The sequence below is a fragment of the Watersipora subatra genome, chromosome 7, assembly GCF_963576615.1.
Source record: "Watersipora subatra chromosome 7, tzWatSuba1.1, whole genome shotgun sequence".
In the NCBI taxonomy this organism is placed as follows: Eukaryota; Metazoa; Bryozoa; class Gymnolaemata; order Cheilostomatida; family Watersiporidae; genus Watersipora; species Watersipora subatra.
The window spans coordinates 15,336,575-15,408,663 of NC_088714.1; the positions used below are offsets into that span (position 1 = coordinate 15,336,575).

At 35.0% G+C, this 72,089-nt stretch overlaps 1 protein-coding gene across 1 annotated transcript; it reads left to right on the plus strand.

Annotated features, from left to right (window-relative positions):
• Positions 1–13,983: 13,983 nt before the first annotated feature.
• On the plus strand, positions 13,984–44,551 carry LOC137399953 (angiopoietin-related protein 6-like). Its single transcript, XM_068086225.1, has 6 exons — positions 13,984–14,069; positions 20,134–20,213; positions 35,731–35,896; positions 37,252–37,358; positions 40,691–40,799; positions 43,961–44,551. Exons 1-6 carry the CDS (start codon positions 14,000–14,002, stop codon positions 44,125–44,127), a joined length of 699 nt encoding a protein of 232 aa, XP_067942326.1. The 5' UTR covers positions 13,984–13,999; the 3' UTR covers positions 44,128–44,551.
• The last annotated feature ends 27,538 nt before the right edge of the window (positions 44,552–72,089 follow it).

The window sequence follows — 72,089 nt, forward strand, 5'->3', positions numbered from 1 at the left end:
TTAAGTCGTAATCTGATCACGTGACCCAATACTTTGCAAATAATTTTTGCAGCACTTTTTGATTATCACAGGTAACCAACAAGCTCGTCATGATTATCAGACAATGATGTGTACTCCTTCGAGCTAAGGTTAAAAAGTTTAACGATTTTTTTACTGTAAGTTATAAGATATCAGTGCTAAAAGTGACAGCATTACGATGACGATAAAACAGACATGTAAGAACAATAGACATAGTTTTATTGAATGCGTGAAGTATATTTGTAAAAATATTTCGACGAATAAGGTTGCAAGAAAGTGTAAACAGAAACCATCTCTCACAACTACGTCACATTTGAGCCGTTTTGGAAAGAGAATCCAAACTACGGCGGTCTCGTGTGACTGCGATTTTCTGTTTGTTTTTGAGCTTTTAAGAGCTTGTAATCACATTTCCACATATTTTGCTCCTGCAACACAACAGTGTAAGACATGGTGAATCTTTTCATATCGAATAACTGTAATGTGAATTTTGTTGCAAGTCAACCTTTAAGGTTAATTTTAAAAGAGTTGAGGGTCAGGGTTCGTAATTTTCTGGGAAGAGAGTTGAAGTTTCTCAAAATGTTTAGGTTCAATTGATTGTGATGTAAGGAGCTGGGAAGCTTATGCTGATTTCTGGTTGTATGTGGATTTATTAAGTGTTCAAAAGCACCAGAAAGGTAAGTTGGGCAAAGGTTATTCTTTATTACAAAACCAGAGAGGCAGGTAAAGTAGATTGAGAGGGCTGGCAGAGGAAGTATGGCTGTCTTGTTTATAATTTAATGTGTTGATAGAGTTTTAGATTTCACTTGCCGGTTGGGTTTCAGACAGATGAGTCGGAGAGCTCTCTTTTGGAGTAGATATAGTTGGTTAGTGTGGAGAGTTGGGCTTTGTAAGTAATATAGGTGGATTCTGTATATGAGGTAACGGTGGATGAAATTGGAGTAATACTGTTTTAAGGTGGTGAAGTCTAAGAGGTGCCTTAGATTATAAAACAATATAAGATTGGAAGAAACCTTGCTGGAGATGTGTGATATGTGGCTTTGCCACTTGAGAGAATCGTTGATTACGAAGCCTAACAACTTAGATTGGCTTTTTTTCTCCAAGAGATGGCCACCGATACTAATGTTGATAGGGTTGGTTTTGGGGGCATTGATAAGTAGGTAGTGAGACTTAGAGAAATTTAGTTCCATTTTGTTCATGACACACCATTGCTAAATGAGTAGCATGTCTTGGTTTAGTTGCTGCAGAAGAAGTTGCGAGTTGCGGGAAGAAATAAAGAAAGTGGTGTCATCTGCATAGGCGTGGACTTTGCAATAGTGGGGCAAGGATAATAAGTCATTGATGTATATATATGAAAGAGGGTAGGTGCTAAAGTTTATCCCTGAGGGACACCAGATGTGGTTGGCAGCATGTTTGATAGAACGTCTCTGATTTTCACGCATTGGCGACGATTAGATAAGAAAGATTGAAGGGTTTTCAGAAAGTTGCCAGCTATTCCTATGTGTTCCAGTTTGCTCAGTAATATCTGATGATTGACTACGTTAAAAGCTTTGCGGAAGTCTAGAAACAGAAGTAAGGGAAGTTTGTCACATTTGACCTCATCAAGCCAAGTGGAGTAGAGATGGTGCATAGCTGTGGTGCAGGAATGCATTCTTCTGAATCCTGATTGGGCTACGTTAATGATTTTGTTAGCACTCAGATAAGATTGAAGGGCAGATGAAATGTGCTTTTCATATATTTTAGAGAGGACGGGTAGTACCGAACTAGGTCGATAGTTTGACAATGCATTAGGATCTCCACCCTTGTGCAGTGGTGTTACAATAGCTACTTTCCATTGAGAAGGAAAGATGCCTTCTGTAATGCAATTATTGAGGATGTCGGTGATTAAGTGAGAAATGAAGGGAAATGCTAACTGGAGGATGCGAACTGACAACTTGTCAAAACTGGTGGCTTTTCTATGGCCAATTGCTTTGAAGAATAGGATTACTTCTGAAGCGTTGATGGTAGGTATTGTGTGTATTAGGGGGGTTGGTGGTACAACTGATGTCAATGGTGTTGTCACGTTGTTTGAGGAGTCAATTTTTGTTGATTGAGCTATATTAACAAAGTGATGATTAAGCGAGTTCGCTTCTTTTGTGAGTGACGAGGTGCAAGGATCCGTCGGAGGCTGTGGTATGTTCGGAATAGTTGAGGATAGCTGAATGTTGCGAAGTACATTCCATAGATGTTTAGTTTGTTTGGTGTCAGATTGAGATACAAGATTGGCAACATATTGTTTCTTCTTTTTCGGTATAAGGTTGGTGGTGAAATTTCTCTGATGTTTATATTCAGCCCAACGTTGAGTTTTTTTAGAAAGTCCCGATGTTGGATGCTTTGTTGGACTTCATGATCCAACCAAACTGGCAGTACTTTTGATTTAACGTATCTTGTCTTTAGTTTAAGATGACTATCAACTATTGACTGTAATTTCGTATTGAATTTATCTAGCATAAGCTCTGAAGAGTTGGCTTCATACACTTCCCTCCAGGAAGCAAAATTAATGTCTCTTTGGAATGATTGGGTCGAGGTCGTAAAGTTTTTCCAGTCATAGTATGTGATTTTGGTGCGGCGTTTTGGGGTTTGTGACGCGACCCCTAATTTGCGTTTTGCGTACACCATGTTATGATCACTTAACCAATATCAATGATACCGTGTTGGTGGATGTTACTTGGATTGGTCACATAAATTGTATGTCTGGCAGCAGAGCCACCGAATGATTCTAAGTTCCAGTTAGAAACAACCCTCTCTGCCTCTTCAGTGCTAGATAATTGTACCAAGTATCTGGGATTGTCGGATTTAAATTTGTAGTGAGAGATGTTGTCAATCATTATTGGCCATGATTTGCACTGAGAGTGTGCCTGATAGAATCATGGTTGAGGGATCTTATGTTTTCAGCAGACGTGCCACTAATCACTATGCATTTCTCAGGTTCGAATTTGATATGAGATTTAACAGCCTTGTTTACATTTGATGAGCTGTCTTGATTTTTCTTATCAGAATGGCGAGAATTGTGAGCTGTTGAGGGAGCTCTATTGGGTTGTGTTGTCAGTGGTGGAGATAATGTGGCATCTCTGTAGGACTGCTTCAAAGAGTGTTCAACCTTTAATATGCAGTTTGAGAAGGTAGACAAGCTCGCATCAAAAGAGCTAGTTTGGTTGTCCTTCTTGTTTATATTGTCAAGTTTGGACTCAAGTTTATCTATGCGTGATGTTAGTTCTTGAATAATCACTGATAGGCTTGTACAGTTATTACACTTGTTTGCACTAGAAGGTTGATTACAAGTTTTGATCGATGTCTTGTTAGCAGGGGTGGAGCAAATATTATTGGTGGTGGAATCTAGTCCTAGAAGGTCAGAATCATTCAACGAGGTGGAATTATTAGGAGAGCTTGATCTAGACTGGGATTCTTTATTAGGTTCTGTCACAATGAACTTTGGCTTAGTGATGCCGACAGATAGCATAAATTTCTCAGCTGCTCACTCACTGTTAAAGCCTTTGTATACGGCTCCACTGAATCCTACCACCTGCTGCTCAGCTAATGCCCAGTTGTCAAATATACCTATCCGTCTGCCCTTGTTGACTGCGTAAAGCTTGAAGCGGTCAGTGCCCGGAAGCATGACTCAAAATATAAAATCACAACACAAATATGTCAGAGTGGTTAATATAATAGCTAGTAAAAACACAAGATACACGTGTAATAACCAAAAACAATTAACAGGTAAATCACTAGTGTAAAAAAAATCCCGCCATTACCGGAACCGGATATCAGTTGATGTTGAAACCCAGAAAGAAAAACTCAACGGATGTATACAAAATAGTACAGGGACAAATAGTAAAAATAATTATGTAACTCATAGATTGCTGCTGGCAAATGTTCGATCAATAAGGGGTAAAATCATTGAGTTAAATGCAATGTCAGCTCAGAGTTATTTTTTGTGTGACTGAAACACATCTAGACGTCTCCGTAAAGGTGGAGAATTATTCGACTCTAGAGTTTTTGATATATATAGAAATGATAGAGACTTGCATGGAGGTGGTGTACTAATAGCGATCTCAAATCAATTTTTACATTCTGCATTCAGTTTTGAGAGATTGTCAAATTTTCCTTTGGAAGTTGTTGCTAATTTTATTCCCAAGCAGTTAAAAGGCTGGTTTGGTCACCGACGTAATAATGGGTTGTGTATATATTCCACCAAATGCATCTCATTTAGCTGTTGAGCCTTTGGGTGAGTTTTTATCACAGCTCACACAGAGATACCGAAATGCTGATATATGTTACCGGTGACTTTAGAGGTTGACTTGCAACAAAATTCACATTACAGTTATTTGGTATCAAAAAATTCACCATGTCATGCTCAGCTGTGTTGTAGGTGCAAAATATGTGGAAATGTGATTACAAGCTCTTAGAAACTCAAAAACGAACAGTTAATCGCCGCCATCACGAAACCGCTGTAGATTGAAATCAATTTATTTCTCTGACATAGTCCAATGATTTGGTTATTGTTTTGACACGTGATGTTCTCATGTGAATTGAAAGGCCAATAAAAGGCTCAATATAAAACGTCTCGTAGCACTAATTTATGACAAAAACTTTGGGTTTTACCGAAAATCCCGTATCAAATATAGATGCTTGCTACTTTACGGTTTTGTTTCGACTTGGTCTAATCATCTAGTAGTAATCTGATCATGTGACCCATACTTCTTGCCAAAAGGCGCGAACAGGTTCTGCAGCACTTCTCGACTATCGCAGGTGATCAACAGGCTCGTCATGTTTATCAGAGGATGATATGCACTCCTTCGAGATGAGGTTAAAAAATTAAGCGAAATTTTGTGGTAGGTTTTGAGATATCAGTGCTCAAAGTGACAGCATTACGATGATGATAAAATAGACACGTAAGGACAATAGACATGGATTTATTGAATGCTTGAAGTATATTTGTGAAAATATTTCGACGAATGAGGTTGCATGAAAGTGTAAACAGGAGCCATCTTGCTCATCTACGTCCCATTTGAGCCGTATTGGAAAGGGATTCTAATCTATGGCAGTTTCGTGATGGCGGCGATTAACTGTTCGTTTTTGAGCTTTTAAAAGCTTTTAATCAAATTTCCACATATTTGGCACCTACAACACAGCAGAGTAAGACATGGTGAATCTTTTGATACCAAATAACTGTAACGCGAATTTTGTTGCAACTCAACCTTTAACATGCTGGATATTAAGTGGACTCGGGTGGTTTGGTTAAAGTCTCTGACAAAAACAGACGTCTGCATCAAAACCTTTTGGATTGTTTTAATGAATTTGGATTTCATCAGTTGGTATCTCATCCAACTCACATTAAGGGTAATACACTAGAATTGATTTTGTAGATAATGAATTGTCTCCTGTGGTTATTAGTCCGGGTTTAACTGATCACTACACGATTGAGTTGGAACTTATATTTGATTATATAACTAACATCAAGCCTCCTCAACTTGTTAAGCTATGTAATCGGACTGAAAAAGAGGAAATAATGATCATGGAAAAAACAGAAAGTCAGATCAGGGACTTGATTGATGGTGGGGAGGACATTGATAGTGCTTGGAATGTTTTCTCACACAACATGGCGTTAGCTAATAAAAAGCATGTCCCAACCATGACAATTAAGCAGGGACCAAGTGGTGAGCCCTTCTGGTTTAATAAAATTGCAAGGCAACTTGTAAACAAGCAAAGAAAGTTGTATAACAAATACAGGTCTGGAAATGAGATCTCCACAAATACAAAGTGTTTAGAAAAAATGCCAAAAAAGAACTTAGGAAAATACATACTCACTACCTAACTAAATATATTTTTACTCCTATTTCTGAGGGAAACAGCAGATGTTTTTATCGATTTTTAAAGATCAAGACAGGCAAAAACAACAGCATTAAGTCGTTGACTAGTAGTCAACCTGACGGAAAAACTTAGGAGTCCGAGGACACGGCAAATGAGTTGAATAACTATTTTGGTAGCGTTTTTGGTCTGAGACAAGACTGTATTTCTTATCCCTTGTTTGATAAATCTACAATCAAAATAACCAGGGATGAAGTCGAGAATTTAATTACCAACTTGAAACCTGGGAAAGCACCTGGACCGGATGAGCTCTGAAAAAGAGATTTTTGTCTGGCTATTGATGAATTTCATCGATTTTAACACTAATGTTTTAGTATTCTATAGATATGGGTAGGCTTCCCTCTCAATGGAAACAAGCCAATGTAGTTCCTTAATTTAAATCTGGTAGTAAGCAAGCAGCCGGTAACTATCGCCCTGTGTCTTTTACTTGTATTTACTCAAAATTTCTTGAACACATCATTTTACTTCATATTAGTTCAAAGTTGAATGGCATACTCATACCTTAACAGCACGGTTTTAAATGGGGTCTGTTGTGCTCCAGTAACGTATTAACTACCACACAGTCTATTTTGAGGGAAGTTGACAAATGTGCATGCAGTGTGTGCTGGCAGTCGTTTTAGATTTTTCAAAAGCGTCCTATAAAGTGTCCCATGCACTTTTGATGGACAAAATTTTAGGTAATGGTTTTACGAATGGCATTCTTTCATTGGTTTTAGATTTTTTGACACATCGAACACAGAGGGTGCTTTTAAACAGTTCTTTTTCACAAATTAAGGCAGTACCCTTGGGCATTCCTCAAGGGTCGTTCCTTGGCACCACGCTTTTTATGGTGTATTTATGACAATAGTCATTCCCTAACTTCAACCATTCGCCTACATGCCGATGATGCATTGTTGCATCATCCAGTTACCAGTGCTGCTTCTGTTAAAGTCTTTCAGGAAGAATTAAATATCTTGCAGAAACGGACTGAAAAATATTAAACGTTTTCAATACATCTAAATGTTCTGTTAGAATTTTTGGAACATCAAAGATTTTTTCTTTTCGCAGTGTACAGTATAAACTAAACAATGTGGTTTTAAATCGTCTTAATAGTATCAAGTATTTAGGAGTTTTTATAACTAGTGATTTTAACTGGAGTGAGCACATCAATCGAAAGCACTCAGAAGTGATGCAGGTTATTGACAGGCTCAGACGTAATCTTTCGACATCACCACCTGAAATGGAAGCTGCTGGCATAAAAAACTCTTTGTCAGCCTAAAGTGGAATTTGCATCAGAGGTGTGGAACCCCAGCCTGAAATCTCTTATTCAATTACTTGAAATGATTCAAAACAAGGCTGCTCATTTTGTTAGTGATTTGAAGGTGAGGAAAGGTGTTACCCAAGAGAGAGAATTATTGGGACTTTATTCATTACAGAATCGTAGGAAAAATCAGAAGGTCAAGATCTTTTATAATATAATGCAGCCTGAAACCCCTCTTTCCAAGAACTAAATGGTTTTATTGAGCAGTGTTTTAATGATGAGCGTCCTGGCACTCGTGCAAAATGTCAGGGCCAGCCAAGAGCTATCTCATCTAACCGAAATGTGTATTTTAACAGTTTTATACTAAAAACAACCAGAGATATGTGAGTATTTTAGTTGACACTTGTGCAAGTCTGATGGTCTCCACTTCCACCTACGGGTGGTATAGAGACTCTATCCTAACTTGAACAAGGACCTGAATGTAGCTCATCAAACCATGATTGTTCCCGTAATCAAATCGAGCAATAAGACGATTGGTGCGGTTGGGGAAGTTTTTGTTAAGCGTGATACTCGAGTACAAGCGGCGTTTTTAGTCAATTACAAGTTTTATAAAGTACTATCAATAGATAAATAACTGCAAAAATGAAGTTGTTTTAGTTTTATAATTTTTTGTTCTTTTACTCAGTTATAATGGTTTTTCAAACATGTGCATAACAGTTATAATAGAATTTTCAAAGTGTAGCACAAAAAGGCGACTTTCACTTCTGCTCTCAGGACTTAACATTCTCGCTGTTCTCTCCTGAAGCTAACAGAGTACGTTAAACTCAAACACTTATTGGGATAAAGTTTGTGGGTTCAACAATAGGTCGCCAATACCAGTTTTTTTATAATCTGCTGAATCCAACACTTAGGCTACTATGATACAACTTGCATGGAAGGGGATATTGAAAGAAACTTTTACATCCTGTTGGAGCTAACCGAGTATGTTTTACTCAAAACCTTGTAATACAACCTGCTTGACCTAACAAGAAGTAGCTGAAACCAACAAAGTGCACTGAACTCAACACTTCTAGTAATGCAACTTGCTTGACCCAACAGGAAAAAACAAAAACCAATTCGCCATTTTCTGCTATAACTACATGCTGTAAAACTTTTATTTGAGTGCTACTCTAATAGAACATCGCTATAGAAAAAGGGTTGAAAAATACAGTGCTACCCTTTAATTAAACGCGACCTCTAACGGACTGCCACTGAAATTTATTAAGTTTGATATTCGTGAACCAGTAATAAAAAAGGAGCAATAAAAAATTCTCCACAAAATGGTATTAATAAAGACTAAATTATATCAATGAAAATTCATTTTTTGTTGTGGCTGTCATAGCTGCCATGGTTTTTAGTGACGCTGTGCGTGAAGAGGTTGAGCGTCAGTGTCATCATAATTATGCTCTGATTTGAAATCACCAAGGTCTAAATCTGACCCTTTCTCTTCAGATTCGTCCATAAGGTAGTTTACAGCATGACCTGAAGACTTTAAAATGTTTATATAAACAATGAAAATACTCTTCAGTAGCAGCCATAAGACGCAGTAGCAGACATTGTTACGGCGTATTGAAGTTCTTTTTCTAACCATTGTGATTTTAGTTTTTTTTTAAACCTGAACAAAACACCATTGAAATAAGTAATAATTACATTCCATATTAGTCTAATATGCTTAACTCAAATTATTTCTTTGTTTGACTTGGTCTGCCCCTTCGATGTATATAAAAAACGTTTAGTAAATTTGCTGACGCTGCTGGAAAGCTTGGCATTAATGTCACTCTGCCCAAGGTAGAGTGCAAAATATAGGTGACAATAACATTGTTCCACCCATAAAAGGGTTAAATTGTTCTTTCTGAAATTCTTACTAGCTAGTTCATAAATTCAGCGCCACATTCTATTTGAATGTCAAGTCTAATAAAATTCCAATACAGTGGAAGGGTTAAAGAATACAGCTCTATGGCGCCCAAATAAAAGGTTTTTCCAGTAAATCAGTTTTAACCCGCGCTTTTTGTGATACAAACGTGGGGTCCAACAAGAGCGAACTCAACTGGTCTAAAATGATGTCTCGATCTGAATGTGCTGGTTTTTTTGCAATAGTACACCAATGTAATGTAACTTCTTCAACAATGCTCAAGAGATAGGCAAGCTTCTTTTTTTCTGCGAATAACTTAACTATATAATCTTTCAAATCAAGTGTCTCAGGAATGAGCAAGACACAAACTGAAACTGCATAATATCAGCAGTATTTATGTTGCATAAGTGGGAGAGTTGATTTCATAGCTATTCAAAGTATTCAAGCACCCAGCTTCGCTAACCACAAACTCAAAGGTTAACTGACAGTGTTTTAAAATTACATCTATATGTAATATAATAAAGATGTTTAGTTTTTTGTATCAGCAATTTTGGTGTTAGAAGAACAAAAACTAGTTTTGCAGACACCAGAGCTCATGATACAGGCTCTAAGCTGTGACATAGGAGCTAATTTTTTTTGGAAAATCATAGAAATGATATATGAAGTTAATGCCACCGATTAGCCAATGCATGAAGGTGACTTAAAAGCAGTTCTGTTGACCTCCATTCTAAAACATTTTTCTTATCTAGTTGCCACGCTACATGTTTTGGTTATCTAACATGAGAAATAATCATAACGTGAGCTTAAAGGTTGACTTGCAACAAAATTCACATTACAGTTATGTGGTATCAAAAAGTTACCCATGTCTTAATCAGCTGTGTTGTAGGTGCAAAATACGTGGAAATGTGATTACAAGCTCTTGAAAACTGAAAAAAGAACAGTTTATCGCAGCCATCACGAAAACGATGTAGATTGAAATCCCTTTATTTTGATTTATTAACTATTTAACGATTATTAACAATTTAATAACTATAAGACGTAGTTATTATTTTGACACGTGATGTTATCACGTGAAATAAAAGGCTCAATATAAAACGTCTCATAGCACTAGTTTATGGCAAACACTTCGAGTTCTACCAGAAAGCCTTTATCAAATATAGATGCTCACTACTTTCCAGTTTCGTTTCAGCTTAGTCAAATCATCTAGTCGTAATCTGATCATGTGACCCATACTTCCTGCCAATTGGCGTGAACAATTTTTGCAGCATTTTTCGACTATCACAGGTGACCAACAAGCCCCTCATGTTTATCAGAAAATGATATGCACTCCTTTGAGCTAAGGTTAAAAAATCAAACTAATTTTTAGGCTAGGTTTTGAGATATCAGTGCTCAGTTACAGCATTACAATGTTGATGAAATAGATGCGTAAGGACAATAGACATGGTTTTATTGAATGTGTGAAGTATATTTGTAAAAATATTTCGATGAATGAGGTTGCATGAAAGTATAAACAGAAGCACATCGTGTTCAACTACATCCCATTTGAGCCCTTTTGGAGAAGGATTCTAACCTATGGCGTTTTCGTGATGGCTGCGGTTACCTGTTCGTTTTTAAGATTTTAAGAGCTTGTAATCACATGTTCACGTATTTTGAACCTAAAACGCAGCAGAGTAAGACATGGTGAACCTATTGATAGCAAATAACTGTAATGTAAATTTTGTTGCAAGGTCAACCTTTAAAGCAGATTCCGACAAATACCAAAAAGGTATGCAGTATTGAAACAATTTGCTTAAATTTTGGAAAGACTGCTATAGAATTACATGAAACGGATTTCGCCTTTCATCTTGTGAATTGCACTAGCAAGAAACTCTTCTTTCACAAAAATGAGGAAATTTGAAAAATTGTCTGTAAAATTTAGCTATTTTTTGAAGTCGTACGCTTAAAATCTGTTAATGCTTGCTCTACTTTTATGAATAAGAATTTTGAATGGACAATTTTTGGATAATCTAGTTCAAAAAGTCAGCAATTTTAGTATAACTATATGGTGTTGCAACTGTTTCCAGTTGGTATTTTGTAAAGACCACGAATCTTTTCATGACATGTTCTGCCACTTATTTGTCAGTGGAGCTGACATGAAGAAAAGAAGGCCCGAAAGTAGTGAATTTTGGAAGACTGGATTTAAGGCTGAAACTCACATATATGTAGGCCAAATTAAACTAGCTCCCTAGATCTCTATTACCATCTTTGCCTATGCACTCTCTGCCTCATGTATCACCAATGCTAGGCCTCAATTCACCTGAACTTTATGTAAAGGCAAACTCAACAAAAATTTCTCCATATTGATTGCTGATCTATAAATTTAGTTTAATACAATGGATTTCTGTTAAAGATATCTATAATCAGTTGAAGTATTCGTCATAATTTTTTTCTCTGGAATGAAATGAATCAAGTATATTATATTTTCATAAGAATATTTGCTCCCCGTATGACAGTTTCGACATGATGCTGCAAATATAACAAATTAACTTTGTATGTTGATATTTGGCTCTATTAAATTAGAGAAAAGTTCTAGTTCAAAAATTAAAGAATAAATTGCCAATTTTGTATTGAAGCATATTATTTATGAAGAGCCCTGTTATGGGATGTCAAGAATGACATTCGGTCTTAAATTGCACTTGTGGTAAGGGGACAATCAGACAGAAAAACCTTACGCAGACAATGAGAATCCACCTCAGCATCCTCCCAAGAGCATGCAATGTCTAATCCAAGCAATATGAAAGATCATGGCATGAGGGTGCCTGGCTATAGAAGAATACTCTTAACTAATATTGTTTATATTCGGGCATCTGTATATATAAATCTCTGTGATTGTATTTTGTTAAACCCTGTGTCCAGTTATAGCGATTAAACTCCTGCAATGAACAATCCACATAGCACTGGATTTGATCTCGGGACCTCCAGATTTTGAGGTGGCAAACTTAACCATAAAGCTACAGAAAACACTATGGGAATCATTGGGAAAATGGTCACTACATTGGTTAAAATACTCACTCTAAAAGAGTTTGCTTGAGATTAATAACTAGCACTGTTGACACGTAACGATTGTTAAGTTGACCCAAAACACGAGTAATGGTTTAGTAAAGATTTTAGTAAAGGTCTAGCTCTCCAGGTAAATTACTCAAATTCATTGGGTGATTATCCTATTACCCGTGCAACGTTGGGCATTGGGCTAGTAGATACATAAGTTTTACGGTGCTATGCTGCCTTATGGGATCAATTTTATCAAAATCTAAAGCAAGCATCAGACTTTACAAATGGAATTTCACGGTGTTTTACAGACTTTCTGGATATCGAGTTTGAGTTTAATGTGTTTTACTGCGCACAACTTGAAGGTGAATTGCTTTTTGGGCTTATTCTTTTATGGATTGTGTAAATGTAGCTTCCTATGCCTCTCTTTGGCTGACTGGATGACATGAAAATTTAAAAGGTTGATGGAACTGGGTATTGGATAAGCTGTGCCCTTTTCAGAGTTGACACATTGTCCTACTGCTGATTGATTTGTGTCCAGCTAACAACTGATTAATTATAGATAGCCATAGTTGGAACATATTATAGACAAGATGTTATATATCAAGATGTAGTAACTAATTGTATTACTACAATAGCGAGTCTTCTTTTATCAAGGCATTGGCATTAGAATTAGTTTGACCTATCCAGGAATTCTTTCAACAGGGAAGCTACGCTTCCACACAGCTCAACTAAGACTCCCTCACCGAAAACAACTTGGACCATCTTTTAAAACTGGCATCTGCAAGTACAACAAAAATCTTAAAAATACTGAGAACCATTTCCGCCACTAGCCTGCTATCAACTCGGAGATCCTAGGATGTCCATCTTTTGTAGTACATTATTGAGGAGTAGACATAGACCACTGAATTTCCTACCGTATTGTACCTGCTGGAGCAACATATTGATAAGCGTATTTGTCTCCGTAGTAATTTTTTTGTAGTATTTCCAAGCCAGTCTTCACAGGCAGGCAAACGAATCGGGGAATAATAATCCGTTCTCTATTGAGTTCTATGCTGCAGTGGATCTTATTCCTGTTTTGAAAGCGATTTTCTTTCATTTTATTCTCAAGTTGATTTATGTTTGTAAATTGCAGTAAATTTTCTTAACATAGAAAAATTAGACCATCGCATGTAGGAATCGCAGCATTACTTTAGAACTTTGCCTACAAAATATTTATAAGTGAAGTTCCAAATATGCCTAGGCTAACATATGCCAACAGGAAATAGGCTAACATATGCCTTTCCTTACAGCTAGGAAAGGCATATGTTAGCCTTTCCTAGCTGTCAGTCCAAGTGGTAACTTTAAAATTTATATTTTCACCATTTGTTTTTTTTCACCAAAGCTTAAATTATTTATACATAGACCCAATGCCTATGATTATTTCTGATAGTATTTCAATTGGTTGTTGGATTCAACATCATAAAAGTCTTTATCAATAAAATATTCAGAGTTGCTTGAAATCGATGTATGTTAAATACTGGAAGCATCCAATTTAATGCTGTAGTCTGGGATTTTGCGAGGAATAACCTTCTTATGTGAAGTCATTCAGCTTTATTGTTCATTCTTCTATTTCTTAAATATATTTATTGAGGTCTTCTATTTTCGCTATGGAACTGTTGAAAGAATCTAGTCTATAATTTCATTGTTGTCTTTATGATTTATATAAAGATTTTTGAGTTTTAGTGATACACTTTGAGAAATCGTTTTCAAGAGTATTGAATGGGTTCTCGTTAGAATCAGGTAAACTAAAGAGGTTTGTTTATTTTGGTAAAAATAATAGCTTCAGTATTGTATTTGTTTACCAAACTTTGCTTGTTTCAATCTGTTAAAATTTTTTTTCAACTTTGCAATATTCAATGTTAAATTGTAGCTACAGAATGGCTGCCCTCAAACTATTGGTGCTGTTTTTTATTGTCAAGATCATCCTTGCCAGGAAACATCCCAGAGGTAAGTATTACTCATGTTGTTAAGCATGTTGTTACCTCATGTTATTACGCTGTTGTTAAGCTGCGTTCACACAAGTCTGGCAAATGTCTAAAAGTTTGCTCACAGTAGCGCAAAAGCACCTAAAATTGTCGACGCGTTGTTTTTGAAGTAATGACTGTCACAAAACACTTATTGTAATGATGAAATTATTGACTTTTGTGGCATGAGAATTGTTATGGTGCTACTCATGCCATGAGAAAGAAACCAATCCAATTCAAAGCATCTAAATGTAATGCATTGGCCAAGTATAGCTTGCATTGGTTAATTACTCTTGGTTTCTCTAGACCACTTCAAACCCAGAGCTGCTTCAGATAACCTTGCTGTTTATTTAGCTTGCAAACTGTTATAGCTTATTATCAACACATTAATATAAGCTCACCGGTACTAAAGCTTTGCTTTTGATTTACCATTTAGTTACATTTTGATTTTATAAAATTACTAGCTGTACTACCCGGTGTTGCCTGTGTAAAAAAGTCTTTGGACAGAAAGTTTTTTTATTTAACTACCGTATACAACATTTACCATTCTAACCTTAAAACTTCATATTATGTGAAAATATTTTTAAGCAAGACCAATGAATTAAGAAGAAAAAGAAAACAACTGTAAAGGTTTTCAAGCTTTTTCAAACAACTACAACTCTTAAATTTCATATCATGAAATAAGTGTTTTGTTGAAATAAATTGAGAAGAAAAATTAAACTGCAAATGTGTTTAAATGTAAATGTAAAATCATTAGCACGTAATGGCTAAATATAATCTGTTTAGCTATGATTACAATGAAAAATTATTTGGTATACGATTATATGATTTTAGTTCATTTTCGTGTTGGCATCAAAAGGTGAAAATATCATATAGACGTATAGAGGGGTATGGAAACCCACAGTAATTATCTAATCATTTCTAATGCAAACACTCTCTGTTAAGAATCATCATCATTTAAAATAGTAACGAAACAATATGTTAACCTTAGCAACTATAGCGACATACAATAATTTTGGTGCATTTTGTGGGTATGATATGCAAAAATGAAACATTACGATATTCTATGTGCAGAGTTCTTACCTTCAAGACAGATGTGTAACATACACGCTGGATCTAACTTATATGAATTTAGCTTACTAAAAGCATACATGAAAGAAGTTTTCGCATGTATTTTAGTTAACTTTTAACTTAAGATTTTATCACTGTTTATCAACGGTTTGCGAATGGTTTTACAAAAACGGATGTCGCTGAACTGAGATATAATCGCCAAATTTTAATTTCGAGAAAAATTAATCTTGATATCGTTTTGCGGAAAACAAACTAGCTCTAGTACAGCGAAGACGGAAAAAGCATCATGTTTCATAGAGTTAATAGAATTCATAGAACTTCAATTAAAACGCCATTTAGCGTGGAAATAAATACAGGTCTATAAATTATTGTGCCGTTATCAGAATTAAGAAAACGTAGCGTGGCTGGGAAAAAGTCTTCAGAGCAGTGGAAATAAATTAGGAGGGCAAATAAATGTTGATTTGAAATAAATAGCGTGTCAACTACGAAACAGATGGTTTTTTAATTATACAATTGATACAAACTGAGAAAACCCAATAAAAATCGTTATTTCGTGGTAATCAGTACAACAATTGCTAAATTTTAATTTCGAGAGAACCTATTGTTGATATCGTTTTACCAAAAACAAATCAGCCCTAATACAGCAAGGACGCAAAAGCATCTCGTTTCATAGAGCTAAAAAAGTTCATAGAGTTTAAATTGATACGTCATTCTGGTGTGAAAATGGAAAAGGCTGTATACGTTAAGTAGTAAGAGCGAGCAATGGGAAGAGCTTCTGTGGTTTCGTAGTTAAAGCGAATATTTATTTTTAACGTGATGCGAATATTTACTATAAACTCTTACTCAGCATATTTATATTTTTATAACTACATATACATACATATTTAATTCGTTAGCAATGGATTCGGCGACCATTACAAACATTACAGGGAGAAGAAAGAAAAGGATTTTCATGGCAACGAAACTGGAGATAATAATCAAATACGAAGAAGGTGCCCGTATCGCTAGTATTGCTAAAGAGTATGGTCACAACCATTCAACGACTGCGACTATCATTAAAAACAAACAATCTATTAAAGCAAGCAAAGCTTCCAAAGGCATGACTATTCTTGCCAGTAATAGATGTTCAATCCACAACGAGATGGAGAGGCTCCTTCTATTATGGATTAGAGAAAAGGAAATATGTGGGGGTACTATCACGCAGTCAGCAATTTTGCACAAGTCGACAGCCATATTTGATTATCTCTTGGAAGCCCAAAGAGACGGTGGAGGTGAAGGAACGTCGCAGCAAACTTCTTCGGAGTTCAAGGCTTTTAATGGTTGGTTCGAACAGTTTAAGAAGAGAACTGAGATCTATTCAGTCATTAGGCATGGAGAGGCGGCCAGTTCGGATAAGAAAGAAGCCGACAACTTCTTGAAGATTTTTAATTGCGATGAAACTGGCCTTTTTTTAGAAGAAACTACCTCGTCGCACATACATCACAGCTGAAAAAAAAACTTTCCGGCCGTAAAACAATTAGGAACAAACTCACTCTTGCCCTTTGCGCAAATGCCAGTGGAGAATTGAAAATTAAGCCGCTCTTAGTCTGCCACTCAGAAAATCCTTGTGTGTTCAAGGCACACAAAATCACAAAGGATAGGCTTGCGACATTTTGGAAATCTAATAGCAAGGCCTGGGTTACAAGAGCCATATTTATTGAGTGGATAAATGTCTGCTTTGGTCCTGCTGTCAGGGAGTATTTAGACAATAACAATCTCCCTGTGAAATGTCTTGTAGTACTTGACAATGCCCCTGCTCACCCTCCTGGTCTCGAGGACAATTTACATTCAGACTTCTCTTTTATCCATGTTCTCTACCTGCCTCCAAACTCCACCTCACTCTTCCAGCCTATAGACCAGCAAGTAATAGCAAATTTCAAAAAGCTTTACACAAAATATCTGCTCAAAAGATGCTCTGAAATTACTGAAAGCATTCAACACACCCTGCGTGAGTTTTGGAAGGTTCATTTCGACATCGTTCAATGCCTGAAGATGATCGAAGAAGCTTGGAATGAGGTTTCGAAGCAAACCTTGAAATCCTCATGGAAGAGGCTGTGGCCGGGTGTAGAGGCAAATCAAGACGCCGAAGATTCTGAAAAATAGGTCATCATAGATCCTACTTTCGAGGGTGATGTTACAGAAATAATTTCACTCGGAATGTCTATGGGGCTTGTTGTTGATGAAGCTGACATTGATAACCTTATTGAGGAGCACAGGGAAGAGCTCACAACAGACGATTTAAAAGAGTTAAAGGCCATGCACAGCATCAGAGTTCAAGAGGAGCAACAATTCAGTGGTGACGAGGAATTGGAAGGGACTGAGAAAACCACATCGGCAGAAATAAAAGAAGCATTAAGTTGGTATGAGAACCTCACTAGATTTATTGCAAATAAACACCCCGAAAAAGTACTCACAGGCCGTGCATTGGACAATGTTAACGACACTTGTTTGAGCTATTTTAGAGACATTTTGAGGAATCGGTCAGAGACAAACTTGTTTGGATAAATTTTTCAAGAGAAAGTATCACAAGGCACAGATGATGACAGTGAATGTAACAAAAGAGCTAGAAATGAAAGTGCACTTGAAGAAGTGCTATCGGATTAATCATTTTAAAAATAATTTATAATTCTAAGTTTCAAGTTTACCTATCTGGGATGATATATGTAAACAATACTGTACAATGCAGGTTTAATGCAAATCATTATTTTTCATTCATCCATGCGTATCATGGTTTATTTATTTCGTTTTATGTTTTATTTTATATCATGTTTTATTTTATATCATGTTTTATTTATTTTATTTTCTTTGTGTTTTATTTTATGTTTAATCAAATTTTGTTTGCTTCATTTATGTTTTCTTTTATTTCACGTTCAAGCATGTTTTTTCAGGCAGGCGGGCCTGTTTTTTACTACGTAAATACAATTCATCGTATGCATGAATGTAACTTATATATAACTAGCTACTCAAGATAGTTGACGCATCCACAATTATCTTCTAGAACTGGCTTAAGCCATGCCCTCTATGCCTATGGTATATATATACGTACAAACTTTCGTATGTATGTTTACATCGATTCTTGTGCACATTTCATGCAAGACAAACTACATCGTTCTCTGGATCATTTTCTAAGTTTTGGCTAGCTAGCAATTGCCTACATTGCACCAGCATTTACAATGCACCAGAAAGGATCATCCTCAGTAAGTGATCACGTAGGCTGTCTTCTACATTGCACTATGTTAGCTTGTTTTCTTCAAGCACTCTCTGTACCAGCAGAAAAGCTGTGTCTTCCTGGCAGTTTTTGCTTTTCAAAACCCTAAAATAACAAACCTTTTGGTTGAAAACTAGTAAAAAGTTTGGAGTTGTGATCCCTTCGACAGGACTAGGCGACTTCATTTAGCCTGCTAAAAAATTTCATTACGTATTAAATTTTTTTATGTGTACAGTCACATAATTAGCGTTGATACGTTTTTGCTTTCTCTCTGCTCGTTAAATGTACCAGCTCAAGTCAAGTTACTCCAAAGGTAGGTACATACACTACATGTACTGTATAGTAAATAAAAATTTACTTTTTGATGGCCATTAAATGGTCAAGTGTATGAGAGGCCGCTTTCAAGAATTGCAATGCACAGCTTTTCCAGTTGAATTGGGTTGAAAAAGGTTTTAGCCAGACTCGCTAAAGTTTATAGTGAAAGCAAGGACAAGCTGAGAAGCGATAAGATTTTAGTGATCAAAAGTTGAAATTTAGTGAAATAGTTAAAAATACATACTAAAACTCAGCATTAATGAGCTTTAAAAATGTGTGTTTAGTAAGCTAAACTTATTTAAAGTGAATTCAAAGCTGTTGTACGTAGGTCTTGAAGGTAAGAACTCCTTACCATGCGTACTGCATTTCGTACACACATTATGATGTTGCATTTTACATTATTGCAGATCATCATCACTAGGTGCACTAAATACAATGCAGCTACTGTAGGTAACTATAGTTACCAGAGTTAACATACTATTTTGTTTCTAATGTTTAATATGTACAACATTTTTATAAACTTGGATGATTTTTACCATTTCTTTGCATTGTATAATTACAATGGTTTCTATACCCCTACATATGATTTTTTCACCATACGATGCTGACCTTGGAACGGATCAACATCGTATCTCGAGGGTGCACTGATAATTCCAAAGTTTCCAGTTGATTGTACTATTAGTTCTTGAGATATCACTGAAATATCAAGGGCACTTCTAACCAACCAAGCAATTAAAAATGCCTGCTGACAGAACATTAGTTTCTAATGACGCACTTATTAAAATTTTTAGCAATAAAGGATCATAAATTGACAAAGCTAGAAAGCTTCTTCTCCTCAGAAACAAAAGTTTTACACTAAAACTATTTGCTTTTCTATTCATAACATATATACACTATCAGACTATCAGACTCAGTGTCCTGCAATCATTATGTTTCTTCAGTTACCTCTAAAATATCACTTGCTTAAAATAGTGGTAAAATAATACTATTTACTCCATTTTATTTCTGTTTTTTTCATTGGGTTCTACTAGCTTAGCGCTTCAAAATGATATTCATAAAATGGGCTGGTCACTGTTTTTTATATAAAAATGTTTCTATGTTAAAATATTTGCGGATCGCTATTTGTCTGAATAAACTCTTTATGGAGTTTTCCTCTCTACATGACTCAGGACAAGTGTACTACCTATTTTACTCATTTCAGATCATAGAATAAAAATGGACAGGTTTAATTTGCTAAACTGATCAAAGAACATCTCTTTATAATAGCTACTATAATGTAGGGGCCTACAGCCTTTTAAAATCTTGTACAGCCTTTTAAAATCTTATTCTTTGTTATATTTTTATGATAATTTGCGGTCACATTATGTCTGGTTATATCTGATCTTGTGCTTGTAATCACATCATTCTTTTGCAGATTGCCAAGACATCAGGTTGAGTGGACACAAGAAATCTGGTGTTTATAAGATCTTTTTGCCCGCCAATAAATCAGTTGAGGTAAGAGGTTTCAACTTGTTGCCATGTGGATTTGTTTAAGTATCCAACTCAACGCCACTACCAACTCATGAAAACTGTCTCTATGACTCAACTATCACTAGCTGCCGTGTAGTTTTACTAATTCAGCTCAGTGTGGTGTAACATTTGACTGATGCTCCAAAAAAAAGCTCTACTTTGCCTTTTGTAAAATTAGAAATTAGTTTAAATAATGAAACTGCTAGTTCATTGAACTCAACTTTATGTCTGGCTGTTCCAAATGCCATAATGTATGACATACAGTGTGACATACTGTATGTCATACTGTATGTCATACTGTATGTCATACAGTATGTTATACAGTATGTCATAAACAGTGGAAATAACAACGAAACTTTCATAAAAATCAGTTTAAAGCTCATCAATCTGCAATCTGCAGTGTAAAGGTCCGGCCACATGTAACGAATTATTCGTTCAATCTGACCGAATTCACAAATTTTACAGAATTCACAGATTTATTCGGCCGAATATCACAGAATTGTCTGAGCTGTGCATGCACACAGAATTCGTCAACAAAACGTGTTTAATTGGCTAACATATTTTTTTAGCGAGCACGACTCTAGCAGCTTTGACAACTGGTATAGTCCAAGACACATACGACGACACACAATAAAAGTATAAACGCGATATGACCTGATACATACGATGAAACTGCCTAGATGCGCTATTGTTGGTTCTCTCTCATTAGTTCACCATGGCAGGAACTTCTCATCGTGTATCCAGTATTTTATTTTAGATGTTTTAGAAGCTATAAATTGTTTTTTTTCAATAATAATAATTTATTTTTATGCAGCAAAAGCTCCGTCGCAGAAACAGTCGCTATTTCTAGCGCATATAGGCAGTTGCATCATATGTATCAGGTCATATCGCGTTTATACTTTTATTGTGTGTCGTCGTACGTGTCTTGGACTATACCAGTTGTCAAAGCTGCTAGAGTTGTGCTCGCTAAAAAAATATGTTAGCCAATTAAACACGTTTCGTTGACGAATTCGGTGTGCATGCACAGCTCAGACAATTCTGTGATATTCGGCCGAATAAATCTGTGAATTCTGTGAAAGTCGTGAATTCGGTCAGATAGAACGAATAATTCGTTACGTGTGGCCGGACCTTAAGGCGTTTATAATGTGAATATTTTAATTGCTAATTGTATGGACTACCCTAACATTCGGTAAAGAGACCCATGACAGGTTTGTCTAATTTTGCTGATTTCCTGAGACCTGTATTTGGGTCTCCATTGAGTGCTCCCTTTACTCATAGTAAATTAGTCCGCCATCTATGTCTGTCAGTTACTCTTTGAAGCGAGTACTTTGGTCGATTATTGGCAGGTTTGTGGGTTCCGCATGATTAAAGGTCATATTGCTTCAATGAAAAGACTATAGCAATGTAAATATATGCATGTGATATCTGTCAATAAATGATCAACACCACCATCCCGCCTGTATACCCTTAGTCGAACATTAATTTCAAAGCCAGGCATTTTATAATGGTATTCAAGTTGTAATTAGCAGGTCTCTCATCTTACATTGATTTACACTTGAGGGTTTTTAAATCATGTCTTCAATTCGCAATGCATTAAAGTGGCTTTGCAGCGCGTTAAAATTTCCGGACATCAGTGTCATAGCTTCGTCCCTTTACTTGCTTCCTATTATTATTATTATTATTAGTTTTATAATACTTTAAGTTCTGGAAATAAGGGTGCAAAGAATTTGATATCTCATAGCAATGAGAGTTTTACTTTGCTTGATGCCATACTATAAGTTTTTGCATAACTGTTACACCAGATGTAAAATTTCCATTCTTCTTTTGTTCAACCTATTTAATTTAGAATATTGGATATTTCAGCCCATTTCAATCGCATTCGTTGAATGAATTCTATTTCTGTTATAGATATTGTTGTTAGTTGGCTCATCTGCTTTGAAAACGCTAAGCTTATAGCATAATTTTGTGTTACTACAATTTTTAGTTAGACAAGCAGTATAAACTGCTTGTCTAACTAAAAATTGTTATAACACCAGTCATTAAGTCATTAAGCAGTGCCACAAGCTTAAAGGTGGACTTGCAACAAAATTCACATTACAGTTGTTTGGTATCAAAAGATTCACCATGTCTTACTCTGCCGTGTTGTAGGTACGAAATATGTGGAGATGTGATTACAAGCTCTTAAAAACTCAAAAACAAACAGTTGATCACGAAACCGCCGTAAATCGGAATCAGTTTATTTTTCTGACGTAGTCATTACATTTGGTTATTGTTTTGTCACGTGATGTTCTCACGTGAATTGAAAGGCCAATAAAAGGCTCAATATAAAACTTCTCGTAGCACTAGTTTATGACATGCACTTCGGGTTTTACCAAAAAGCCCATATCAAATATAGATGCTTGCTACTATACAGTTTTGTTTTGGCTTGATCAAATCGTCAAGTCGTAATCTGATCATGTGACCCATACTTCCTGCCAAACAGCGTGAATAGTTTCTGCAGCATTTTTCGACTATCACAGGTGACCAACAGGCTCGTCATTTTTATCAGACAATGTTATGTACTCCTTCAAGATAAGGTTAAAAAATTAAACGAGTTTTTACAGTGGGTTTTGAGATATCAGTGCTGAAAATGACAGCATTACCATGATGTTGAAACAGACGCACAAGGACAATAGACATGGTTTTATTTAATGCGTGAAGTATATTTATAAAAATATTTCGACGAATGAGGTTGCATGAAAGTGTAAACAGAATCCGTCTTGTTCAGCTACGTCCCATTTGAGCCATTTTGGAAAGGAATTCTAGCCTACGGCAGTTTCGTGATGGCGGCGATTAACTGTTTGTTTTTGAGCTTTTAAAGATGCGGTTGCGTCAAATTTGAGTTGATTTTATAAGAAAGTATTTTTTGTCTACCAGTTGATATGTTGTTTGTTGTGTTAGGCGATCTCATTGTCAAGATATTAGAAGATTAAAATCGAAAAAAATTGATAGCCGTAATGCACTCAGGCCAAAAAAACTTGCCCAAAATGATGTAACACGTGGTACAACCTGTCTCTATCTCTTGTATTCACGTCGGCTAATGCGATAACAGTTTAGTCCTACGCGGCTCTATTGGCATATATTTTATTTTGTATTTGCTCATGTTGGCTAGAATAAAAATTTAAATCCAGCTACAGATACATTATTATGAATGTTTCAATTGCCTCAAATAAGGGAAATTAAAAACTTGTCATATTACCTTCCTCTAAATGCTGTGTAAACATTTGAGTACCGACTACCAATTCTACCTGTCTACGGTAATTAGGTCGTCGAGTTAGCTTATTTCATCACGGCCTTTGTATCAGCTAAGTTCTCAGTTGCTACACGCACACCAGAAACTAGCTACTAAATAAAATAGGCATGCACCATCTTTGGAAATAATATGTTCGAATATATGGCGAAACCAGCTGCATCCCAAAAAGTCATGTATAGTCTACATTATCTAGTCATTATTAGTATCAATTTGTGGAAAATTTTACTGGTCCATTCGATTAGTTAATTTAAGTACAAAACAAATGGTTTTGTGGGTTGACCGAAAGAGTGAACACAAAGCAGTGTCAAGTTCGTTGAAATCAATTAACTAATCGATTCTGGTAAATTATTAATAAAACCATTTTTGCACCTGGTTACCGGTTTGTAAACTCAGCTGTTTTCACTTAGTAGGGTGGAGCATAACATTTTTTGAACTTAATATTTGGTCTGTTGGAATTGAGTCAAGCTATTCAAAAGTATCTGCCAATACAGCTCTGATTACACCTCATAAATCCATCTACCCTAGGACACTTATATTTCGCTAATATTTAGTTTCGTGAGTAGCATGCAGAGTAAAATTTTGCTGCAACTTAATTTCGCAGCTCTGATGAGTGCGAAAATATAGTGATGTGAAAATAAATGCAGTGGAACAAACATAATGAGATTCCTCAGGTCCAGTTCACTGGTAAGACATTTTTTTCAATTTGGAACTAGTTTGTAATTTTGAACCGCCGGTAGAGCTGTGTGGGCGATATCAATGATGCAATTTGATCGCTTGCTGCCATCTGTTTCTTGGACTATCAACGAACAAAGCTATTTAATTTTGCGTTTTCGCTCATTCGTTATGATAGTTTAGTTTCGCTCATGAAATTTTCGCGAGAGGATGACTCCGCGAAAACGTGAAAGTTAGATGAGGCGAATACATAAGTGTCCTAGGGTATCAGAGAAGATTTTCGCATAGATGATAACAGGGCTGTAATGTATTCAATATGTTCTGCAAATCATATTTTGCATTGTCTTCAACAATAGTATTTTATTATATATAATTTTTACAAGACAAAAAATTTTCATCTCATCACTAAGTTTTTATTAAAACCATCCATTCAAGTCGTGGCCATTCACATAGTTTCAGTTTTTATAACAGGACAAATTAATCTACTGCAGCAAATTCAAACAAAACATATTATGGTTTGTGCAGCACACATTCGCGTCACTCTTTCCCATTTATGGCAGTTTTCTGTCCGACAATACTACTCCGCTAGTGAACCTGTAAACATAAACATCCTGCAACATTAAAACAAATGTAATAAATGTCATTCATATATATACATGTATATATACCGTTCTAACGCGTATCTACTGAAAGCTTTCAATTTGAGAGTTAGATAGATTGCGAGTGTAATTTTCAAAACAAATAAATGCTTAACAAAAGCATAAATACGCCAAGCTAACAATTCGAGGCTTTGTTTCTGAGTGTTAAAGATGAGCATTGATCAATCGATTTTCCTCACTTTTCACACACTGAACATAAATTTTAATCATAAATCTAATTTACTAGCTAAAATGCCAAAGAAAATGCTATAGCTTTTTGAAATGATAAAAAGCTGTGAAACATTTAAAAATTTATGAAATGATGATTCGCGATAGCAAAGAGTTATAATTTTACTTATTAGTAGATGTATTCATGTGTACCCAAATTATTACCGTTAGCTTAGAATACATGTATAGGATACTCAAAGTTAAAGATAACTCTCCTATCTTTCTCAGCAACATAATGCTGCTGACGCCTGTCAGCTCTAACCATAACCTGTATGATGATTAATATAAAGTAATTATGTAAATGCATGTAGCTACTAGAATCTACTATAGTAGTCGATGCCATAACCAACTAGTAATAGAGTAATCTCCCTAACAAAGAGAATCATTGACATCACAGGCAGCTTGTTTTAAGAGGAGAACATTTAACATGGCCCATATAACAATTTTGTCCTGATGATTGGCTAAAGAAGAGATCTTATATTTATCGCTCGTGGAATCTTTTCACATGTATCACTCGTTACGTCACGAATGAAGCACCCGCTCGACTCCGAGATTTTTAAAAGATGGCCTCATTCAAACCCATATATCTCTGGATAGGATTAGTCTACAAAGGCAAAAATGACATCAAATTGTAGCTGATGTTTTAGCCTTTTATTGTTCTTAATTTTGTAAATCGACTTTTTTGACGCAACAACATTTTTAAGAGCTTTTAATCACATTTCCACATATTTTTCACCTACAACACAGCAGAGTAAGACATGGTGAATCTTTTAATTCCATCTAACTGTAATGTGAATTTTGGTGCAAGTCAACTTTTTATAAAAAGGCTCTTTTTAATTTCCCATTGTTAGTGTTCTATAATATCCCAGATTTTTCCCATTACAAGTTTGCTAAAATATGCTAAATTTTCTCCATTGCAAGTGTGTGATATGATGCCTTTTCCTATTACCTAGTGTATTAAATGGCAGGCTTGTTATAAAATGAGGCTGCAAAATTTCAGTCCACAATCTTCAAGCCGCAACCCTGGGGCCAAACTGCCATTTTTAAATTTGAAGTCATAGCTGCGGGTTTTTGCATCTGAATTTAAATTATTTTATCATTTTATTCATCGTTGTGTCCTTTACATGCTTTTCTGTTTGTAGCTTCCTCTTGTTTAAATTTTGTACAGCTGATAAAATACAAACATACATGTACTGTAAGTAGTGAAATCTATTGTCTCTCAAGCTAAAGTCAAGCATAGCTCGTGTCAACACTTGTAACCGCCCACAGACAACACTTTTCTCAAATATATTAACTTTTGACAAACCAAATACATGTATGTATTTGATATAATTAATATATTTAGGCTGCATTTGATATATTTAAATACGTAGTTGATGTAACCGCCTACAGATAAGAGAGTTTATTTCGGAGAGTTTTATTTGTAGGCGGTTACAGTTGTTCACATATCGTATGCAATCTTTACTATAATAAGTGCCATGTCTGTCCATCTGTTCAAAGCTACAATTTGAAGTTTGGGAAAAAGATTACATAATATAGGATTTGAACTCACACATCTGGCTCTGTAGGCAGGCACACTACCATCTGTGCCAGTCAACCACACTGTTTCATTTAGGAATAGTTGAGCAGATAGTTATTACGCATGGTGATCTCTCAGTGGCATTGGACTGCCAAAGTACTGGTGCTTATAAAAAGTGCAACATTACAAATATGCAACGTGTTCTGAGCAATAGTATGTAGCATGGTTCTTGGATGGCTATCTGATGAAGGGGCTTCGCACATCATATGGTCAAGTTTATGGCACTAGCGACACTTGTCATTTAGGAGTTTATAGCACGAGCGACACATGTCATTTAGGAGCCATTTCATCCTGCTTTACCGCAGGATAACCTACCGCAGACTAGTGGTTGGCCGGTAAGGAGTTATCCGCTCTTACCGACACCGAGGAATTATCGGTATCTGGGGAACCAATCATTTTCGGTGACAGTTATCCACGGCCGGTTTGATATGATTGGTATTTAAAAGCCTATCGGTAAATGGTTAATCGGATAGATTTTTGTATTTGACAGGCTACAGCATTATCAGTGACGCAATGCGCGGGAGAATCTCCGGCACAATGAGCTGCTTATGAAAGAGCTCATTTGACGTCTCGCTCAAAATCGCCATGTAACCGAATGATATTACAATTGCGCGTCAATTGATGTTACGGTTAATTGCAAAACGCCTCTTTGACGAACACGCTAATCAAAAAGACTCTCCAGCGCACATTGGCAATCGCAACTTTTTTCTCAGACATTCTGAAAACACAACACATGCGAATTATAGTATAACTCTTTCTTCAATGAACATTTCCACGCTTACCTATAGGTATCTAGTATTATATTACGTCTTACATTGATAGAATGTAAAACGTTATTTACGTTTTTTATTTTATCAAATTTAAAACGTAATTTACGTTTTTTATTTTATCAAATATAAAACGTATATTACGTTTTATATTTGATAAAACCCTCTGTTTGATATTTGATACATTTGATATATTTATACGTTTTATATTTGATTTATCCTCACCTGTGTTATATAAAAATAGGCAGTACGTAAGCTGAAGTTAAACACACACTGAAAACCATATAACCAAACTACAATACTGAAAATGCCGAACTTTCTTAGTTGGCAAAGGATACCGAAGATGGTAAATACCGAGGATACCGACACCGGGAAAACCAATAAAAAGTGCAAGGATATCCTATCCGGCACTAAATTATACACCGGCCCCACACTGCCGCAGACTAACTAAAGATTTACCGCAGACTAACTAGTAAAACTTTTGCTGGGTTTGCAATCAAATACATATTTGGTTCGCCAAAAATTAATATCTTTGATAAAAGTATTATTTGTAGGCAGTTACAACTGTTCACCCAGCTAAGCTTGACTTTAGTTCTTTATTGTAATTATGGACATTAAAGCATTCGTGTTCTTCGTTCAGGCTCAGTTTACCACGGCGGTAGCCTGGGCATGGCTTTCGTGGGGGATTGGGAGTGAGAGCCTGGGACACATAGTAACACGCGGGGAAGACAACTCTAAAAGTCGACTTCTGCAGTCGGTAATATCACAATCGTTATTTCCGATGGAGTATCATGTGACAGTCTTATTTATGATCTACGCGAGTATTATTTTTAATCTGAATTGGCAGCAAACAAACGCTGGTTAGTAAGTATGAAATGTTGGTTGCATAATAAATTAATCACAGGAGTTATATTATTTCATTTATTCAAATAATTATGTTTTGATTTAGGTATAATAAAAAATTAAATCACAATAACAATACAAACATGGCAAACGTATAGCAATAGAACAACAAAAATAAATAGCAAGCTGCTAGTAAAGAAAAGTTTATCTAGTAAAAAGTAATGTCAATTTTATTTTACTCGCGAGTATTATGATTACTCGCGACAGTTATGAACAACTCGCACCTACCACTGCAAAACGGGGCCATCTGAAAGCAAATACTTTTTTCGAGGCCAGTAGGAAGAACTATAAATTGGTGAAAACCTGCAATAATATGCTGTGAAGCTTGAAACTGTTCTGATCTCAGTGTGACTATGCCTAGCTTTGATAGTAATTTTTGAATCATTCCATTTTCTTTATCAGTATATGAAATGAAACTGCTAACGTGAAAACGCAAGAGAACAGTAACCTATGGGTCTTATCGTTTTATTGTCAAACGGGGTACTACGTACCCACCCAGCTTATCAAAAACATAGGGCTTTTTACTAGATTAAGTCACGTGACCATGACCCTAGGGTTTTAAACGCGCCACATCTAATACATCGTGAGATCTGAATCTAACGACACGCTTCCATTAGTATCAGTCTGAGCGTCATATGTAACATATGTCGCCAGTTTTGCAGAAGTTATCTTACCTTTTTTTCGCTGTGTCCCAGGCTCTCTCTCTCAATCCCCCACGAGAGCCATGCCCAGGCTACCACGGCGGCATCTGTTGTTGGAATTTTGGCCATCATTACAAGGACCTCTTAACTCTTTTACTACCGCATTAAAATCTTACCGAATGAATATTCTGTCCAAATTAATAAAACGAATTTTTCGAAAAGCTGATATACCGCTAGTATTTAAGCAATATCTCGAGAATAAAAACAGATATCGTTTTTCTGTAAAACGCATCTTATGTAGAACAAAATTTTCTACAAGATAAGTACAATGGGAATTCTACTCTCGTGCAATATTCAACGTTTTATTTGCGTTGAATGAAGGTGTGGGTTTTCCTTGCCATGACGATAACGATCTGGTTTTGCTGTTTTGAAAAATAATTAGAAATAGAATCGTTGAACCAAAAGATTTTCTTTTAGGTGCTTGTGATTGGCAACAAGGTTGTTTCACTGGAGACAAACTTTGATTGGTCTAGCTAATGTGTAGGCTTCGTAATGAAAAGAAAAGTGAAACCCTATTGATAAGCCGATATATCGTTTTACGGTTGGTACTTTTATCATCGCGAATCGTTGAAAATATTTAGCCAAAAAACTTTCTATTGATAGCAAGTGATTGGCAACAAGGTTGTTTCACTGGAGACAAAGTTTGATTGGTCTAGCTAATGTATAGGCTTCGTAATTAAAAGAAAAGTGAAACCATATTGAAAAGCCCGATATATCGGCTTACGGTCTGTACTTGAATTACCACGAAAGCCGATATATCGGCTTACGGTAGCGAGAGAGTTAAGGGTCACTAGGAGGGCGACGCTTTGCGGAATGTGTTATGTGAAAAAGGAAATTTTCTGGAGCACTTCACGACTGAGTAATTTCCCCACTAGTGGTTCGCATCGAAAGGTTTTTAGGCAAAACGTAATAGGTGTGCTGTCATAACGCGAGGTCACGCAGATAGGCTTAAAGCTCACATAGCCAAATATCAAGCTGAAAACACCAATTAAGACAGTGATGCTAATATTCAGGTGATGTAAGTAGAGTCATCTGCCACTGCTCCAAACTCTAGCAATGCATCTGCATTATGCTCTGCTCCACACTACCACACGACTAATCACTGGGATTAAAGTTCCTACTTATACATAGAGCTGTATGTAAAATATTCACTTTATGTGATAAGATTTCTGCTCTGTATTTCATCGACCATGTTTGATTTAAGATTCATTCTGAAATTTCCATGTTTTCTCTCTTTTTTCCCTTAAAAACTCCCACAGTACCATCTTTAACAGATGATTCCACATATGTATGTTCAATACTCAATCATGCAGCTATAGTAAGTGATGTTAATTAGACATAAAATTGCGAAAACCTTGGTAAATTATAAAAACCGGTTTAAACAAAAAAAACCTGGTTTTTTCATAAAAACCGTGGTTTTTTCCAACCCTGGTGGCGGTCAAATAGAAGTGGCATTCAATTAAAGTGTGACGCTCTATTTGTCAACCCTTTTCCACTAGTGGTGCTCAAATAGAGGTGGCATTCAAATACAGGTTTTACGATAACCCAGCGCAAACTTGCTCCTCTAACTTCTCGAATTGTTTTTCCAGATAATGGCGCTGCAGCCCATGTGATTCTGATCGTAACAAATCAAACTTGTACAAACCATTAAAAATGTTCATTTGTTTCAGAGTCGAGTAAAATTTGTTACTAGTAACGATAACAAAGTACATTTATAACAAAGATCTGCTCTAGTCATTACTTTAACCCATTCACTTCCGTATGCACATTTATGCGAAATCTATGGTCGACTGCTGTATGCACATTTTTGCAAATTTCCCAGGAATTACATAGTAGGTCTAACTTAATTTTATTTTTCGTTGACAACATAACTAACGATCTTTATAGTATTGGCAGTGTTGTCCGAAGGCTTTTCTATAAAATTAGCTTAAATTCACGAGGCTATTTTAAATTTTTGTTTGGGAATTTCCAACTCAAAAATGTACATCTTTTTCTTTCTGACGTTCAAACTATTTAGTGTTATTATGACTTTCGTAAGTACCTCCCAAGTTTAAAACAAAAAATTACTTATGTAGATTACATTTTAGCCAATTCAGATTTTCGTGATTACAGAGATAATTAAAGTAGCAGCACTGACTCTAATAATGGTGAAAGTAATAGTTTTCTAAGAGTAAGGAACATTGTAGAGCAGGGGTGTCAAACTCATTTTCACCTAGGGCCACATCAGCGCAATGGCTGTCCTCAAAGGGCCAGATGTAACTAATAATTGTAACGAAATATAGTCGAATAATGTAAAATAAATTTAACTACTCTTTTATATTAAATAATTCTGACTTTATTACTTAAAGTCGCAAACAGAACAGTTGCTGCACAGCAAAACATGCAGAACACCTTTTTCGAAAAAGAATCAGAAAAATTTCACAAACCCATTAACATGGGCATACTTTCAGTAAAATCACAAATTGTGAGCTGTTAAGAACATGAATCTGTTTGCATACACACATTAAACTTGCAAACACTAAATAATTGCAATAGCAGCAACACAAAATCAATATGTAAGCAGTTAAAAACGATCTATCCAACGATCCAAAGTTTTTAAACTTTTATTAAATATATCTCTACGTGCTCATAATACAATGATATTTGGTAAAACACTAGTAAAAAGGTCGAGCGACCCACAAAAAATGTCATCAACAGAAAAAAACAGCAGTTTCCCATTATTCTAAAACTAAAAAAGTTCGTACGATTTAAAAAAACAACTTGTAAACACATTTACAGTGTCACACCCATTGTGCACTTGTTTATCATCATTTCATGACTTAGAATCAGGGTTGTTAAAAATCGATGATTTTTTGAAAAAAATCAAACAATCGATTTTTATTGATTTATTTAATTTTTTTGATTTAAATGGATTTTTTTGTTACAAAAAGATGTTTTGTGTTCTAAATTGCAAGTTATTGCTATCAATTTGGAATTTATGATTTGCAGGGGTATTATGTAGTTTTATTACAACAATTAGGAAATGAAAAACATTTACACAGTTAACACACGACAAAAAGGACAGCATAATTTATGCGTTGGACATTAAAACCCAGACACGGAGATGAAGAATCACAGAGAACAGATCACACAACGGAAAGCATTATTACATGTTAACATTGACATTCCCAAGTAAGAAACCAAAATACATAGACCTAACTCTTTAGTTCAATAGCAATTTATCTAGAATGCATCAAGTCTTAAGAATTTAAAGTTTTGAACAAAAACAATAGTTTTCCGGCCTTCTCAGTTCCAAGCCTATTTCTGAGTTTGCTATGTACCAAATGATGAAAAAATTCTTTCCACATTCGCACTACTGCATATGGCACCAATCATTCTTAGAACCGCCGCTTTGTGTTCCTGATCTAAACCGATAGCCGACTCCCACCAAGTTACTGTGTCGACTGCTTCGACAACTCCTTTCTCAAACGGGTAAGCTTGAAATGGCCCAGTTCTGGCTTGATGATTCATCACCATGGGCAGCAGTGTTGGCCATTCATCAGAAAGACATTTGGTCACACTCTCTAGTACCTCATCAGAAAGCGTAAACGAGCTGGCATACTTAGGAGTAAGCATGTATGCCAAGTAGTGGTAAGCTGTTAAGTTTTTAGTCATTCTTAGTTTCAGCTTCTGCCATTTTGCTGCATCAATAGCTCCCTCTAACTTCTGCTCCAATGACAGCCAGATTTGAACACCGTCAGCTATGGTGCAGTTTTCGGCTTGCGCTTGATCGATGGCTATCGTTACAGGTTTCAGGAAAATGATGACATCTTCGACATTCCGTTTCATTGACATGTCTCCTACTTATTTAGCTATCCCCTTGTCAATCTTGTCTCGATGCTCTTCGCACACTGCTAAGAGCTTTGGCCAGTTTGCGATATAGGCCTCCAACATATCTATAACACTGTTCGATCGAACATTGCAAACCATAGGCAGTTTCTCTCCACCCGCTGCTTTATACTAAGCATTGAGAAGATGCAAATGCCTATACATCTAGTCTTTTACACAAATCAGTGCGGTCATTAAAGATTGAAATAAATTTAATTACAAGTATCTACCAGACGACTTGTCTTCCCTTCCATTAGTTAACGAAAGGTGCAATGCTGTTTATAGCCTCATCGTTATAAGCTATGGACATTAGTAGGCTTCCAACATTTCCCTACCCACTGTATTGCTGCACACAATGAGCTAGATTGCTAGAATGGTCTGCAAAAGAGCCTTCAGTGAGCTCAAGCTACATAGCAAGGTTTATTTCAAACATACCTACCACGTTATAGAATGAAAATCAAACAAGATTTGTAACATTTCATTTGTAACAGTTTTTAAATATTTCTACCACATTCCTTCGTTTTAATAACAAATTTTATTACACCCATATCACAAAAAAATCGATACAACTCGTTTGTTGGTAAATCATATATGATTGGGATGCAAATAAAGAATTTTATGATACTAAATATAATTTTAAGCAATCTCATGGTCAAGTTTACAAATTTGCGTGTAGCACATTTGTAAACTTAACCTACCACATTTGCAAACTACCAGAAGGAGCAAAAATTTCAATAACTAAGCGCAAACTTAGTCGTCTAAATAAAAGATATATACTTTCACTTTTGCATTTTTAAGCAACAACCTTACGTAAAATTCTACTGTCAGCCTAGACATGAAATGCTAGCAATTTTAATCAATTTGACAGAGTATAGTGTTGCACTGTGTGTAACAAATGCTACCACACGTTTTATTTGGATACAGAAATCAATCCAAGTGATACAAACCCACAACCTATCACTTTTCCAGTAATTCTAATCTAGTCACCCATTCCTATTGATCCTCCGTTTAAGATTTTACTGATTTTATGGATTGCTTCAAATCTGTTGTTTGGGTCACCCCTGAGCAATCCATGTAACAAATGGTATTTCTTACCCCAATCATCTATACATTTTGTCAAGTTTTCTTTGCCACCTATAAATATTTTTGCAACCCCCTACAAACAATAGCGATGATATAATCACATGCTATGTAAATGGGTTTAATTGATTGTGTTAAGCGCCTATAGTCAAATAATATCCTTAAATTGATCAGAGCTGTTTGATATGTGTGCTGCAGGATGTTTTTAATTATAGCATTGTAACATCATACTTAGTTTAAATTTAGTTTGTCTTGTTGTTACAGCATGTTACCTATAGGTATAAAGTATCAATAGGGTGCCATGATGTCTCCGTCACGGAGGTGACCCGGAAAAAACACCGCCTATGCATTCAACCATTTGCTCGCTTTTAGACGATTAAATTTATCATATATTCAATATTTACTATAATGAGAGCCGTGCCTGTCTATCTACCTAAAGCCACGCTAAGAGCATTAGGAAAAAATATTGCTTTACGTGGGAATCGAACTCGGATATTCCATTTTATAGCCAGGCGTGCTACCAATCGCACCACTCAACCAACGTGCTGAGTTGAAGATTGATTGTACACATAGTTATTACACCTGATTATCTCTCGCAGCGCACGGAATTGCCAGTGTGCTGGTATGTCATAAATCTCTACGCCAGTACTCTCTGCAATCGCTGCTTCAGTGCTCTTCTTTGAACAGCAAGAGATACTCATTTTGGTATTTTGTTTCGTGAATAGTGTTACTTACATTGATGGTTTTAAAGGTTGACTTGCAACAAAATTCACATTACAGTTATTTGGTATTATAAGATTCACCATATCTTACTCTGTTGTGTTGTAAGTGCCAAATATGTGGAAAGGTGATTACAAGCTCTTACAAGCTCAAAAACGAACAGAAAATCACAGCCACACGAGACCGCCGTAGTTTGGATTCGCTTTCCAAAACGGCTCAAATGGGACGTAGTTGTTACAGGATGGTTTCTGTTTACACTTTCATGCAATCTCCTTCGTCGAAATATTTTCACAAATATACTTCACTTATTCAATAAAACCGTGTCTATTGTTCTTACGCGTCTGTTTTTTCGTCATTGTAATGCTGTCACTTTTAGCACTGATATCTTTTAACTTACCGTAAAAAATCGTTAAACTTTTTAACCTTAGCTCGAATGAGTACATACCATTGTCTGATAATCATGATGAGCCTGTTGGTTACCTGTGATAATCAAAAAGTGCTGCAAAAATTATTTTCGAAGTATTGGGTCACATGATCAGATTACAACTTGACGATTAGTCCAAGCCGAAACAATACTGTAAAGTAGCGATCATTTATATTTGATACGGGGTCTTCGGTAAAACCCGAAGTGTTTGTCATAGACTAGTGCTACGATGAGTTTATATTGAGCTTTTTATTGGCCTTTCAATTTGCGTGAGAACATACGTGACAAGATGATAACCAAATTTTGTGGTAACGTCAACGAAATAAAGAGATACCAATCTACCGCGGCTTTTCGTTTTCGAGCTTTTAAGAGCTTGTAATCACGTTTCCACGTATTTGGCACCTACAACACAGCAGAGTAAGACATGGTGAATCTTTTGATACCAAATAACTGTGATGTGAATTTTGTTACAAGTCAACATTTAAAGGTTGCATTCATTTGCTAACGTCCTTCTATATAAAAAAACACTAACCACTCAAGTTACTTCATAGTTCTTTTATTATATAAACCAATCAATTTCATGGCTTTTTGTCTCAAAACAACTTCATTTTTAGCCTGGGCTTATTGACAGGTGTTCTGTGAACACGGAGTGAACAAATCATACACTGTCATCCAGCAGAGAACTTATGGCAACATAAATTTCCAGAGAACTTATGGCGACTACCAAATTGGCTTTGGTGACTTGCAGGGTGACTTCTGGGCCGGTCTCACCGTCATGAATCACCTGACGACCTATGGTTTGTCTTTCTAGTCAATAAACGATCATACCACTCTATCCTGTAATTATTCATATCACATGATCTTTTAAATGGTAATGCTTTCCCTTCTCCCATAAATCAACTAACGGCTTAGATGTGTTTTTAATTTTATTTTCATTACTTTTAAATAGTTTTCTTTTCCTTATCCCATAAATCAACTCATGAGCTATTTTTGTCCAATCCAGTAATACACTAGCTTTTTATTGATTTTCCCTTCTTTTTAATTGTACCTGTTCAGCGCTGTTCGCTGTATTATACGGATAATAGTAGGCTACTGCTATGACAAGATCAGCCATTCAGTTCGCTCAACGTGTTTTTTAATAAGATTGTTTTTCAAATTCTGCAATTTCTTATGTAGTTGATGGATACTTGTGTTAATTAAGGAAACGCCTGTTTGGTACTTTGGATATGATTTGATATTCTTATTCTTGGTAATCTGAAGGCGGCTTTTAAGTTTTTGTTATTCATAAATTTCTGTGCAACTGAAATGCTTGATTTTAATCAATAAATCACATTTGTACTTTTGAGGCATTTCTGTTCAATCTAGTGTTGAATTAAAAGAAGCGTAGGATTTTCCATTTTTGTCCTGAGATCTTCTTTTGTGTCGCTTTGCTGATACCCCAAAATGAAAAATCTACTGAAAAAACTTTCTAGATAAATCATTATTATACGGTAACTTGTATTCACAAACCACACACATGTGTTTTACCAGTTTTCAGAATTCATTATCTAAAAGCGTTTGTCATGTAAAAGGTATATATTTGGACTCAAATGTCACAATTTGAATACATAATAGATGTGAATGATAGCATTTAGTAGTGCTAACATATAGGCTTACATGTATGTGTAGTTAGGCTCAGCATGTTCATATTCCCAGTTATCAATAAGGCAAGGTACGAAATTGCTGACTACTTTGTAGCAAGTCTAAACATAAGTTCGGCACTGAGAAACTTAAGCTTCAAGTACCCGATTCTTTTAAACATTCAGCAGTATTTAGCTCCAGAAGATAACTTTATACTAGATTCTTAATAACCAACCTTGTGTTTAACGAAGTAATGGTTGTGACAAGGATTGCAAAACTTGTGGTTTTGTAAAATTTTTGTTTGAGTACTTGCTATTCTGTACAATAGAGACATGAGTATCGTGGGCAATGCTGTATTTTCCACGTATGTTATTTAAAAGAGTGCATCATATAGATGAGATGCATGTGGAAGCGTTACTCTCTGCAGTATGCCAATGTGGTATGTAGTGTTGGAGCATGTAGGACAAATTTGAAGACATTAAACATTAAAGAGCATCTTAAAAAATTACGAAAGCATATTTTTTTCTTGTAGGAAACACGGTAATGGATGTGCAGCTCATTGACTGGAACGGCAATCAGCGAAGCGGTACTTATGCCCACTTCGTTGTTGGCCCTCCTTCTGACAGATATCGGCTCCAGGTATGAAAGCTTAAAGGTTGACTTCCAACAAAATTCACACTATAATTATTTGGTATCAAAAGATTCACCATGTCTTACTCTGCTGGGTTGTAGGTGTAAAATATGTGGAAATGTGATTACAAGCTCTGAAAAGCTCAAAACCGAACAGTTAATCGCAGCAATCACAAAAACGCCGTTGGTTGGAATAACTTTATTTCGACGACGTACTCAACTCAACGTGGTTATTGTTTTGACACATTTCAACCATATCATATAATAAGAAAAATTAATCTACTGCAGCAAACTCAAACAAAACATGGTTTGTGCAGCACACATTTGTGTCTCTCTTTCCCATCGATGGCAGTTTCCAGACCGACACGGCTGCTCGACTAGTGAACCACATGAACATCCTGTAACAATAAAACAAATGTAATAAATGTTATTCATATATATGTTGTTCTAACGTGTATCTACTGAAAGCTTGAATTTGAGAGTTAGATTGCTGGTGTAATTTTTAAAATGAATAAATGTTTAACAAAAACATAAATACGCCAAGCTAACAATTCGAAGCTTTGTTTCTGAGAGTTAAAGATGAGCATTGATCAATTGATGTTCCTCACTTTGTACAAGTGAGAAATGAACATAAAAAACGCCAAAGAAAATTTTAAGCAAATGTTATAGCTAGGTGAAATGATAAAAAGTTATGAAACGATTACAAAGTTATGAAATGATGATTTGTTATTGCAAAAAGTTATAATTTTACTTATTAGTAAATATATTCTTGAGTACTAAAATTATCACTGTTAGTTTAGAATATATGTAAAGGATACTCAAAGTTGAAGATAAATTTACCTCTATTCTCGTATCTTTCTCTGCAGCATAACGCTGTTGACGCCTGTCAGCTCTAATCATAACCTGTCTGCCCCAATCTTTAATCACCTGAAGCTCAGAAACTTTGAGTCACCTTGCTGAACTGAGCATTGTTACTATTCTGTTGTTCAAGAAAATGGGTCGGTGCAGTAATTCAGTAAATTAACGATGTCAATTAAATCAGTAAATTAAATATCGATGTCAATGCACGTAGCTACTAGAATATAGATACTACTAGAGTATATATACTACTAGTCGATGCGCGTAACTAACTAGTAATAGAGTAAAATCCCTAACAATGAGAATCCTCGAAATCACAGACAAACTGTTTTACGAGCGATAACATTTAATATGACCTATATAAAAAGTTTGTGCTGATGATTGGCTAATGAAGAGATCATATATTTATCGCTCGTGGACTCTTTTCACGTGTATCACTCGTTACGTCACGAATGAAGCACCCCGCTCGAATCTGAGCTTTTAAAAAGATGGTCTCATTCAAACGCTTATATCTCTGGACAGGGTTAGTCTATAAAAGACAAAAATGACATCAAATTGTAGCTGATGTTTTAGCCTTTTATTGGTCTTAATTTCATTAAATCGACCTTTTTGATGCAACCACATCTTTAAACAAGCCATTATCAGTAACATGCCAGCATGAAGATAAATTAATAGTCCAGAAAATAACCTGAAACACAAACAACAAAATATTAATAATACTCATAAAACAGGCTAGGTATGATTGAACAAGTTGAATGAGAAAAATGATCCTGACACTGGCACTGTACCTTAATGTCTTATTAGCACTCACAAAAGCAGTTATCACACGAACCTTTTGTTGTCACCTGTCAGTCATCGCTACATCAATGAGATAGTTCAGCTGCCGGTTTTTGCATTTATTACGCACTTCGAACACGGCACATTTAAGATAAGGTATGCAAGTAAATAGGACCAGGTTGTTGAGACCTTGATGGATAATCTACCTAAATTAAATTGTAAAATCATCTCATAGTTACTCGTTAGCCTCATGTAGGAAACTCTTTACAAGCACTAAGGCTAAAAAAGCTGCATTTAATCAACAAATAGTTTGCACTTTTATGGAATAACAATAACACTTGCAATAACACCGCCGCATAAAATGTGGCTTGCCCAAATACCAACAGCAATCAACTCAGGTGAGTTGCAGAAAAGTGCGCTATTGAGAACAGCTAAGATCTTGAGGCGAGTGCTCAAACTCCTAGGTCTCTGGTAGGAGACCCGAGTTAGAGCAGAAATTACCACCCATACTGGTTAACCGGGGTGAGAAAACAATTATATATATATATATATAAATATAATATATATATTGTATTTAAATAAGAAAAAACCTGAGCATTCATGGACCATTTTTTAAAGGTTGGAAAGTTGAGGTTTACAGCATCAGTGCAGGCAAGCTAATCAAGTGCAATTACCACTTCATACCAGCAACAAAATTGGAAAAATTTAGAAAAGCTTTGTTTTGTTCTGTTCACAGAACCAGTATTGATTAATAAGGTGTTATAATACAACACATAGAATTTAGTACAGAAATTACTCGCATGATATCAAATAATTACCAAAGCTATAATAACCAGTAAAAGACTTTCTGATGCTTGATCCCTTTTATCATGCTACTCGTTAAACTGTCAGCACAGGCTGGTGCTTGCAGTGACCCAGTTAATACTATAGGTCAAGTTCCTTATTACTGAGATCAAGGTAGTATTACAGTGTTTTAGTTATGAATTGGAACATAAATAAATTTACACCGTTCTTAAAACTACGGCTAAAAGAATATCGATAGAGATATCTGCACTACCCTGAGAAGGTATACTGTCACTCTTCAGGTTTGCCGTGGAATAGTTGGCTGAATGACAGATTCAACTGGAGAAAATGTTTCGATTGACTCAAAAATATAAAATTCTTTAGCTAAAGTTCTAATCGACATTCATACCTTCTTCTGAAACACCTTGAGTAAAATTCAAATGTAAGTCGGGGGTGCCGTTATCACTGTCAGTAGAAGAATCACAAAAAGCCATGCCGTCATCAGCTGTAAATTGTTCCAAATTTTGCTGTCAAGAGTATTTTGATTGGATTGAAAATGTGGATTACAGTTATTTTATGTATGCTGTAATACTTTTACAAAGTGATTTTTAAAAAATGGGTCAAAGATAAAAGGTTTAACAGGTTTTTTCTATATACTTCCATTGTTCCTGTAAAATGGATGTTCACCGATTTCCCGGCTTTTTGTGACGGGTCTTATATTATAGTAAGTTCTCTAGTTCAGAGAATGTGTTACTGTTTCTCTTAAAACTGCATTCATAAGGTGTGAATGAAATTGCTTCTTGCAAGTACAACTGTCATTTCTTTACGTGATACTTACCATAACTTCAACCATTAAGTACCAGCTATCAACATGCTTATGCAGTTTCAGTCGCTGTTGATATTCTGTGATACTCTCTGTATAGATTGGTGGTTTCTATGGCAACATGGTTGATGACCTGTCCTACAATAACAACATGCAGTTCTCTACTTATGACTATCCGGATGTCTACAACTGTGCTGTGAACCAAAGAGGTATTTTGCTATGTTCTGGCATAATTTCTATTTAGGTGTCTCGTCCTCTCATCTTTAATACTTTATTCCGATCTACACACTTTTTTAGCTAACAACCTTTACACACCGAGTGTCACTACTTTTTTGATGTAACATTTAGAGATGCTCCTTAGCTGCTGATGTTTTATGAGACAAGCGCCTACGACAGTTTGTAACTTACCGTAAACCCTCTATATGACCTCCGCCTCTTATAGAATGCAATTTTAGGGAAATGGTTGAAAAATACAGCGCCTCCTTTCATTGAGCACGACTTCTATTTGGCCGCCACTTTCACATTCATGATGGTCAGTGGAAAATTCTCCTCAAAATTGTACTAATAATGACTAGATTACATTAATAACAATTCTCTCATTGCTACCATGGTTCTAGTGACATTGTGCATGAGGAGATCGATCGTTATGATTACCAGAACTACACTCCAATTTGAAGTGACAAGGTCTAAATCTGACCCATTGTTTTCAGATTCGCTCATAAGGGTACTTGACAATCTAATATGAATACTTTGAAATGTTTTGATGACTGATGATAATACTCTTCAGGAACACTGTACGACGCAATAAAAGCCAATGTTACGGCATATCGAAATCCGTTTTCTAACCATAAAGTTTTCTAGTCTTTTCTTCAATGCTTTGAAAGTGATGCTATTGAAATAAGCATTAATTGCTTTGGTCTAATACGTTCTACTCAAAGTAGTTCCTTCTTTAACTCGGTCTGGTATTTCGATGTTTATGAGAAACCTTTGAGCAAAAATGCTCATGTCGACAGTATAAATGTCAGCCTGCCCGAGAGAGAGAGTGCAAACTATTGGCGACATTAGCATCGATTCTTCTATGAAAGGGTTAAATTTATCTTCAAAATGTTCTGACGAGGTAGTCAAAAAATGCAGCACCAACCCCTATTTGAAAGTCCCCTCCAATAGAATGCAACTTAAGGGAAAGTTTGAACAATACACTCAAATGAATACATTGCCATCGCACTCAAATGAAGGTTTTACGTTATACGTTATTTTTTGAAAAATCCGCAAAGCTGTAGAAGCGAAATGCGATGCTACTCGAAATTCTGTTCCCCCTGGCGTTCCCAGATACTACTGTAGACGTCCTTAAATGAGCCCATGTAGGCCTAATACTTATTAAAGTTGCTATGAAGAGCTTTATCATTGTTAAATAATAATATTTCAGCTTTGTGTAAATTTCATGATACACGAAGCTGATACACCAGTTCATGATACAGCTTTGTGTAAAATTCATTGAAAAGTCATTTTTTAAAGGCTTCACTACATTCCGTTATCATTAAACCTATAGACATATTAATGAAACAACTAAAAAACCACTAAGTTTGAGACATTCCTTTTCTCTGATATAAACTTGAATTTTAGGCTGCATTCTCTTTTATCAGTTAATCTTTAATGTGGGTCATTTTTAATGACGCCTTCATTCGTATTATGATCGTTTTGTTGTTGCAAAAATTTTCTCATTGAGTTAACCACTCAGAGTGTCATATATTTTTTTAGACTAATCATTTGATAATTTTTGAGTCAATCTCTTTGTTTTTATACCAGCAAATAAAGTTGGAAGACTGGTTATAATTTAAATATCGTCTCTTGATTTCTGAACATCAAAGTTGGTCGTAGCAGCTGCAATCAAAATGAAGCTACGGTTAACCAAGTGACAAATAGTTTATATGAGTTTAATTGGAATTTAAGGGACACCGAATGGTAGGAAGCAATTTTGAAGATGTTATGTTTAACACTCACTCAACTCAGTTTTAAGACATAAATGCCTTTACCCTTAGCCCTTTCATTGCTACAGGATAAATGACAGACTTTGTTCCAGTAAATTGGCAGCTTTGCAGCTTATATCCCAATAAATCAAGTTTTTTTAATTGAAAACAAATATAATACTTTTTTTAAACTCAAGAAAAATGTTGCAGCTTCCTAACAGTGGATAGAGATAATTAAGTAGAAGGCAGCTAATGCACTACTGTACATCTTTTAAAACAATCTCCATACAAAGTGGTACGTACCTGTAATAGAAAGTACACACCTATTATTAAGATATTTTATATATCATTTCGAAACAAATTGGATGCAATAAAACTGTTTTTATTTTCGGTTTTGTTAGTTCCAGAGAACAAATTTGCAACTGATTTTCAACTGCTCTGTTTTGATATATTGGCTTTAATGGCACAAATAGTTGGTAAACACGGCTCACACAAGGCATAAAAAGTTTATCTGTTCTGATATTTGCCTCTTAAATCGCATATTTCAAGCTTAAATTATCTAGAAAAGAATTCAATTATTAAATTAATAATCGGTAAAAGATACTTTTTTATTGTTAGTTCATTTTAGAGACACGCAAATGTAGAGTCAGAAGTGTGTAGGTTGGGAGAGTACTAGTATGATGTGGTTCAATTTATTTGAGTCTTTCAGTTGTATTACTTTTATATTTTATTGTCAATTTCTACCAGCTCTTTATTTACAAAGTTGTAATGTTTCAAGGAATTTCAGATGTCATGTGTTAGAAATTATTTTATGTCTAGGCAAATATTTGCTCAACTTTATGTACTATGTTGGAGGATTCGTGCGTAGGAATGATCGTAAATTGATGTTCGATCATATATAATTCATTTTAGCTGACAGGATCTGATCACTTACCAGTTTTAAGCCTGGTTTCCATATGACAGCGCAAGGCGCGCAACAAGGCGCACGACGTCGTGCGTAGGCCGGCTGTGATGTGGAAACGTCAACGCACGACGATCACGCGACGTGCGTGCGCGAATCGCAAGGATCCAACAAATTGGATCCTTGCGACGGGTGCGCGCGATGATATATCCCACAATACACCGCTTGACCTTTTCAAACTATCCCACAATTCAAATGGAGGGCTGTTTTTCCGAAGAAATCAGTCTCCCATGCGAAAAAGTAAGGAAATTACCCACCCTGTCCAATGCAAGTATGGCGCCTACCCGCGCTATGGAAACACTGCATCGCGGCCCAAGAAATGCATTGCGCATGATCACTGGGCCGCACACGATCATTGCACTGTCATATGGAAACCAGGATATGCTACAAAAATTACCAACAGCCTTCTTAAAACCATCCTAAAGAGTTAACTTCTTTGTAGTTGGCTGGTGGTACAACTACTGCAGTTATGCACTCTTGAATGGATTCTACTATAGCGGAGGTCCGTACACACCTTCAGGGGGTTTCTATGATGGAATTTATTGGAAGGATTGGCTCGGCTTTGGATACTCCCTTAAATATACCAGAATGTTGGTTTCTCAAAGATAAGACTAAATGACTTTGGCGAGGTAACACACAGGCGGATAACGAGAGCTGCCTATCAAATTAAATAGAGACACATAGAGCTAGAATGCTGGTTTGTGGAAGATGGATAGTTGTGTGTCTATGCATATATAGGAGCTATAAACATACATATATCATTTATAAATATGTGTTATTCATATAGAGCAATAGTACCAGATGCTTTACATGAATTTAGTAAGATAACATACATGATATCTTGCCCTAGGCTTGTACTTTTGCGTTAACTTTTGTACCCTATTGAAAAGCTGTTATCAAGTCACCTTATATTCATGAGTTTAATAAAATATACTTACAGCTTCATTTTTTGCTTTCTTTTGCGTTTTTATGTTGTTTTTGACTTGGAATTGTCGAATTTTTGTTAATAAATAAAATATCTATATATCTCCTGTTTAAGTATATAGGAGTCTGGAGTGAGTGTACTGGTCAAGAAGAGACTCACTAGTACATGTTCCGCTTGAGCAATTGGCTGTCAAAACACTTTCAAAAATATTTTTATACAAATTGTGTATGTAGCACACCACCAGAAGGAATGCTTCATGGTAGACCAAGGCTTCTAATTAAATGTACGGATGGTGCAAGTATTCTGGAGAATTTGATTGTACACGATTGAGTTAATTATACTTTTCCTGTCTGGAAGGAAGCTATAGCATTCAGGAAACAAGCCCTGCGTTGTCTCAGTATTTGTCACATCTGAATATTGATTTACAGTTTCTCATCTTAGCACTTTCCCAAAGTGTCTTTTAGCATGTCGAGTCCCTAACTCATATCATTAAATGTATATGTTGGCAAACAACTCTTTAAGAGGGTTAAACTTGTTTGCAGTAAATATAATCTCTCAGCTCGATGCCTAGATTGACAGGTGCCATTATACACAGTGTCTATTAGATCATATATTTTATGTTGTTTTTGTGAGTGAGTGATATTTAATTGAAGTCTACTTTCAAAAGAAGTTAGCTTTTATCTTTTTTCTCGACTCACATGCCAGTTTCCTTTGGCCAATCGACTGATTTTTGCAAGTTGCTGATTGGCTGCAGTGTAATAGGGTACTATTGATTATCCGATGAGACTCGGTAGTGTGACCTATGAGTAACCTTTGAGCTGAAGTATCAATTAAAGCTAAAAACAGAAAACACCAAATGTCTGCAGGTGAAATAGCTGCAAAATTATTGAACTATTAGGAGCCTGACAGTGCCGACTCTCTTACATGTAAGTGCATTAGAGACATAAATGTACATGTTTGTTAAATCCTTTGTTCCTGTCAATCCTACTCACTTCTTCCATGTAGCTTCACAAAACAAATTATCTTAGTAGTTGGTGAATTATTTCACTTATAAAGCAATTTGTCTAAAGGTCCTTAATTTTCTTACATGTGTGAAGCATCTCAGGTGTTGCCTTGAGTCATGACTTGATTACCTAACTTTCTCTCTCCATGTACCATGCCCTGCAGGGACGTAGGCAATCATGGTTCTCCCCCACTTTCTATAACCATGACCGTTCTTGGCAGGCTTCAACAGTGGTTTGTCATTACCTTCTGTTGGGTCTTTTTATTGAGACACCATTTTTAGCAAGCTGGTTCTTAGCTTGCCGAGGAGCTTCTTCGACCTTAGGTCAGGTTTTGTTTTTAGTCTTGCAGAGTTGCTAGCTATCTGTCTCATCCACACTGGAGTGCAGATAGTGGGCTGGTTTGATCACCGATCCCCCTACTTGACAAAAGAGGAATTGTGGTTGGATGCCCCTCCTAACTTCACCAATGGTCATTATGTGACTCCAACCACTGACCTATAGATCATAAGCCAGTGTCTTAACCATTGAATCATGGTTGCTCCATTCACTTTAATTAAAGTACAATGATTCCATCATGACTAAAGGACAAGTGCTCATTTCACCTTCTAACCACTGCTGCCCCTGTGCAATATTTTAGATTGAGAAAATCAAATGTGAACAACCTTATGTATTCTATTCCATAATTTGAAATTTCATGTGCATTATTTTTGAGTGATTTTTGCAGTTGAAGTACTTTTCTCTTAAAGCTGTAGGTGCTGTCCCTGGCATCATCTACTTTCTTCCTGCAACCAAAAATTTCTGAAGTTGGGTGCAAATCTTAAAATAGCAGTGTGGCTTCCACAATGGGCCAGTTTTTTTATTTGATTAGCAGTCCTGTACTGGTTATCAATGTAATAAAGGTCTGCACCACACTTTAACAAATTATGCAGAAAGCTTATAGTAGATTTAACTTCATTTCTTCCTAAGATATTACATTGTAGCACATTTCAGGAAAACCATTTCATAGGATTATTTCTTTTTAATCCATGCTTGAATAAAACTGAAGCAAATGTAAAATGTGATTAAGATTCAAAATGCTTCATAAGTTAGGCCTTATTTGCATATTTACCATAGCCGTGTTGTAAGCAAACACCAACCTTAAAGGATCCTATATCACAAGAGGAAACTAAGCTAAAATCAATAGTTATGAAAGGTTCTAGTGATCTATACAAATGCTTAGATTTCACGAGACCAAAAACGTTTTAGCCTAGGACACAATACATGGCTATATATAGCATCCTGCGTGTCATATCCTGCCTGATCATGTGACGTTCTTTTTAGACACTTGTTATACTTGGTTTGCTGTTGGTAAATGTGTATGCTGCCTATCATTGAGACAGCACATTTCTGGAGAACAAGATCTAAAAATGACCTCCAGGATCAACAGCCTTCAACTGGGTAGGTGTAGAATTTAAAGTATACCTGACAAAATCAACATATCTTTTACAACAAACAGCTAATATATTAGAAAAGCTAAAAAATCATGGTTATACATAATGAGTTTTTCAATTACGCACACTGACTGAAAATCAATTGATTGTCTTGAAACATTAAATAGACCATATTTGGTTACAAAAATATTCATTCAGAAGGTAAGTTAATATACAGTATAGACCATGTTGTCTTATTTCAACAAATGAACTTTCAGCCTTCTAAGATTTTCTTTCATTTAAAATGAGTTGAACAAAGCTTTCTTTTCTTTATAAAAAACCATTGTACTTCTGTTACTATCTGTTATTAGGTACCAGACTGATCAGAAACCATTTCCTAGCAGAGTTATTCAACACAATGAGTGATTGTATTTATATTAAAAATGAGGATAAGCTATGTAAATGTTTAAAATACTAGCCTATTGTAAAAAAAACCAGTAGGCCTATATGTGTAATCAGTTCAGTACATAAATGTCTTTAAACAATAGATTTATCTTCATATTTTGTGTTCGCTACTCTTTATTAGCTTTCCTTGCATATTTATTATTGGGATGATTATTTACTTCAGCAGTATATATATTTTTATTGTGTATAAATATATATATATACCGTATATAAAAAAATATTCACAAATTTATTCATAATATAGGCTTATATAAAAATACATATTTATACAACAAAATTTGTTTATATATATCTTATATCTATGTAAATCAATACAAATCTCAAAGTTTTTGTGTAGTTTGGTCTGTCCAGCTAAAGCTATTAAAATCTTGGATTAAAATTTTGTATGCTGCTCGATTTGAACTCACAAAGATTGCAACCGCAAGTTGGGAATCCAATTACCTAACCCCGAGTCTGCGATGGCTGTAACAATTCACTGTTTTTACTATATACTGTATAAACCCTTTTCTCAATAGCACACGTCGAATGCGTATTAATTGAAGCTCTCTGAATTCTTTTAACTCTATGAAAGACGATAGTTTTTCATGTTTTCTTGAACTTCTATTTCCCGTTTTTTGTAGGGTTCAATTACTAAATCGCCGTCAAGGCCAATTTTTTTACGCGGACGATGGTAATATCTTGAGTAGGAATAGCCTCAACATTCTCTCCGTTTGGTCAAACAAAAGAGGCTGATATCTCATTTTTACACTTTCACCAAAATCGAGTGGTACCAGTATTGTCGTATTCAAAGTTTTGATGGATGGCTTTTATTGAAATAGTAACCTTTTTTATATACACACCCTTTCAGGCACAAATTGTTATTATTGATTCAACATATTCAGGATTTTATTTTGTTTTCTCAATTCTTATTAATTGTAGCATTACCAAATCATCTTTTATTGTAATCAATGCAAAACAGACTTAATTTAGCTATTACGTGCTAATTATTTCGCATTTACATTCAAACACTTTTATATTTGTTTTTATTTTGTTTTAATTAGTTTATTTGACCTGTACAAAACATCTTTTTCATCATATGAAGTTTGAAAATTGATATTGCTTGAAAAAGTTCGAAAACCTTTACATTTGTTATATATTTTTCCAAATTTATTTAAACAGCACGAAACGCTTTTCTCATGATATGAAGTTTGAAAGTTAGAATTGTAACTGTTGTTATAAGTTGAATACAAATAAAAATTTCTGTGCAAACTTTTATTAATCAAGCAACGTCAAGCATCCACTTAGCATTCATTAATTTATATATATGTTTATGTATATTTTTTTTAATGCATGTATTTATGTATATGTTTTATGTATGTGTATACATATACATGTTTATATATATAAACGTTAGCAGGAATCAAGCTAGGCTAAAACAATTAACATGCTTTGTTTTAATTGCATTATGTACTAATTGAATCGCATTTGATTATCATTGCCAAAGACCACAATTAATGTTTGTAGACTTCATTGAGATTGACATTGACAATAAATATTATTTCATTAATACATGCGATGGAATCACTCCAACAAGATAAATTCTCCTGATCTGATAAGTGTAACTTTTATTCATAGTCTAAACCATGATAAAAATAGACTTAAAAGTTGATACATGTGGAGATTCTTGTTAAAGATAAACTTACACGGAGGTTCAATAGATTTTATTAGAAAGTATCCATGTTTTTCTATCGTTTGCAATAATTAGTTTGATTTTTGAGGTCATCTGACTGCGGGAAGGTTTTAAGAATAAAGTCAACAAAACGTGATCGCAGTTAAATCACTCCGGAAGAAAAATGTGCGCCGAAATGTTGTCACTAGTTACTTGGCAGCCTGTCTCACGTTGTTGTCGTTATGTAGCTATCCAACCAGAGTCGTTCCAGAATTTGATTATATGCAATTGTCCAGCTAAACCTTTGTAATGGTTTGTGGTGGATGGCGTCTCCTTACATTTAGCCAAGCCGATGTACAGCCAAGTCAAGCCAGAGCCGTACCGACTTGGTACCTAACCGGGCCGAGCCGTGCCGGGTCTAACCAAGCAGAACAAGGGCGGAGTTAAGCAGCTATATAAGCACGAACATTTGCATTAGAGAGCAGAGCTGTTCTGGGCCTGTTCATTGCCTGTTACTTGATTCTTTCTTGTACACCTTGATGAACTAAGCAGAAATATATGTATTGTACTCATGCACGAGTCTTGTACTAGTAGAGGAAAGTGAAGGTCGCACAAAAACTTTACAGGTTGTCACACAATAATAACAATAAGCCTTCTGATTTTAGGAGGTTTTTTGATAATCTTCATAGCAACCATTCTCGAGGCATCATTCCTTCAGTTGCAGACTGATCCCAGCCAATGTAGCCTTGAGGTATGGGCAGACATGTCCAGCATATCAACACCCAGTTCTTTTATCTCAATAAGTGCAGGAGAGTCTCAGGGGTATCTTGTTGGCACTTCTGGAGAGCTTGCTTCATTCACTGAAAGTGGTCTCAGCAATAATATTATGGACATAATGTAAGTGTATGTCTACATAATGGAAGTCAATGTCTACATAATCTGAGTCTATGTCTACATAATCTAAGTCTATGTCTAAACAATCTAAGTCTATGTCTACACAATCCAAGTCTATGTCTACATAATCTCAGTCTATATCTACATAATCTAAGTCTATGTCTATATAATCTAAGTCTATGTCTACATAATCTAAGTCTGTGACTACATAATATAAGTATATGTCTACATAATCCAAGTCTATGTCTTTCTAATCTAAGTCTATATCTACATAATGTAAGTCTATGTCTACATATCTAAGTCTATGTCCACATAATCTAAGTCTATGTTTACATAATCCAAGTCTATGTCTACACAATTTCTAAAATTCTACAAATGTCTACAAAATTCATTGTCTAAAACTTCATAATAAATAGTAATTAATTTTTTGTATCGGAACCTGCCAGCTCTGGCTATGCATATATTAATTTAAAATTTCTGTCATGCTTTTTATGTATTTATGTCTAGACCTACATGAGCCCATTTATATGAAGTGTTCTCATCATGTTTTTCCTATTAAATTGCTTTTCTTTGAATTTAAATATTACTGTGTGACAGATTTTAAAATCAATGAGCAAATATGAGCATGGATTTACTGCATTTAGACATTGAAGGTCTTTGAAGGTCATCCAGAGGTTACATGAAAATGATATTAAACAGATTTGCTACCAGTATAGCTTAGAATTTTGCAGCTAAGCTCTACTTACAGCCAAGGATTTGTATAGCATTGTTTTTATAAAATTGTTATGAAGTTAGAAAACCCCACATCACGTTTATATATGAGGGAAATCAAGCATTTCTTATCTTTGTAGAATTAATTGGTTTATTTCTTGAATTTATGAAAAACACCATCTCTTAAGAATTAAATCTTTATGTTAAAGAGCTCCCGGTGTTGATGTTGGAGGAATCGCTCTGGATGAAGATGACAATGTGTTATTCACTGAGGTTTCTGAGTATTGCATCAAAAAGAACATTCAAGCAACTGGTACAATAGAATGGGCTGGTGAATGTGGGACATACGGTGATGTTCTCGGTAAAATCTAAAAACTGTTAACTGTTTACATAAGCAAGTGGTGTTTCGGTTAGCCCCAACCATAGAGTTATCTCCCACTAGAGTGATAACTGCACGAGCGTTTCCGGTGCCAACAAGGAGCGTTTAGGCCACGCCCCTTTTTTGTGCTAGTCAGTCGTAGTGATTGACTAGATCAATAACATCAGCCATGAGAAAGATTAAACAAGGATCATGATTTTCCAGTTAAGATAGCAATTAATGCTCATATTAAAGAAATGATGATTTTAGTTTATTACTCTGATATATGCTTATTATTTAAAAGAATTCAATACCTACCAGGGATGGCTAAACATATTATGGAAATGATTACTTTTCCATATCAATTTCCATAAACGTAAATATTTTCATAATTTTAGGGAAATGGATATGGAAATTTTATTTTAAAAATATGGAAATAATCTGGAAATGGAATTAATATGGAAATGAATTATGGAAATTTTATGGAAATGGAAGTAATATGGAAATGAATTATGGAAATGTTATGGAAATGGAATTAATATGGAAATGAAGTAGGGAAATTTTATGGGAATGGAAATAATATGGAAATGAAGTAGGGAAATGTTATGGAAATGGAAATGAATTATGGAAATGGAAATTGTGACATACACGTAATCCCTGATACCTACATGAATTTCAAAGGCACTGAATTGATAGTGTCAAGTAAGTGAGTTAATGCAATCAGTTACTCATAGATAAGATAGATAGTCATACTGGGGTTGTATTACATTAGTGTGATGGGAAGCTAATCGACTGCCATCAACTATGAGTTGTACTGCCCGAGTAATAAAAAAGTCTTTGGACAGAAAATGTATTTTTATATAACATTTACCATTCTAACTTTTAAACTTCATATCATGAGAAAATATTTTAAGCAGTTCAACTGAATTAAAGAGGAAAAAGAAAACAACTGTAAAGGTTTTCAAGCTTTTTCAAACAACTACAACTTTTAAATTTCATATTATGAAATAAGTGTTTTGTTGAAATAAATTAGGAAAAAAAATAAAACTGTAAATGTGTTTAAATGTAAAATAATTAACAAGTAATGGCTAAATATAATCTGTTTAGCTATGATTACAATGAAAAATTATTTAATAAATAAGGTAATGCAAAAGTCTATTTTATTTTTATATAATTATAATTTAGTATAATTAAGTATAATTTATTTTTATTTAACATATAACAACATTTGCCACTTTACCTTTCAAACTACATATTGTGAGAAGTGTTTTGTGAAATTGAAATAAATGAAGAGAAGAGAGAAAATAAAAACAACTGTGAATGTTTTCAAGCTTTTTCAAACAACTACAACTTTTAAATTTCATATCATGAAAGAAGTTTATTGTTAAAATGAATTAGGAAGAAAAATGAAATTGCAAATGTGTTTAAATGTAAATGTGAAATAATTAGCAAGTAATGTCTAAATATAATCTGTTTAGCTATGATTACAATAAAAAATTATTTAATAAATAAAGTAATAAAAAAGTCTATTTTATTTTTAAATAATTATAATTTAGTATAATTAAGTATAATTTATTTTTATCTAACATATAACAACATTTGCCACTCTAACTTTCAAACTTTTTGCTTGCTTACATCAAGCAAAGATGTCCACTAACTAGGGGACATCTTTGCTTCAAGCTAGTCTATGTATTTGATTGATATGTATTGAAATCTAATATTACATGCAAGGGCTGTTTGTGAACTGTGGTGTCAATGAATCACTCTATCACCATACAATGTCAATACTTTCAGTTGATGGCAGTCGATTAGCTTCCCATCACACCAATGTAATACAACCCCGGTATGACTATCTATCTTATCTATGAGTAACCAATGATATACAGCCCCCCATGTGTGAGGGCTGTATATTCTTGGAGTAACTGATTGCATTAACTCACTTACTTAACACTATCTATTCAGTGCCTTTGCAAGGCATGTAGGTATTGAATTGCTTTAAATAATAAGCATACATTAGAGTAATAAACTATAATCATCATTTCTTTAATATGAGCAATAATTACTATCTTAACTGTGGAAATTCATGATCATTCTCATGGCTGATGTTATTGTTCTGTCAATCACTACGATTGACTAGCACAAAAAAAGGGGCGTGGCCTAAACGCTCCTTGTTGGCACCGGAAACGCTAGTGTTGTTGAAGGCACAGTTATCACTCTAGGGGGAGATAACTCTATGGCCCCAACTGTCTGGCATATCTGATAGTGACCTTGAGGCGCTGTCTAAATTGTTCAAAAAGGTAGTTGTGCTTATCAATTTTGTCACCAATTGCTATGAATAAAGCAGTCACTACAGTAAACAATCACCTGTCAGGCTTTCTTGTAGGCAGTATTAGATTCAGAATATTCTGTGTATGCTTGAACCACCAAGCAGGTCTCATGGACTGCTAATGTTCAAATAATGCTGGTTTATTATTAAGGACAACTACTTTGATTTCTGTTCTAGGTACACTGATCCATATATATTAATAAATATGTATAAACATAGGGTTTGTGCATAACTCAAACTGATGTATTCTATAAGAGACATCATACAATGTAGTTACTTGAACCCTTGCTGTAGGCACTTCAGCAGTTGGTGCTTGGGCATATGACATCCGATATGCAAGAGTTATTGAGCTTTGTTATGAATTACACTGTTCCTTCTATTTGTTCTTTTATTTCGATCTATTTTTTCATATTTTCAATATTTATACTTGCTGCATTCGGGTCACAACCACTCCATCTGATATATTTATGTTGATTGGTGTTGTAAATACCTGCCAACTGTTTGTATCTGCTGTATCTGTTCTTGTATCATCTACATTTTGAATTACTCTTTCTACAGTAGATCTGTGTTTGAAATTCTGAAGTTGGCAGCGCTTACTCTCGTTCAGCCAGGATTATTAGTTTTCTATTGACTGCTGAGTTGTCATTGTTTATCCACACTGATGATTTGTACAGATCCTCATTAATTGTGTTTCCATGATGCGCATGATGTGAATTCGGAGTTGTGTGCACGTTGAGTACTAAGTTTTTCAACATTGACATTAGACATGGGCATTTGCATGATGCGGATTAACGTCGGTGCTATGTTAAATTATTGAATCACAGGTCAAAAATTAGAGATGCAGCCTTGTCATTTGCGGAACTGTAAAATCAAAATAAATACTATTGAAGTGTGAAAATGTTCAGAATGTAGTAGCGTGCGGGGCATTCTCTTGCGGATCATTCACAAGTGCCATTTCCATCAATCGCAAACATGAAACATTTGATAACGATTGGCGAGCAACAAAACTCCCTTGACCTGCGGATTTTCGCCATTTCCATTTCGTGGATGAGTTTCGGATTGATACAAACACTCACATCGCGGAGACACAGTGACTGTGTGATAACTATATGCACATTATGGAGACATAGTGACTGTGTGATAACTATATGCACATTATGGAGACATAGTGACTGTGTGATAACTATATGCACATTATGGAGACATAGTGACTGTGTGATAACTATATGCACATTATGGAGACACAGTGACTGTGTGATAACTATATGCACATTATGGAGACACAGTAACTGTGTGATAACTATATGCACATTATGGAGACACAGTGACTGTGTGATAACTATATGCACATTATGGAGACATAGTGACTGTGTGATAACTATATGCACATTATGGAGACACAGTGACTGTGTGATAACTATATGCACATTATGGAGACACAGTGACTGTGTGATAACTATATGCACATTATGGAGACATAGTGACTGTGTGATAACTATATGCACATTATGGAGACACAGTGATTGTGTGATAACTATATGCACATTATGGAGACATAGTGACTGTGTGATAACTATATGCACATTATGGAGACACAGTAACTGTGTGATAACTATATGCACATTATGGAAACATAGTGACTGTGTGATAACTATATGCACATTATGGAGACATAGTGACTGTGTGATAACTATATGCACATTATGGAGACATAGTGACTGTGTGATAACTATATGCACATTATGGAGACATAGTGACTGTGTGATAACTATATGCACATTATGGAGACATAGTGACTGTGTGATAACTATATGCACATTATGGAGACACAGTGACTGTGTGGTAACTATATGCACATTATGGAGACACAGTGACTGTGTGATAACTATATGCACATTATGGAGACATAGTGACTGTGTGATAACTATATGCACATTATGGAGACACAGTGACTGTGTGATAACTATATGCACATTATGGAGACATAGTGACTGTGTGATAACTATATGCACATTATGGAGACACAGTAACTGTGTGATAACTATATGCACATTATGGAGACATAGTGACTGTGTGATAACTATATGCACATTATGGAGACATAGTGACTGTGTGATAACTATATGCACATTATGGAGACATAGTGACTGTGTGATAACTATATGCACATTATGGAGACACAGTGATTGTGTGATAACTATATGCACATTATGGAGACATAGTGACTGTGTGATAACTATATGCACATTATGGAGACACAGTGACTGTGTGGTAACTATATGCACATTATGGAGACACAGTGACTGTGTGATAACTATATGCACATTATGGAGACATAGTGACTGTGTGATAACTATATGCACATTATGGAGACACAGTGACTGTGTGATAACTATATGCACATTATGGAGACATAGTGACTGTGTGATAACTATATGCACATTATGGAGACACAGTAACTGTGTGATAACTATATGCACATTATGGAGACATAGTGACTGTGTGATAACTATATGCACATTATGGAAACATAGTGACTGTGTGATAACTATATGCACATTATGGAGACATAGTGACTGTGTGATAACTATATGCACATTATGGAGACATAGTGACTGTGTGATAACTATATGCACATTATGGAGACACAGTGACTGTGTGATAACTACATGCACATTATGGAGACATAGTGACTGTGTGATAACTATATGCACATTATGGAGACACAGTGACTGTGTGATAACTATATGCACATTATGGAGACATAGTGACTGTGTGATAACTATATGCACATTATGGAGACATAGTGACTGTGTGATAACTATCAGCCAAAGACATTTCTAATCTTGTTAGTCTGGAACTCCGGCTTTTTATATGTAGAATTGATTCCTCTGTGAAAGTCATAGATGTAATTAAACCTGAAGAAATAACTTGTCTAAACATTTATATAAACAAATAAAGTAAAGCCGACACCCAATAAACATGTCCAGGCTCAATAAAGTCTGCAGAAAACCACACTTTCACCAAAAATAGATCATTGGAAATCTATTGTTTCAGTAAAATTCAATTACTTCTCATATTTGTGTCTTCTTTTATATGCGCATGCTTATGTTGCTCTCACTTTTTTTAATCACAGGAATGTCTGTTTTAGGCACAAAGGGTGATGCTAGATTTGGTCAGCTCTATAACATCGCTGCCAATGCTGATAGAAATAAGTTTTATGTGGTTGATACGAGAGAGGTAATTAAAGTGATTGAGACCAGTGAGTTTACATTCTTACATTCGCATTGCAAATATAATGTAATAATGAAGCCAACCTTTACTATACTAAGAGCTGTATCTACCTGAAACAAAGCTAAAAGTGTTAGGAAAAAAGTGCACCACACAGGAAGTGAACCCTGATATTCAGATTCCCAACCTAGCACACTACCATCTGTGCTACTCAACCACCTTATAACATCTAAGAATATTTGTGCGAATAGCTATTGTTGCTTTGCGGTCTCTCACAGCCCATGAGACTGACAGCATACGAGTGAAATGATAACAAAAACTGAGTCTGTCTGTTTGTCTGAAACCACAGTTGGGAGTTGGAAAAGAGGATTGCATCATATGAGACTCAAGCTCATAACAATGTACTCTACCACCTGCACTTCCCACCTGCACTTCCCACCTGCTTTACTTATTCATCTTCCATGTTTGTGAATTATTGTGCATGTACTTAATCTCAGTGCTATATGCTCTGGAACTAATACTCCGACATGCTTGACAATCTCTCACGACTCACTGGACTGGCAAGGTACCAGTGTTATATATAACATCATGAGTACTAGTACCCTGACAGTGTAATGCCCTTGAGAGATTGCCAGATGTAACAACTGTCTGCACAATTATTTCAAAAAGGGGTAAGGCAGTTGAAACGTGCGAGTGCTAGAGTGTCAGTGTAAAAAGCTAAAATTTGTGAGTTCAACTCGCGTGCAATGCAATAATTTTTCTCAACAAGCAACCAACACTTTCACAATAGTTTGACGGACACTGCTCTTGTTAAAATAAAGATAAGGTTATGGTGTACAAGAATTCTCTATTTTAGGCCACTTCAGCATACATATTAATTTTACTGTCAAATCATTTGCAATTTGGGCAAAATTGAACTCGCCATCCAACATCTAAAATAATTTTGCACGAAAGTCTTTTAAAGTCTGTCTAAGTTTCATAAAGAAAATTCAAATGGCAGGTGAAACTTTAAAATATAACATACATGTATTACAATAAACAAAATAAGTAATTTGGTACAAAGTATGCTTAATTAGTGTTTACCTACATGTAGGTAGTGTAAGTTATATCCTCATATCTTCATCACCACCTTTACTTCTCAATCAAGGCACCTGCAATGTGCTTCGACAAAGTTCACGATGTAAAATATTTGACAATTTCCATTTTTGTGTCTCATTTCTCATAATTGAGAACAATTATAAAAATGTTAGTAAATTGGCTACAGTTTGATCTTGATTTTCAGCCACAACCTGTTTAAGGAGAATGTTAAGGGAGTGATGCGTTGAAATTTTAAAACAATTTTTTTCGTTACAAATAATATCAATAATTGTTATTCATTCATAACTACAAAATGGCTTGTAGTTTTAAATACCTGATTGCTTCTTTTAGTGTTATTGTTGTAGATACTGACATGGTAAGCGAAAAGGTAACAGGTATACAACAGCTGTATGCGTTGGTCGTAGCAAGCAACGGGGATCTGTACTTTTCTGGTCAATACGCCCTATACAAAGTTGGTGAAGATTCAACCTCTGAAGAGGTGGTTGCTGGAGCTCCTAACCAATCTGGGCATGATGATGGCACACTAGCGGTAGCTCGGTTTGAATACCTGATGGTAAGTGTTTTTTACAAGAAGGTGTACAGTACATAACAAGCTGCAGCTTAAATTTTATTTATGTTAACTAAGTTGACAACTAGTTGATATGTGCTATTGACTACTTCCGCTCCTTCGCAACTTTCACATGTCATATTAACACAATATCTTCTGAACATATTATTAATTCCTTTTGTACGCTTTTTTTAGCTGGAAGTAATTAATTTTTAAAAACAAATGTAAACAATACTAATGATATTTATATATTTTTCACAATTTGAGATTACAAAAATCGAAAATTTGTAGTGAAATATTTCTTTCCACTCGACTTTTTTAAAAAGCTCTAGTTACAACCAAGTATTCCAAATTGCCTATTTATGTATATGCAAATAATACAAAGGGCCAATCTTTAATACTTGGAAGCTCTGCTAGTAAGGGGCCTATTAAAAGCATTCTTTGTCTTAAAACTATTTTTAACATCCGCTCAACTTATTAAGCCAATTTGGTCGAACAAACTTTTTGTGTGTGACTTTATCTACCTGGTACTTGTTGTGGTTTTACCTGAACCTCCCTCCACCTAAATTTTTTTGATTTATACATCTGATGTATATTCTATTATTACAACTTTGTAATGAAAGTTAATCACAAATATCTATCATGTTCTCTTACAACATAAAAAGAGCTTTCGTTAGTGTCTGCGTTTACAAGTTGGTTCATGTGGGCGATAAGGGTGGATAAGTATAAATATTGTATGGCACATATTTTCCGCCTAATACAACACTGGCAAATGTTCTCTATATGATTTAAAATAGAAAGATTGTCTTTTATGCTAGGTTTAGGAATGATACATGAGAACACAATCCAAACCATTTTTATCTTAATATATTAGGGGGATTACTCTTATCATAGGCTGTGCAGAGGTGACTAACAATGGTTGGAGTTGTCTACGGATATTCCAAAAGCTGTACAGTTAGTTATAAGTGTATGGTAATGTCACAATCATTTCTTCTTGTATGAATAATATTTCAACAATCTTTGTTCCGCCTCTTAGTGGAAAACTTTTGTATTTTAAAAGTGTGCTAATCCATTGCGTCAAACAAAATCTTTTTTGAGGGTGTGAAAAATAAGGCTAAACTTTATACCTCTCAGTAATGTATATGTTTGACAGGTTACCATAGTTCTACTCAGGCATCTGTCATTCTCGTAGACCAATGTTTGTCACTTATCTTGGAGCTGTCTGCGAACTTTGTTGTTGCACTCTATACCCTCATTCTCTTGTTATTTTGGAAAAAAATAGCTTCAAATAGTCTGGCAACCATTCCTTAGACAGCAGTGTCAAAGCAATGGCAGTATTGTTACAGTAGCAGTGTTGTGACAGCAGCTTTCTGGCAGTAAAATCATGGTAGAATCTGTCACATTAGTAGAGTACTACCATAGTATGCTATTTATGTGATTTATTATATTTGTATTCATGTGAGTATAACAAAATATTTTGCTATGTTTTTTCTGATTCGTTGCAATTGACAATCTAAATTTGCTTTCTACTCTATACTAAAAAGATTTGCGAATCTCAGCTCTTTACAATCTGTATTTGAAGTTATGCACACATGTACTAAACTGTGAAGTGTGTTAAGTAGATGATCAGGTTCTTCTTGTCAATTATATTGTAGGGTCTTGTTATTCTGGAAGACTCCAACTGGATCATTGCAGCTGACTCCAAAAATTCTTTGCGAATCATTGACTTAGACGGAGAGACAGTCAGCACCACTGCCATTGGTAACCATATAATTCATAATGTTTATAGCGGTTATGACCGCTTTACGATTATTATAGTAGCAACCCGTTGATTTACTTTGACCTGTTTTGCAATAGCCGAGTTTAAATCAATGCCTTCACATAGGTAATTGGTGGCTTGCTACTTTTCAACTGTAGCAAGAGTGAGATGTCTCCAAATCAAAAGTTTATAAATATTAACTCCTGTAAAGCAAAGTAACTGTTCTAATTATTAATTTATTACGCGAGTCTTACTATATTTCTGATACTTAATGATCATCAGTTCATGTACATGTAAAGGTTACTATTTATCACATTTCTTGTTGTAAGAGACGTGTAAGTGATTCAATCAATTTTTTGCCAAAGTAAACATAGTTTAACTTACCATTATGATTTAACAAATTATATGAGATAAACTTGTATTGATTGGCTCAATTTTTTTGACTGTGATTTGGGGTTTACTAGTGTACAGCTAATAGTATACATTGTGAACTCTATAAGTAAGAATTGGAGCAGCACGGTTTCCAAAAATCACCAGACAGTTTGATATAGCAAATAAATGATTCACGATATATCATGATATTAAAATGTAAAAAAAGGTTGTGAAGTTTTGTTAACATTTTTTTGCATATTTTAACTGAAACTGAACTGTTTTGTATTTGTTATAATTAGAAATATTCATTTTAATTATGTCTGAGTGTGTGGAAAGCCATGGAATGTGCTTATTATAGAAGTACAAAGCCTGGGTGTTTTATTTGCGGTATGGCTCACTCTAAAAATCGTCAGCACTGAGTTAAATTGCCACTACAAAATTATGCCATTTACACAATTATTATAATTTTCATTTATGCATTATTACTTTAAATGGTGACAATTTTTAAATGGTCTACTTTAAGAACTGTCACCAAACAATTAAATCCTCATATAGTAAAGCACTAATAGGAAACAGGTTTAGCTGCATTGTACAAGCTTTAGAATGTGCACCATAAACTGCTATCTACAACTCGGAATTTTAGGATCTGAGGATGTCACTGACTGCACTTTGGATGAATGTAAGCTTAAAAAGCCTCTTGATATGCGGCTGGACAGTGGTCGGCTGGTTATGGTCGATGATTACATGATTAAGCGTATCACGTGCCCAGGTAAAACTTTTTTTTGTTATAATATCAATAAAAGTCTGCGAGCTGACAGATGATAACGAAAGTTAAAAAACTTATAAGTTAGCTAGAAACATAACATTTCTGACTGAAATTGAACATACAAGAAGAGAGACATAAGCAGCAAAAAAAGCAAAAACAGTTGCTGTTTTCGCTACTAACATTGTTTGAAGGAATAGCGAAAAAATGAGATTTGAGGAACTGTTTTGAGATTTGTGTGAGCTGTCTGTGTTGCACTAATTTTTAGAAAATTTAAGTGCGAAGAATGTTACACTAAAGGCACTAAGATATAACTTTTAGCTGCCACTGACCATTCATATGAATATATATTTCGGTGAAAAGAATGACATTGACTTTCTATTTTTCTCTCAAGTTCCTTAGCTAGCTCTAATGCTACCGCTAAATTTGTTATAACAGGCTCATCACAAGCTCCCACAACAAGCACAACACAAGCTTCTATTACTACGAGCACAGCTTACGTAACAACTACAACATCACAAAATGCCCTTCAACCCAATGCTACAATGGTTTCTATTATGTACAAGTATTCAGTAATTGGAGACAGAACTGCCACTGCTATGGAAGTAAAGAAAACTGGACCTGATCAGTTTATCTGTTCAGGTACAATGCTGGAGAGTTTCAACACCTATCAAGTGAAAAACTGTTTGTTTTTCTGTGTGAAAGTGTCAAGTTGTGAGTGCTTAACCTACACTCAAGGGTGGTGCCATGTTTACACATTGTAAAAGTCATATCATATGGCTGCTAACTTTCACAGCCTCTGGTAATAAATACTTAGTGGACTGTTATAGCTAAAATAGAACTTGGTTGTGAAAACTAAAAGATTGTTGTTGTATTTGCAATAGAAATGGCAGTTTGTTTTGCTTTTGTAGACAAATATGATTCTTTCTGACTGTATAGTAAAGAACATATGCAAATATAGTATTTTTGTGATCACATTATGTTTAAGCCATGTGAATATTCATAGCTAAATGGGATGGTTTATGTCAAGTTGCTTAATAACAGTATTTGTACAAACTGGAATCTTTTTAAGGTGGGAGTACGTATGTAGCAGGATAGGAAAGACTAAAGCTGGGACAAAAAGGAGTGCTATAATGAATAGAGGTAATAGAAATAAGACAAATTGTCTTTTGATCATGACAAACAGCAGCAGGTGCTCCTGATATCTAAAAGCAAGAAAGTTAAACAATATAAACAGCTAAACCACCTCAAGTGTGGAATATTGGCAATAGTAAACAAAGCTATATTAATCATGTACCGACAGTTTTGGCTTGAACTAATCCAAATGTTTTGAAAATATATAAAAAAGAGATTTTCATTATTTAGCTTGAAATACTTTTTTCGGAGGCTGCCGCAAGTATGACACGGTTGATAATCAAGCAAGTTGGTAATTCAATACTTTAAAGGTCTGTCAAATATTTATTACCTTCTTGAAACAAGCCTCTATACAAGCCAACATCATCTTTAGTCTAGTTATCAGCACAATAACAAAATTGCAAACCTGCAAAAATGCAGACCTCTTTAGAATAGCATTGCTTAAAATCAATTAAATAAATATTCAACAATGCACAATTAAGTTCAAGCCAGATGTAAAATGATGCCACTAGTATTTATTGTACAGAAACATGTATATTGAAAAGCATAAAAAAACTATTTCGAAACATTTTCACACGCCATAGTGATTATTTATATCATCTTCCTAACATGGCTATCATCATTCTACCAGTTTGTACATATGTTTTATATTTGTTCATAATTATTCTATAAAAGACCTAGTTGGCTAAATCATATTAGTATTTGTTCATAATTTTAAGAATGAGGAGAAGTTTTTATGACACATGTCCTCTCTCTATTGTTGAGAAGAATACTACACAGTGAAAACACACAAACATAACTTACAAAGCAATAGGTCAGATGACCATATTAAGCACACTAAGCTACATAGACATGGCATAGATATTAGCAATCCAGATGATCATATTAAGCCTGATAGTGTACTTACAAATGATCTATGAAGTAGTAAACCAAACAGTTGTATTAAGCATGCTGCTTGAGATGTTAAGAAAAGTTCACTTTAGTTAACTGCAACCATGCAGAGTCGTGTCGAAAATTTCAAATACTGTACTGTCAGAAATATAATTGCTTATTTGCGCAGATCCTGGTATATAAATTCTAATCAGTTACTCATAAAATCTTTTTTGTTCAACAATTTTATTTTTAAAACCCTAGTGTTGATTTTTATACGTACGTTTTTCATTTTTGAATTAAAAAGCAACAGAGGCATACACTTTAGTAAGTGCCAACAAAATTAGCACTTTTATAAGATGTTGTCATAAATGTGCAATGTTGATACCGGTTATCAGTGTTATCCTTTTATGCATTAGAATAAAGATAATTAGTAATTAGAAAGGTCTTTTTAGGTCGAAGAACATCTCTTACTGGATTACATAGTTTTTGTATTTAACCTTAGGTCTTGCTTATATCATCAGATAACCCTTGCAAAATTTCATTAACTGGTGGTTGCTGACATTTAAACAATAGTAAACCTGCAAACAAGTCATAAATAGATGGATGTTTAAAAGGAAACTACTGTGTATGCCATGAACATATCAATCTAAATTATCTGAACTCTTGCATGAACTGACATTCTATGACGAGCAATATGCATCCAAAACAACTTCCAGTAAATATTACTAGCACCCTGACAGTCTCTGGTGCTCTGAGAGATCAACAGGTGAGCTGATAAAGCTCAGAGAATATTTATATGCACAATAGCTTGAAAATATGAAAGGTGAATAAGCAGTGCAAGTGGTAACATCCATCATTGACAGTTCAAATTGTTTGGTTCAATCCATTTTCCCAGCCTCCAATAATAGCTGCAGACAGACGGATGAGGCCATCATTATAGTAAAGATTTAAACTAAACTATAAGTTGCTGTAACTACATATAGTTGTAACTGTAACAATAGCTATAACTAAAGCTGTAACTAGAGCTGTCACTATAACTGTAACTTTAGCTGTAACTATAGATGTAACTATAACTGTAACTATAACTGTAACTATAACTGTAACTATACCTGTAACTGTAGCTGTAACTATAGCTGTAACTATAGACGTAACTATAACTGTAACTATAAATGTAACTATAGCTGTAACTATAGTTGTAACTATAACTGTAACTATAGATGTAACTATAGCTGTAACTATAACTGTAACTATAACTGTAACTATAGCTGTAACTATAGCTGTAACTATAACTGTAACTATAACTGTAACTATACCTGTAACTATAACTGTAACTATAGCTGTAACTATAGCTGTAACTATAACTGTAACTATAGCTGTAACTATAGCTGTAACTAAAGCTGTAACTAGAGCTGTAACTATAGCTGTAATTATAACTGTAACTATAGATGTAACTATAACTGTAACTAGAGCTGTAACTATAGTTACAGTTAGCCATCAGGCTTGCTAGAAGACAAAAATTATGCTTATTTTTTTAAGCTGGGCAAGATTATTTGATGGAGTTTTGTTTTGTTACTGTATTATTAGTATTTCGAGCAACTAAAACAAGTTTCTAAAGAACTTAACACTTGTAATGCCCCAAGCTGTGTTTTTATAACATTGAAAAAAATGAAACGTTTGCAAACTTTTGTATAAAAAGGAAGAACAGATTATTTTAAGGTTAGGACAAAATCAATAGATCTTCTATACACGTCTATACATATCTATTTCATGGACTGTATATGACCATGTATGCCATTGAAAGCTGTATATCAAGGCCAGAACACTCAAGTTTCTATGCATCCAGTACTTGGCCTTCATCACGCTAACACTGCTTCTTGCATTCAACTTTGATTATGCTTTGTTAACTTAGTGATTTGACTTCTTGCTGTTGAGACAGTGAGACAGCACATATTCTATTTAAAAGCCGAACACAGTTATGACTTTTGGAGTTGTTTTTCTACGATTTGGTAAGCGCTTTAATATCTGCTTAATGCTATATTATTTTTAAAAAGTTTCAATTTCAAAATGTTATTATAACTATAAGATTGTTTTTTGTATGCTAAACCCTACTTACGCCCACTTCGTTGTTGGCCCTCCTTCTGACCGATATCGGCTCCAGGTATGAAAGCTTAACATTTTTAGGCTGTCCTTACCATTGTAAGGACAACATGAGATCCTTCGCAACATTATCACAAATTCCACATTTTTAAGTTTGCTATTCCCACCTAGCCTAGTTAATTCCTACTGACTGTTTTGGTTTATATCTGGTATCACTAGCCCGTTCAGACTAAAAACTATATTGAAAAATTTACGGAGCCACTGTCACAGTGAAAAAATGTGAAATAAAAAAGAATTGCAGTTAAAAATATAGATGGACAATAATTACCAAAATTATTGCCTGCGTGTACATTTTTTATAGTTTTTTTTATCCTATTTTGTCTTATATACAGATACTCACCTTTTTCATTAAACATTCCTCTACAGTTGAACTGCACCCCTTTCATCTATCATAACAGTTATCACAGCTATGACCTCTACAAAAAAGGTTACCAATTAATGAAGTTGTTTCACAGTTTCCTGTGAAAAGGCATGTGGAAGGGATTTTTAGGATGATGCAACCACTTTTATTTTGTAAAGTGTTGTGCTAGCATGTAGTAAAGGTCGACCATATCGAAACATGTTGACAATGCGTTAAGGACCTTGACCTTTATCAAAATTCATAAAACAAGCCATAATCAGTAACATGTCAGCATCAAGATAAATGGTTCAGAAAACAATCTGAAACACAAACAACGAAATATTGATAATACTCATAAAACAGACTAGGTCTGATTGAACAAGTTGAATAAAAAAATGATCATGACACTGACACCGTCCCTTATTTCGGTACTTTTCACCAGCACTCACAAAAGCAGCCATCACATTAACTTTTTGTTGCCACAGAAAGTTCATGTGATGGCATTGCCATCGCTACATAAATGAGATGTTCAGCTGTTGTCACCTGTCAGTCATCACTACATAAATGAGATGTTCAGCTGTTGTCACCTGTCAGTCATCACTACATATATAAGATAGTTAAGCTGTTGTCACCTGTCAGTCATCGCTACATACATGTACATAAGATAGTTAAGCTGCCGGTACCCGCCTTCATCACGCACTCCGAACACCCGCATATTTATGAGAAAGTACGAAAGTAAATAGGACCAGGTTGTTGAGACCTTGATGGCTAATCAACCTAAATTAAATTGTAAAATCATCTCAAAATTACTCGTTAGCCTCATGCAGGAAATTCTTTGCAAGCAATGAGGCTAAAGAAACTGCATGTAATCAATGAATAGTTTGAAATTTTAGAGAAATCGTGCATTTGCAAAAGTGAAAGGTTCTAAAAAAGCTACAATTAAGCCACAATAATGTTTGGCATACTTGCTGGACAAAGTAATATGACAAATGTACACAGTTTGAAGATTGTGTAGCTTTTTGTTTCGAACAGTTGGATAATTTTTAGCTTTCTAGATAATTTTAAAGTAGCTTGAGCGGACAGCTTCAAGGGCAGCTGGTGAACTGTTAGTTTGCTTTTTACTTTTCTTTAGATTTACTACCCATCACTATTCATTTAGATTAATAATTTAATAATAATTATATATATATATATATGTATATATATATATGTATATAAAATAGTATATATAAAATCTGATACTACTAGATTGTATCTTGATAGGAAAGATGGCGGTAGGGGACTCAAAAGTGTACAGCAGACAGTGAAAAAGAGGAGCAAAGCATCAAAGCATATGCAGCCTCCATGGCCATTTCAGATAAGTTGCTAGCTGAATTTCAATCGGCTGCTCTTACAACGGACCTACGCCCTGATGATGAGAAAATTGACTGGCACACGAAACCTCTTCATGGTGCTTACCACCAACAAATATCTAAGGTTGGCGATCTTTACCAGACATATATGTGGCTGAACAAAAGAAACCTAACGGCCAATACAGAGTCGCTAATCATGGCAGCCCAGGAGCAAGTGCTCCCAACAAGGCAACTCTAAACGAAAATCTATCACACTAGAGACGATCCTAGATGCAGACTGTGCAAAGATGCACCTGAGACCATCCAACACATCATCAGTGGATGCAAGCAGCTAGCAGGAAACGCATACACTGAGCGGCATAATCATGTCGCAGGTGTTGTGTATAGAAGTCTATGTGATGAGTATGGCCTTAATAAACCACAACACTGGTGGGAAGCTCCTGGTAAGGTCAATGAAAATGACCGCGCTAAGATCTTCTGGGATTTCTACATCCGAACTGACAAGCATGTCCTAGCAAACCAACCAGATATAGTGGTGGTAGACAAGGAAAACAAGAGGGCTACTATAATAGATATAGCAGTACCCAATGACTACAATATAGCCAGCAAAGAAAAAGAAAAGGTAGAGAAATATCTCCCTCTTGAAGAAGAGATTGAAAAATGCTGGAATGTAAGAACAACTGTAATCCCAGTAGTCATTGGGGCACTGGGCGCAATAACACCAGCGCATAAAATGTGGCTTGCCCAAATACCAACAACAATCAACTCAGGCGAGTTGCAGAAAAGTGCGCTATTGGGAACAGCTAAGATCTTGAGGCGAGTGCTCACTCTCAGGTCTCTGGTAGGAGACCCGAGTTAGAGCAGGATTTACCACCCATACGGGGTATCCGGGATGAGGAAACAATTTTTTTAATTATATATATATATATATATATATATATATATATATATATACATATATACATATATATACATATATATACATATATATAAATATATACATATATATAATATTATATTTATTTGTATATATATATAAATATATAATATATATTATACACAATATAAATTATAATAATTTAATAATTTATATTTTATTTTTATAATAGAAGTTTCGGCATAAGAAAAAACACGAGCATTCATGGATCATGCTGTAAGGGTTGGAAAATTGAGGTCAACAGCATCATTGCAGGCGAGCTAATCAAGTGCGATTACCACTTCATACCAGCAACAAAATTGGAAAAAATTAAAAAAGCTTTGTTTTGTTCTGTTCACAGAACCAGTATTGGTTAATAAGGTGTTATAATACAACACGTTGCATTTAGTACAGAAATTACTCACATGATATCCAGTAGTTCCCAAAGTTATAATAGCAAACGAAAAACCTTTTCTGATGCTTGATCATTTTTTGTGTGCTGCTAGTTAAACTGTCAGCAAAGGCTGGTGCTTGCAGTGCCACAGTTAATACTAGGTCAAGTTTTTTTTATCAAGATCAAAGTAGTATTACAGTGTTTTAGTTATGAATTTGAGCAGAAATAAATTTATGCCTCTGTTTTTACAACTACGGCCAAAGGGAATATTGATAGAGATATCTGCATTTTCCTAAGAAGCTATACTGTCACTCTTTACGTTTTCCGTGGAATAGCTAGCTGACTGACGGATTCAACTAAAGAAAATGGTTTGATTGGGTCAAAATGTTTATGCAGTTTCAGTCGTTGTTGATATACTGCGATACTTTATGTATAGATTGGTAGTTTCTATGGTAACATGGTTGATGATCTCTCCTACAATAACAACATGCAGTTCTCTACTTATGACTATCCGGATGTCTACAACTGTGCGGTGACCCAAAGAGGTATTTTTGCTGTTTTGGCATGATTTGTATTTAGGTCTCTCGTCCTCTCATCTTTACTACTTTATTCCGATCTACACACTTTCTTAGTCCACAAACTTTACACACCGAGTATCACTGCCTTTTTGATGTAACATTTAGAGAAGCTCCTTGGCTGCTGATTTTTTCTGAGACAAGTGTTTATTACAGTTTATAACTTACTGTAAAACTTCTATATGGGCGACGCCTCTTATAGAACGCCAGTATTGGGCAAGGGTTGAATAATACAGCGCCAATTTTAATTGAAAGCAAATTCTATTTAACCATTTAACCATTAACTATTTTCCATTGTTTTAATTTTTATAAACCCATAATGTAAAGCGATCAGTGGATAATACTTTGCAAAATTGTACAGATAATGACTAAGTTACATCAATAACAATTAATTTTCGCATTGCTACCAAGGTTTTAGCGAAAGTGTGCCTGAAGAGATCAATCGTCAGGATCATCAAAAGTACACTTTGATTTGAAGTCACAAAGTCTAAATCTAACTCATTGTTTTAAGATTCGTTGATAAGGGTGCTTACAACCTTACATAGAGACTTTAAAACATTTTGATGAACAATGATAATAGTTTTCAGGAACACCGTATGACGTAGTAATGGTCATTGTTCCAGCGTATCGAAGTCCTTTTTCTAACTCTAAAGTTTTTGTCTTCTTTTTAATGCTTTGAAAGCAGCACCATCGAAAGAAGTATTAATTGCATAGGTCTAACATGTTCTACTCAAAGTAGTTCCGTTGTTTAACTCAGTATGATATTTCGACGTATATGAGAAACCATTTAACAAAAATGCTGACGCCGATAGCATTTTTGCCTTGCCTTAGAGAGAATGTAAAATATAGGCGAAGTTACCATCAAATTTATTAAACTAAATTGGCATTATATTCATCCTTCCAAAGTTTTGACAAGTTAGTCAAAAATACAGCGCTATCATCTATTTAAACATCACCTCCAATAGACCGCCGATAGGGGAATAGTTGAAAGATACAATGCAACCCTCTATTTGAGAGTTACCTCTATATAAGAGTGCCACTATAGGGAAATGCTTAAAAAATACAGCACCATGGCACTTACATAGAGGTTTTACACTAATTGAGATTTATTTTTCATAGTTTCCTGTTTACTCACGCACCACTTTATATTTTACAACTCTGTATGCAATAGTTTAGAAATGCTAACTCTTACATATTAGGTTGAATATTTCACTTTTTGAAATTAAATTTTAAAACCAGTTGAGAACAAAAACATCATACCGGGTTTGGTTGCTTTAGATGTGAATTATTACAACTACAGGATAGGTTCATCTTCTTTTCATACAAATTATTCAATGATCAACAAAATGTTTGAGCAAAATTTGTTTTGGTATTCAACATACCATCTAACATACGAAGTTTGAAGTCTCTCGAAACATTGCAGCCTCTAAATCAGTGGATATATTAGTAGTTCTTCAGATTATCAGGTTCTATGGTACTTGAATATTGTTCAACATTGCTTCATACCTTCCTTTTATGGGTTTAATCATGGATCATGAGAAGGTGAGTGTGAGGGGTAGCAGAGGTAAAAAAATAAGCAGATGTTTTGTTTATAATTTCAGCAAGCATAGAAAAACTTGAGCAAAAACTTTTGGATTTTTTGAAAAATCTACAAAGCTGTCGAAGCGAAATGCGATGCTACTTGAAATTCTGTTCCACCCTTGTGTTCTCAGGTACTGCTGTAGATGTCTTTAGGTGAGACCATGGGAATACTTATTAAAGTTGCTACTCCAATTGTGATTAAAAGCTTTATCAGTGTTAAATAATGATCTTTCAGCTTTGTTTAAATTTTATGTTACGTACAATTCATTGAAAAGTCATTGTCTCAAGGCTTCACTATACTCAGTTATCATTAAACCTATGAACATACTATTCATGAAATAACTCAAAAACCACTAAGTTTGAGACATTTTTTTTCTCTGATATAAACTTGAATTTTAGGCTGCATTCTCTTTTATCAGTTAATATTTAATGTGGACAAATGACACCATTCATATGTTGATCGGTTCGTTGTTGCAAAAATCTTTCTCATCGAGTTAAGAATCAGTTCAAGTGTTATATATTTATATAGACTAGTCCTTTCATAATTTTTGAGTCAATCTTTTTGTTTTTATACCAGCTAACAAAGTTGTAAGGCCGGTTATCATTTAAATATCTTCTCTTGTTTTTTGAACATCAAGTTTGGTCATGGCATTTGCAATCAGAGTGAAGTTACGGTGAAACAAATGACAAATAGTTTATAATGAGTTTCAATTGCAATTTAAAGAATACTGAATGGTAGAAAGCAAATTTGAAGATGTTATGTTTAAGAACTTACTTAGCTCGGTTTTGAGACATGATTGCCTTTACCCTTAGCCCCTTTTTTGCTACAAGATGATAAACTTTACTCCAGTAAATTGGCAGCTTTGCAGCTTATATCCCAATAAATAAAGTTTTTTTAATTAAAAATAGATGTAATATTTTTTTAAAAAAGCGTTATATGCATTATTGAGCCCGAAGTGTTTGTCATAAAACTAGTGCTATGAGACGTTATATATTGAGCCTTTTATTGGCCTTTTATTTAACTTGATAACACCATGTGCCAAAATAGTCATCAATGTCATCAATGTCATCAAAATAGGGATTCAGACTGACTGTCGTTTTCGTGATGGTTGTGATAAATTGTTCATTTTTGAGCTTTTAAGAGCTTGCAAGCACATTTCTACAGTTTTTGTACATATTTTAAACTTGTAACACCACAGAGTAAAACATGGTAAACCCTTTGATACTAAATAGCCGTAATGCAATTTTTGTTTCAAGTCAACCTGTAATAAAAAATGTTGCAGCTTCCTAACAGTGGATAGACATGATTAAGTAAAATGCCGCTAATGAGCTACGGTACATCTTTTAAAACAATCTCCATACAAAGTGGTACATACTTGTAATAGTAAGAACCCACCTTTTAATAAGATATTTTATATATTATTTCAAAAAAAATTAAATACAATAAAACTGTTGTCATTTTTGGGTTGTGTTAGTTCCAGAAAGCAAATTTGCAACCAATTTTCAACTGCTTTGTTTTAATATATTCGGTTTTATTGGCACAAATAGTTGCTAAACACGGCTCACACAAGGCATAGAAAGTTTATCTTTTCTGATATTCGCCTCATAAATCGCATATTTCAAACTTAAATTATATAGAAAAGAAATCAATTATTAAAGTAATAATCGGTAAAAGATGCTCTTTTATTGTTACATTATTTTAGAGACATGTAAATGTAGAGTCAGAAATGTGTAGGTTG

Bases quoted from the DNA above. Each gene is read 5' to 3' on its own strand.
- LOC137399953 (XM_068086225.1), top strand. From the start codon at position 14,000: ATGGCTGCCCTCAAACTATTGGTGCTGTTTTTTATTGTCAAGATCATC. The intron at 14,070-20,133 runs GTAAGTATTACT...ATTCTTTTGCAG, and splicing joins TGCCAGGAAACATCCCAGAG to ATTGCCAAGACATCAGGTTG. The intron at 35,897-37,251 runs GTTTGTCTTTCT...TTTTTCTTGTAG, and splicing joins GAATCACCTGACGACCTATG to GAAACACGGTAATGGATGTG.